Below are 72089 nucleotides of genomic sequence, written 5' to 3'. Positions count from 1 at the left end.
TAAATCTAGGCCAGCAGCTTTGCCAGATTTCAGAGTGCTTAGCACCACGTTAAGTTCCGGAATAGTGATTTCAGCGTCTAAGATTTCGTTGTGAGTGATGTCCAGTATACTTATATGCCCCTTAGGGCAAAAGGTCTCGGCTTAAGGATCGCAGAGTGGAAATTGTTCCAGCAATTTAATCGAGATGTCGGATGCGCTGTGCTCAAAATTGAATTTTTTAACTGCGGTCCAGAATTCAGCCGGAGCCTTGACGTTGCCAAACGCTGATTTGATACTGTCTATGTGAGCTTTTTTTTTTGCTTTACAGACTTCCCGGTACTTGTTCTTGCTGAAACAGCGTGTCTGAGAGAGTTATGGTTTCGGACGCTTTTTAGTTTCTTTAGAGCCTTTCGTACATCGGTTTTGGCTTTTTTACAGCTCGAGTCAAACCATGAGTTGCGTAAAGTCCAACTGCTTGATAAGCAACTGAAACTTTTAAGAGGGTATTCTAGTGTAGAATTTCAAAAAAATCGATTTTTTTTTATATTTCCAAAGTTTAACTATCTCAGAATATGTCTACGAGAAGATTTTTGAAAATTAAAATTATTTTCGGAGCTATAGACATTTTACTGACCCGGCCTCCAAACTGGTTCGGTTGGGTCTAGTCGAACAAAAGACATTAGGGATTCTCCGTCTACCTGAATCTATATTTCTCAGTTAAACCTTTTGTCCTTTATATAAATATATGTATATATATATATATATATATATATATATATATATATATATATATATACTAGCTGTTACCCGCCCGCTCCGCGGGGCACTTCATAGAATTGTATTTTTAGAGATCTAGACGAAATTTCATGGGAGTATTGTTTAGATTTGTACAGATTTCAAATTTCATCAGATTGGCCCGTACCTTTTATCCCTGTGATTATTCTAGCTAATATTCATTGTAAATTTTAAGTGCAATCACTATGACATTCCAGTGGTTTTTTTCCAAAAATGAATAATGACTGAAACGAAGAAAAAAATTTGAAATGATCATTGAAAGTTTCAGTTAAAGTAATTGCGCGTCTCATAAGTGAATTTGAAATTTGGCTAGCTTAAAGCGTGACGAATTTTGCCGTTAATTTAAATTTCCTCCGTGACATCAATTTTTCATAGAAACTTATTTGTACATGTTTTTAACGAATTCTCTTAGAATAAATAGCCAAATTCCTTTTTCACATCTCAAGTGCTTAGAAAATGCATTCATTTCAATCTGTTACGTTCCCGCGATCCGGTAATAAGAACAATTCATGGGTTATGTGATCAGCAAAAAAAAAAGTATGTAAAATTCTTAGTCCGTTGAGTGAATAGCTACATGTAAAGTTAAATTTTGGAAACCTTACAATGACTTTTTTTGCCGCTGCCAAAGAGACGATTGTTGGGAGAAAATATAATTATTAAAAAAAAGGAAAATATTTAAATTCGTTGGCCTTGCAGGCCATTCCCGTAAGTTCCTGTCTCTCTTGAGATTCTATCAAATTCTATATCTGTAGGAACTGTATTTGAAAAGTATAAATTTTTTGACAATTATCACTCCCACACTCTTATATGGGAGAGGAATTTCATAAGATCCTATTCGAGAAAATTTCTACATTATAAACAAAAGGTTTCAACAAAACTTTAAGTCCATAGAAACTTTTGTTTTGAAATGAGAGATTTTCATCGTTAACACCCCCGCAATCCCTTGTAGGGTTAGAATTCGAGAAAATCCATTCTTAGCTGAACTTGACATCATACACAAAGATTCTCACCAAATTTAGAGTCTGTAGAAGTTACAGTTTGGAAATTAAAATTTTAGATTTTAGCACCCATCCCCGCAATTCCTATCGGAAATAGTCTTTATTGAAGTTCATTGTGAGATGATCTCTACATGAGAAATAAAAGATTTTGACCAAATTTAGAGTTTTTAGAAGCTATATTTTGGAAATTAAGATTTTTTATTGTTAACACCCACCCCTGCGATCCTTATTGGAGGTAATTCGTTGTAAAGTCCATTCTTAAATAATTTCTATATTATATGTAGAAGACTCTTACTTAATTTGGGGTCTGTAGGAGCTATAGCTTGGAAAATAAAAATTTTATTTGTTAACAACTACCCCCACAAACCCCTGTTAGGTGAACCATCGTGAAATTCGTTCGTATATTATTTCTACATCTCTTGACGTGTCTTTTATATTATTCAGTGTTCACTTACATCCAGCTGCTGGCAGTCAAATCCCAACCTCGAAAACACGTGGACGTATGTGCAGTGATCGAAGGATATTTTGCGAGTAATAATTTTGATTCTTATAAATAAAATGGATAAAAAATCCACAACGAAAAAATATAAGCGTGCAGATCGACCAACAAAACGGAAGTTTCACGGCAATCGACACACTGTAGAAACAGACACCAGTTTCACTAGCTCATCAGCAGCAAAGTTGAGAAAATCAAACGATGCAGAGGTTACAACAGAAAATAATTTTGGCTACTGTGTTTTAGAGTTTTTTACTGTGTTTTCGGCACTTTCTTCTCTAGTTTTGTGTGCAAATTGCAATAAAGAAATTAAATTTTCACGAAAGACTTACCGTGGAGTAGGTTTTAAAATTACATTACAATGTAGTTGCGAAAATGACCAATATATACCATCATGCCCATTTATTGAAAAATGTTTTGAAGTGAACCGAAAAATAATATTTGCTATGCGGGTTTTGGGAGTTGGCAGGGAAGCAATCAACATCTTCTGTAGTCTGATGGATATTTGTCAAGGAATATCAATCGGGGCTTACTACGCTTGTGTCGAAAATATCCATTTAGCTACATCTGCAGTTTATAATCTTGTCATTTCCAAAGCTGTCAACGAAGAAAAAGATTTAATTTCAGCTTGTGATCCAAATGCAAATCCAACGGAGTTTACAGTTTCTGGTGATGGGACTTGGAAAAAAAGAGGTTTTAATTCTCTATTTGGAGTAACTACACTAGTAGCAAAAAATTGCAAGAAAGTTGTTGATACTGTTGTCAAATCCAGTTTCTGTCAAGGTTGTAATATTTGGAAAAATAAAAAAAATTCAGATATTTCAGCGTATGAGGTATGAGGATCATCAAGAAGTTTGTACCATAAATCATAAAGGAAGTGCCGGCAAAATGGAAGTAGATGCTGTTGTGGAGATGTTCTGTAGATCAGTTGAAAAACACTGAGTGAAATACGTAAAATATATTGGCAATGGTGATACAAAGACATTCAAAGGCATACTCGATATGGATCTGTGTGATAAAGTTTTAGAAATTATAAAACCAATTTATGACAGTTTATCATCAGAGGAATTATTAACTCGATGTTTAGGTTCTGAAACTCAAAACAATAGTGAGTCTCTAAACTCGTTGATTTAGACTTTCGCACCGAAACATATTCATTCTGGACCTAAAATAATTGAAGTAGCAACATTTCTCGCTGTTTGCATTTTTAATGAAGGTTTCATTCCAATTTAAAAAATGATGACCCTTATGGGAATGAAAATTGGGCCGGAAGCTCATTCATTTGCTGTGAGACGAGACAACGCCCGGATTAAACGCTCCGAAATACGTACATCCAACGCTTCAAAGGAGACCAGAACTGCTCGATTGGAAGAGAGAAACGCAGAAAATAGTTTTTTTGAAGTAGAAGAAGGTCTGATGTATGAAGCAGGAATGGCAGATTGAATAAAAGTAAGTATAATATATCATTTCATAACTTTGACAGCGAAAAACTTTACGCGAAACTTTAAATGCGTTTTTCTCAGAACAGACTTTTTCAATATATTTGTCACGATTTCTCGAGTTCTACTAGACCGATTCGCTTGAAATTTTCAGAAAATCTTCTTTATAGACCTCTCAAGAATTATAACTACCCTCATCCCCAAATTTCAATTTTGACTATTTTTAAAAAATTCGAGAAACTCAAAAAAATGGTAAAAAAAATCGTCTTTTTTTCAAACAGTCGCTATTTTGTCAAAAAATTATTTTTTCACTCATCGCTCGTTCTGATTCTTGCGACATCATTGCAGATTAATAATCTTTTTTATTTTTTCATTTCAGATGACTCGGAGGATTAAAATCATGTCAAAACTCATCTGCCAATTTTTTGACGCCCCCCACTTCATCGGCTGCCAGTTTTTTAAATTTTTGACTTTTTTATTTTTTTTATTTTTTTCTGTACTCTTGAAACATTAATAAATAACTGATAAAAAAATGTATACTAAAAATATTGATTGCTTTATTTTTACGATACTTTAAAAATTACCTAATATTCATGTCTCTACACTAGAATACCCCCTCAACCAGATTAGCATCGACAGCAGCAGAAAACATATGGTCACGTAGAAGGACCTGAATATTATCAGTTGAGAGAGAATAAAATTAATTTTATATAATTCAAATTAAATTTAAATTGTAATGATTAATTTTGAATAATGAAAATAAATTTTACAATACAAATATTTAATTTTTAATTATAAATTATTAAGATTAATTTAAGATTTTAAGTATTTAGTTTTAAATTATTAAAATTAATTTATCATGATAAAAATGAACTCCAAGCTCTAAATAATTTATTTTACATTATAAAATTTATTTTAGGTCATGAATAATTGATTTAAAAAAATCAAAATCAATTGTACATCATAAGTATTGAAGTTTCGATTATTTAAATCAGTTTTAGAACATAAATATTTAATTTTAAATTATAAATATTAATTTTGCTTCATAAAAATTAATTTTTTATCATAAAAATAAATTTTAAATCATAAATAATTGATTTTTAATTATCTAAATTAATTTATTATCATAGAAATAAACTTTGAACCCTATATTATCAATTTTATATTAAAAAAATCAATTTTGGATCATAAATAATTAATTTTAGTGTATGGAAATTAATTTTTTATAATTAAAATCAATTTTAGCTCAAGAATAATTAATTATTATTTTTAACAATTAACATTATTAAATAAATCATTAATTTTTTTTTTCATTTTTTTCAGATCATAAATAATTATTGTTTGATTGTAAAAATTTATTTTTGATTATAGATATTTATTATATATGATAAAAATTGATTTTATGTTTTTAAAATCAATTTGTCATCATGAAAACTAATTTTAGATTATAAATAATCGATTTTAAGCTATTCGAATCAATTTTAGGTAATCAACGATTTATTTTTAAATAAAAAATTGACTTAAGACTATAACTCATAATTTTTTTGTTATTTAAATTAATTTATAATCATAAATATGAACTTCAGACAATTAATAATTAATTATATAATAGGAAAATCAATTTTATATAATTTAAATTTAATTTAAATTGAAAATAATTAATTTTAAATATTGAAAATGAATTTTAAATTATAAATCTTCAATTTTTAAAAATAAATTTTAATTTTGAATTATCAAAATAAATTTCATAGAATAAAAATCAATTTTAGATCATTAATATTCAATTTTAAATTATTAAAATTAATTTAAGATTATAAATGTTAAATTTTTTCAGTAATATTGGCATAGATTTAGCAACTAAGATGAATCATAATAACAAAAATACTATGTATAATATAGAAAATAATGTAAAATCTATTTTCTTGAAACCTACTGATAGTCAGGAAATTGAATTGGTAATTAAAAATCTAAAAAACAAAGCAGGAGGGGTTGACGGAATCAATATCAAAGTTTTAAAATTAATAAGTAAATATATTAGGATACCACTAGAAATTATCTTTAATAAATGCATGACAAGTGGGGTATGGCCAGATGCTCTGAAATGTGCAAAAATCTTGCCTATATATAAATCGAGAGATCAACATAGAACTACTAACTATCGGCCAATATCCTTAATATCAGATATAGCCAAAATTTTAGAAAAAATAATACATGAACGAATGTATAATTTTGTAATGGACTGTAAAATTATTGCTGATAATCAGTATGGTTTTTCTAAGAAATAAAAGCACGAAAGATGCTATTGTAGCTATCACTAATTTTATTTATATGAATCTTGATATCAATAATCAGACAGTAATAGATTTTTTGGATTTAGCGAAAGCTTTTGACACGGTAGAACACGTTATATTGCTTGATAAATTGTATAAGTATGGAATTAGAGGTGTTGCTGCTGAGTTAATCAGTAATTATCTTACAAATAGGTTTCAGGCTGTTAAACTTAAAGATGTTATGAGTAAATCATGTAAGGTGCAGATCGGTGTTCCCCAAGGCACTATCTTGGGTCCACTGCTATTCATATTATACATGAATGATATTTCTAAAGAACTACCTGGAAATTGTTTAGCTGCTTACGCGGATGACACAATAATTAAATGTACTGGTAAAAATTGGGCAGAAGCTCAAGCACAAATGTCGGAACAACTTAATAAAATAGGGAAATGGATGTGCAATAACTATTTAACTTTGAATATAGAGAAAACTAATTACATAACTTTCGGCTCATACAAAGACAGCATTCCAGATAATTTTGTATTAAAGATTTATGATAAGGTTATTAATCGGTCAGACACTTGTAAATATCTGGGTTTAATTTTTGATAGTCATATGAGATGGGATAAACATGTCAAAGAAGTTCTGAGAAAAACCAGATATTTCATGTTTATTTTCTACAAACTAAAGAATGTTATGAATAAAAAAGCCTTAAAAATGATTTACTATGCTTTATTTGAAAGTATTGTAACGTATCGTATTATTGCTTTGGGGGGGGGGGGGGTAGTTATAAAAATGTAATGAAAGTGCTAATGAATATTCAAAATAAATTAATCCGATTTTTACATCATAAAGCTGATAAAACTCCGATAATGGGAATTAAAAATAAGTTTATTGCAGAGTCTCTATGTTATCATTATTCTTACTGTAAAGAAAAATATAATGATTATAAGGGTAAAACTAGAGCTAAATCCTTACAATTACCAAAGATTAATAAGAATATTTCGCGCAAAAATTCTAAATATATAGCAATTGTGTATTTTAATAAACTACCTCAGACTTTAAAGTCGTTAAATATAAAAAATAAGCTTAATAAAAAAAAAGTATTTCAGTGGATAGCATCAATTGATATCTAATTTCATGATTACATTTTTGTTATCATAATATGCTCTCTTGTTTTTCTTTTTTCATTTTAAAATGATACTTTATATATTAATATTAAGTCTTTTTATTGATAAGTTTTTGTTTCTCCAGGTCTATGTACAGGTGTTTTTTATGACACCTCTATAGGTGCATATTTTGTATGTATATACTAATTTTGTATGCTGGTAATAATAAATAAATAAATATCATAAATGTTAATTTTTAGTAGATTTCATAGAAATTTAACTATTGCATTGGTCCTCATGACGGAACTCTTGAAAAATTTTGCTATATTTCGACTCAGCTCGTCGAGCGGACTCAGAAAATGCATATGGTTCGAAAGTTCATATATGTATGTATTAACATATATATATATATATATATATATATATATATATATATATATATATATATATATATATATATATATATATATGGGATATAACGCTACTTGTCAGGACGATTGTGTCTACAATTAGCTACGGATCTCCACCAAACTCAACATACTTACTCAACAGACAAATACCGAATTCATGTTCGAAGTTGAGCTTAACCGGTCAAGTATTTTAGAAATGCCGGAATTTCAAAATTTCCATAATCTTAAAAATTCATTTTTCTTAACGTTCTTACTCAAATAACTTTTAAATGGGATAACTTATTGAATCTATGTAAATTGCATTTGAAAACTCTTTAACTGAGCTTCAATTTGAGTACTATATAATATTTGTAGTCACAAAATAGTGTCGTATTCTGCTATGCCAATTATGAAATTTGCTGATGCACTTGTTTTTTTTTTTTTTTTTTTTTGTATATAAGCCGAGTAGTTTATTTTTTTATTTATTATGAAATCTATTTTTATTCCAACTGCAGAATGGCCGTTTCCTTTTATTAAAATTAATTTTCAATGGTGAAAATTAATTTTAAACTATGAAAATAAATTTTCGATTAAAGGTAATCAGATAAGCAATAAAAAAATTAATTTTAGATCATGAATGATTAATTTATAACCATAAAAATAAAAAATATTTGATAAATAATTCTTTTTTTGTGTAATAATTGATTTAAGATTATAAATAATTGATTTTTGAACATAAAAATTGATTTAAAACTATAATTAATAAATTTCGAATCATTTATATTAATTTATTATCATAGCAATAAACTTTGGAAACTTCATTATTAATTTCATCTTATAAAATTCATTTTGGGTCATAAATATTGATAGAAAAATTGATTTTATATGATAAAAATTGAATATGAATCATAATCAATTAATTTTGAATTATAAAAATAATTTTTAGATTATAAATATTTTATTTTAAATAATAAATATGAATTTTGAATTATGAAAATCAATTTTTTATGATAGAAACGAACTTAAGACAATAAATAATTTATTTTATATTATTAAAATCGATTTTAGATCATAAATAATTTATTTTACGATAGGAAAATTGATTTGTATTAAAAAAATTGAAATCAAATTTAAAATAACTTAATTTAAATTATAAATATTCTTTAAGATTATAAATATTTAACTTTCAACTATAAGTATTGATTTTGAATTATCACACTTATTTTTTATATCATAAGAATAACTTTTAGATCATAAATAATTATTTTAAACAATTTAAAATAATTTGGGATGAAAAAATGAACTTTAGACGATAAATAATTAATTATCAATTATGAAAATTGATTTTAAATTATAAATATTTGATTTTAAATTATAAATATTAATTGTAAATCATTGGAATAAATTTTAAATTATAAATATTTAATTTCAAATTACAAATATTGATTTTGAATTCTTAAAATTTATTTCATATGACAAAAATTAATTTTAGTAATAACTAATTGATTTTGAATTATTTGAATCACTTTATTATTATAATAATGACCTAAAGCCAATAAATAATTAATTTTGTATTATATAAATCAATTTTAGGACATAAATAATTAAATTAATAATAGGAAAATTTATCTTATATAATAAAAATTGAATTTCAACTATGAATAATTAATTTAGAAAAAAAAATTAATTTTAGATCATTAAAAATTGATTTTGAATTATTAATATTAAATATATATTTTAATAATTCATTTTAGATGATAAAAGATACAATTATTAATAATACAAATAAATTTTATATAACAAAAATTAATTTTACACTGTAAAAATTGATTCTAAATCATAAAAATCAATTTCAGATTGTGAAGAATGAATTTTAAATTATTTTAATTGATTTTATATTGTAAAAATCAATAAGATTAAACAAATTATTGATTTTCTGTACAAAAATGAATGTCATATTATAAATAATTGATTTTTGATTATGAAAATAAATTTTAGACTCTAAATTACTATTTATATTTTACTACGATTCAATTTATGTAGTTAACATATATTTTGCATTAAGAAAATTAATTTTTATTCATAAAAATTAATTTTAGATAAAAGGTCATTGAATTACAAATAAAAAAATTAATTCGAGATTAAAAATAATCAATTTTTGACTATAAAATAAATTATTTAAATTAAATCATTGGTTTTTCGTTTAACATTTAATTCAAGATATTAAATAATTTATTTTTTAATTATAAAAATTAATTTTTTATTTCAAAAATGAACTTTAGACTCTTAATGATTAATTTTATATTATAAAATAAATTTTGGGTCATAAATATGAATTTTAAATTATGAAAGTCAATTTTACATCATTGTAAAATGCTGAAAATGCGGGAAAGCGGAGAATCAGGTTTTGGTCTGGATATCTCGATTGAAACGCGAAAATATTTAATTAAATGAACACTATAAATTCATTCACACAAATAACACTTAACATTAATTTAATATGTTAGCGGATTGCTTACATAAAAGCGGATAAATAAAGCACTGCGTGATTAATAAAGCGAAGCCAGTTGACACGTGGTTGAGCACACTGCCGAGACTGGAAAAGCGGAGGATAAATTGCACAAATAACACAATTTATCTGTAACAAACTAAAGTGGATTAACAACAATTAATTTAAGCAAATTAAATTATTAAATAACCGAAATGCGATTTATTAACATAAAGCGGAAGTAAAGAAATACTGATGGCAACTTGATGCATCGAAAGCGTGGAGGCGTAAGATAATAATAACAATGCGTTTTTTTCCTCGTCGACTTGGGGAAGAAAGCTAATTGTGCATGTCTGCTGAGCAATCAGCCAATCACGCCATAGTGTGATGTCAAGCTAAGCTTTCATAGTTGGTTAGTTTTTGCGGGAACTAGCGGTAGACAGGTGCGGCTCTTGAAATTGGGAGTCCCCCAGGGGTGACTTTATCGCGGTTGGGCCTGTTCACTGAACATTCTCCCCCGGGTTGGCGGCTTTGTCGACAAGATCGTCTTCTTTATAAGTTAGCGGCAAGACACAGAGCTTTGTAACTGGACGTACTAGCTCTGTGTTAACTGTTTTGACAGTTACCACGTGGACTTGTCCATCTTCCCCTGGATGGACAGCGATGACTTTGGCTAATAGCCACTTGGTTGGCGGGAGATCCTCAGTGGTGATCAGTACAACTGAAACCACTTTGATATCGTTGCGTTGATGATGCCACTTCGAAATGGCCTGGTAGCGGTGGATGCAGTCCTGATAATAGTGTTTCCAGAAATGTTGAACCATTTGCTGGACTTGTTCCCAATGAGAGAGCCGAGCGGGTTGTACTTCTGTCAACGATGGCTCTTGTATTGCGGTCAGTGACTGACCGATTAAGAAATGACCTGGTGTCAGTACTGCCAAGTAAGCAGGATCTTTATTCGGCGGTGTGAGTGGTCTGGAGTTCAAGATGGCTTCAATTCGAGCCAGTAGCATTGAATATTGCTCAAGCGACAACAGCGAGTCTCCGATTGTTCTTCGAAAGTGAAACTTAATAGATTTCACAGTGGCTTCTCATTTTCCTTCAAAATTTAATTTAATTCCTGGAGCTCCAGGCGGATTAAACTTCCAGTTCGTGCCATCTTGAGTGATTAAAACTGATAATTCTCGAATTGTGCAGGATCCTGCAGCGAATAGTCGTCTTAGCTCTTTATCTGCCTCTATAAAGTTGGTTCCACAGTCTGAGTATAGCGTATGACAAATACCTCGGCGACTAGTAAAGCGGCGATAAGCGGCAATGAAGGTGGCAGCGGTGTAGTCAGTGACTAGCACTAGATGTACAGCTGTGCTGAACTTGCAGACAAAGACTGCAATCCAGCCTTTGTATGTTTTTGCTCCACGTCCTTGAAAAGTTTTCAGCGTGATAGGTCCAGCGTAGTCAAGTCCTGTATACAGGAAAGCTCGAGTTGGGTGCACTCGTGTGGCAGGTAGTTGACCCATCAACTGTTAAGCGCGTCCTCCACGGTGTCTAGTGCAGATAGCGCAGCGTAATATGAATGATCTGACTGGAAAACACTCTTGCGTAAGTCAGCGAGCGTAAGCTGAGCATCTCCGTGAAGCGTTTTGCGGAACGAATCATTAATCAGGATTGACGTAAGCGGTGATTGTCTTGGTAGAATCGCTGGATGCTTTTCTTCTGGGTCCAGCAATGTGGGTTTCAAGCGGCCAACGACTCTCAGGACTCCCTGATGATCGATGAACCGAGACAGCTTGGTGATGCAGTTATTTTTCGGCAGACCATCACCATCTTGAAGCGTGTAAATCTCTCTAGAGAAGTATTGTCCTAGAGTTAACTTTATCAAGGTCAATTTAGCGCGTTTCAGGTCTGATGGAGTAAGCGGGTAGGCCAGCGAAGATTGTGAAACTCTTTTGAAGCGGTCGATAACACGATGCCAGATGCTGAGCTTCCGTAGCAGTGGAAACAGCTGCGTGTAATGCGATAGTAATTGTTGGAGCAGACAATTTTCTGCTTTCCAAGTTACTAGTGTCAGATCTTGGCGTTCTTCTCGATGCGTTACGTTGTCAGTTGGAGGTTCCAGAGTGGGCCAAGATGATTCTGGTTCATGAAGCCAAGTCGGTCCATGCCACCAGAGAGCTTGTTGTTTTAGCTTTAGCGTAGGTATACCTCTTGAAGCGCAGTCAGCGGGGTTTTGTTTTCCTGGAATAAATTTCCAGGAGACATCTCGAAGCGTTTCTTGGATTTTTCCCACTCTATTGCGGACGAATGTCTTCCAGCGGATTGCTGGACTTTTAATCCATGCAAGAGTCACGGCGGAGTCAGTCCAGAGATTGATCCTGACATTTTCAAGCGACTGAACTTCCTTGACATGAAGTATCAGTTGTGTTAGCAACCATGTGGCAGATAATTCCAAGCGTGGGATTGTCATGGTCTTCAGCGGTACTACTTGCGTTTTTGAACACAAAAGTGAGACCTTTTTGTTCCCATCAGCGTCAGTGACTCTCAAATAAACAGCGGCAGCCATTGCGTTTTGCGAAGCGTCTGAGAACCCGTGCAATTCTATTGTTGCTCCAGGTGCAATATTATTCCAGCGTGAAATGCGGATGGATTCGATGTTTCGAAGATCCTCGCGGTATCCAGTCCATTTATGAATGAGTGATGGTGACAATTGTTTATCCCAGGCGTTCAATTTAGCGGCTGATCTAGCGGGAACAGACTCACCAACGAAGAGGTCTACGAGGTGTGATGAAACGACGCAGCGAGGATTTGAAAAGCGGCTCTCCAATAAGTTCCAAGCGGTCTCAAATGACTTGTCAGTAGATGACATATTGCCAATGAGCTGATGTGCCTCATCCTTGGTGAAGGTCTCAAGATAATGCATCTTTGGGCTGTTCTTCAGAAGTGCATTGTCAATGACAATATCAGAAAATAGCTTACTGAAGGATCCCCAGCGTTTGAAGTCTCCAGAGAAGCTCTGAAGCTTGACCTTCGGGAGGCCAGTACCTGTGGAACCTCCCATGAATGCAGTGCTGTGCATAGCCAGATGTTGAGTCTGAGCAGCTTCCTTGGCTTCAATCTCCTGCTGTATGGCGTCCTTGCGGGTGACTATGCAAGTCTCCAAAATTGCGTAAGTGGCGTGTGCATCAGTATAGCGATTTTCGGTGTGGTACTCGTGCTCAAGTACTTCCGGGTACTTCTCAAAAATAATCGAATTCAGGGCAGTGATATCTTGCCAAAGCCTGGAGCTTTGTGTTGCCACTGAGTCAATAGCAGTCAGCGACAGTGTGTTGAGCTCCTTGTCAGTTAAGCGGTCTACCATGGCGTACAATGCATCCAGGTACTGCTGTTGCATAGCAATAGCTGATTCGAACTGCATTGCGGGGTTAATCTAGGCCCGAGATCGTGTTTTCAGTCAACTAAAGCGGAAAGTTCAGCTTACCGGTGTACGAATGACTACCAGGAGCAGCACCCGATGTGCTCCTGATGCCCCTGACACTCGACCCTTCCTATCGGTGATAAACTTCACTCTCACAACACGATTATTAGCAGTTTAACTATTTAATTTAATTGAGATAGAGCCAGCCTGATCCGGCTCGAGGGACCAAATGTAAAATGCTGAAAATGCGGGAAAGCGGAGAATCAGGTTTTGGTCTGGATATCTCAATTAAAACAGGAAAATATTCATTCAAATGAACACTATAAATTTATTTACACAAATTACACTTAATATTCAATTAATATGTTAGCGAATTGGTCAAATAAAAGCGGATAAATAAAGCACTGCGTGATTAATAAAGCGAAGCCGGTTGACACGTGGTTGAGCACATTGCTGACACTGGAAAAGCAGAGAATTAATTGCACAAATAACACAATTTATCTGTTACAAACTAAAGCGGATTAATAACAATTAATTTAAGCAAATTAAATTATAAAATAAGCGAAATGCGGTTTATTAACAAAAAGTGAAAGTAAAGAAATACTAATGGCGACTTGATTCAGTGAAAGCATGGAAGCGTAAGATAATAATAATAATGCAATTTCTTCCTCGTCGACTTGGGGAAGAAGGCTAATTGCGCATGTCTGCTGAACAATCAGCCAATCACGCCATAGCGTGATGTCAAGCTAAGCTTTCATAGGCGGATAGTTTTTGCAGGAACTAGCAGTAGACAGGTACGGATCGTTAAATTGGGAGTCCCCCAGAGGCGACTTTATCGCGGTTGAGCTTGTTCACTGAACAATCATGAATATTAAATTTTTAATTATTTAAATTAATTTTAGCTCATGAATTTTGAATTTTAAATAAAAAAATACTAATTCCGCTTTTTAAATCTTAATTCTCTATCATAAAAATTTATTTTTGATCATTAAAAATTGATTTTAATTATCTTAAAAAATTGACTACTATACAAATGAACATTGGACAATAAATAATTAATTTTGAATTCTGAAAATTAATATGAGAATATAAATATTTAATTTTTAATTATAAATATTAATTTTAAATTATTGAAATCAATTTTATATTAAAGAAATCAATTTTAGATCATAAATAATCAATTTAATCCATAAAAATCAATTTTTAATCATTAAAATTAAAAATAATTAATTAATATTTTTAACAATTTATAATATTCGATAAATCATTAATTTTCATTTTGAACAATTTATTTTCCATTGTAAAATTGAATTTTCGACTTTGAATATTAGTTTTATATTATAAAAATCAATTTTATGTTTTCAAAATTAATTTTTGATCATGAAAATTAATTGCTGATCAGAAATAATTGATTTTAAGCTATTTAAATCATTTTAAGACAATTAACTATTGATTTTAAAAATACAAATTGATTTTAGACTATACTTCGTAATTGTTATGTTATTTAAATTAATTTATAATTTTAAAAATGCATTAAGACTGTAACAGGGTAAATTATCCTTAATCGATAAGTCGCCAGAGATCGATAACTTTTCGACTAGCATTTGAGCGCATCGATCTTCGGGCCTAGAGAGAGAGCAGGAGGGGGTATTTTTGGGGTCGTTATATAGACGAGCCATGCGTGGTGTCCGGAGAAGTAGTGAAGTATTTGATCAAGTGACATCACCACCACAACAGCAGGAAGGAAGTCAAGTCGAGAGTTTTCTTCAGGTTAAGACTACGAAGGTATTCTAAAATTTTGTCTCTCTATTGAGCCTAGGGGTTTACACCCGGCTCAATTTACCGATCTACTTCTCATTTTTAATTAAATTTTAGTAATTCAATTTGTTTAATAATATTTTGTAAAATTATCTTAATCAATTTTATTTGCTAGCTTAGTGAACAATTCCTCCTGGGGATTTTACACCCGAGGAATGTTCCAGACCTCCTGGGTTTAGGTCGTGAGTATCTAAATTGTTAATATAGCCAGTAATAATCATTAACATCCTTGATCGGCATTAATAAATTTATTTTTTATTAATAAATTATTAATTTAATTTCTGAACATCGGGAAATATTCGAGTCGGCAGCTCACGACCAGTCAAGCATTAGTACCCGAGGTCAAGCTTATAACGAACAACGGCGTCCATTTTTGAGCGCGCAAATTCCTTGAGAATTTGATGACGCAGTTAATTTATAAAATCAATACGTGGACTATTTCATAATTTATAGCAATTGATTTACCACGTAATTAATTATTTTTACATTAATCATTTTTTTATTGATTTATATTGTTACTATTTACTGAAAATTATTTGGGGAACTTTTATTACTGAAATTGATTACTGAGAATTGCGACGCAATTAAAATTGAAACCGCCGTGGATATTAATTTTGGGATATATTTTTTTCATCGAGGTAATTTATTGCAAATTCATTATCTAGTCGACAATAGCCTTAATAATAATTGTCTAGCCGAAAATTCCACGAGGTTTATTGATTTTTCGAAAAGAAACTTGAGTCATTTTTATGTAAATTAATTGATAAGCGTCGTCGCATCGTTTTATAAAATTCCCCAGAATTCAATTAATTACGAGAAAAATAGTTCTGGGAATTTAGAATTTACAATATTTAATTAAAAAAAAATGGGATACTATTTTAAATAATTAAGGATTAATTTTACGAGAAAAATGGCGACAAAACGTCTGTCGAACGTTTGGAATTTCTTTTGTGTCGAGTATTAAGCTCGTGAAAATTTGGAGAGAAAAGAAGCGTCGGTTTTAAGCCGAAATTTTAAGAAGTTAATTTTGTTAATTCGTGAGAATAATTTATGGTTTTATTGTAAGCTAATGACTGAACAATTTTAGTGAAAATTAACGTTGTAAATTTTGGAGTTAATTTTGTAAAATTTTAATTAGTCAAAAGTAAAGTAGAGTCAGTGTGTGTGGAGAAGAGTGGGTTGTGAGTGGGTGAGTGCTACCAGCGTTCCTCCGCATACGATTAGTCTCTTTGCGAGGTGTTTTGCTGGCGTAGAAGCCGTTGTATAGACGCCAAGTGGGGTACAGCGGTAGTAAGGTAGAAACCACAGTATAGTCGCTCCATAAGAGGGTACTGTGGGATTAAGCAATTTTTTGTAAGCTCACGGGAGGACATCTGTCTACGTTTAGTCACTGGGTCGACTACTTTCGTGAGCCGAGTTAACGAGCCTTTGCATACGATTAGTCTCTTTGCGGGGTGACAAAGCGGTAGCGTGGAGTTGAGGAGAGTAGTAATAAGTTGTAGCATTAAGTGAGTTAGTTGTAAGTGAGTGTGTGTACGTGCAAGCGCACGAGTTGTTAAATTCTTTGTTAATAAATTTTGGTACCGTTGTTAAATAAAAATTTATTTATTTTCAGAACCACCTTCCCCAACTCTCTCTTCCCTGTAGATTAATCGAATCAGCTCTGATATCCGGTTCCAGGAACCTAGAAAATAATCCTGGTGGCGCCCTGGTAAATCTTAGAGTCAATTGTTGAATATATTGTTGTTATAAAATTTTACTAAGGGCCAAATGAGCGGGAATTAAACCACCCGTTACAAGACAATAAACAATTGATTTTATGATAGAAAAATCAATTTTATATAATTAAAATTGGATTAAAATTGTAAATAAATAATTTTAAATCATGAATGTAGTTTAGACACTTCATAATTAATTTTATATTATACAATTTATTTAAGGTCATAAATAATTGATTTAATAATAGGTTCTTATTAAAAAAAATATACATATTCATAATCAATCATTGGTTTTTTGTTTAACAATTAACCTTCCATGATAAATAATGGATTTTAAATTGCAAATATTAATTTATTATCATAAAAATGGACTTTAGACATTAAATAATTAATTTTATATTATAAAATTTATTTGAGTTCATGGAAAATCAATTTTGAATTATAAAAGTCAATTTTAGATCATAAATATTAAATTTTTTGTTTATTTAAATTAATTTTAGATCATGATCATTTAATTTCTAATTATAAATTTTAATTCAGCTTTATTGAACTTAATTTTTTATCATAAAAATTTATTTTTGATCATGAATTGATTTTAAATCATCAAAATTCATTTATTATTATACAAATTAACTTTAGACAACAGATAATGAATTTTTAATTCTAAAAATTAATTTTAAAATATAAATATTTAATTTTATATAATAATTATTAATGTTAAATTATAAATATCATTTTCATATTAAAAAAATCGATTTTGGATCATAAATGATTAATTTTAATATATGGAAATTAATTTTTAATCATTAAAATTAATTTTAGATCATAAATAATCGATTTTAACTATTCAAATCAATTGTAGATAATAAACTATTGATTTTAAAAATAAATATTGAATGTAGACTATAACTAATGGATTTTATGTTATTTAAATTAATTTATAATAATAAAAATGAACTTCAGAAAACAAATAATCAATTTTTTAATAAGATAATGAATTTTATCTAATTTAAATTGAATTTAAAATGCTAATAATTAATTTTAAATATTGAAAATGAATTTTACATTATAAATATTTAATATTCAATAATAAATATTAATTGTGAATTATCAAAACTAATTTTTTAGAATTAAAATTAATTTCAGATCATAAATATTAAATTTTGAATTATTAAAATTTATTTAAGATCATAAATAATTAATTTTATATTATAAAAGTAAATTTTTTATTATTAAAATTAATTTTTAATAAAGAACAATAATTTTAAACTATAAAAATAAATAATATACAATAAATGATTAGTTTTTGGTGTAAAAATTGATTTTAGATAATAAATAATCGATTTTAAAATATCAAAATTCATTTTAGACTATAAATAATTAATATCAAATTATTTAAATTAATGTATTATTATAAAAATCAACTTAAGACTCTAAATAATAAATTTTATAATATAAAATTAATTTTAGGTCATGAATAATTAATTTTAAATTATAAATATCAAATTTACATCATAAATATTAGATTTTTAATTACACCGGGATACAAAAAAACTAGTTGTCTGTACACCGGGTGCTTACTATTTACGAGCATATTTTTCGACCAGCTGAACACGAATTTCAAGTCAGTTTGGGCCGTCCAGCCTTCAATTTCGAGTGAATTGCAAAAAAACTAAAAAAATAGCAAAAATTCGATGTTTTGGCAAGAAAAAAAATTTTGAGATCTAAGGCAAGCATAATTTTTATGTATTTTGATCTGTTTAATACTAATTTCAATCGAACTTTAATCATAAACCGTTTTAAATCTAAAAAAATTGTAAAATATTCTCAAAAATTAGAATAATCGCGATTTTCTTGTTATAGAAAATTTTGTGGACCCGGATCGACGAAGATTATCATGTAATTCAATTTGCTTGATCTGTTTCTGCAATAAATTTAGCTCATAGTCCCCTCAAACATTCATAAAACTTTAAAAGACCGATAATATAGCAGATCCTTGCTAATGAAATAATGGAAAAAAATCTTTTAATCACAATTAACTAAATTTCTTCTATTTTTTATTTCTAAAATACAAGATTAAGATCAAAGAATGTACACAAATTGGATTTTTAACGGTTTTTCGAGGGTATTGTAGTGTTTTATTTTCAAATGATCTACGACGTGGACACCTCTTCTTTCACCTCCTTCTTTATTTAGTAAAAATTTGCCATCCTGTTAGGATTTCAACTTCTTCGAAGTGCAGATTTCATTTCATTGCATGATCGCTTGTGCTTGCGATCAGGGCACCTCTTCGGTGTGACGGTAAGCAACAGAACCATCTGGCAGAGTCCCTGGGTTAACGGCGTATGTGTCGTCATGACAGGTACAAGTGATGAGTACTTTACGATGCAGGGATTCGGAAACACAGTATCGGCGTCTGGTTAGGGTGACATAAGTGAAATGGAGACTAGGTATCAAGGAAATTGGAATATCAATGTGATGGCAGACTATTGCTGGTCCCTCAAAAGAGATATACCAGAAGAAAATAACAAACGAAAGAGAAATCCACTCCGTAGATGATTTGAAAATAAAAGAGTTCAATACCACCGGAAAACAGTTTAAAATTTGGGAAAATCATTATTCTATCTCTGGATATAAGTCATTTTCATAGATTTTAAAATTTTTTTGCATTTTCAGATATTAATCTTGTATTTTTTTAATAAAAAATGCAAGAAATTTATTTAATTGTGTTTATAAGATTTTTTTTCTTTTTTGAAGCTGCAATTTTCTGCTATTCAATCGAATTTTTGCAATTTTATGAATGTTTGAGGGGACTATGGGCCAAATTTATCGCAGAATAAGATCAAGAAGATTAAATTACATAAAATTTTTCATCAATCCGGCTCCACAAAATTTTTTATACCAAGATAATCCCAACTTTCTACGATTTTTGCAATTTTTGATTATTTTTGTACAATTCTTTTAGATTCAAAACGGTTTTTGATTAAAGTACGATCAAAATTAGTGTTTAACTTACCAAAATACATGAAAATTATGCTTGCCTTAGATCTCAACAATTTTTTTTTTGTCAAAACATCAGATTTTCGCTATTTTTGGGGTTTTTTGCAATTTACTCGAAATTGAAGGCTGGACGGCTCAAACTGACTTGAAATTCGTGTTCAGCGGGTCGAAAAAGATGCCCGTTGATGGGTGATACCCGGTGAACGAAAAACTTTTTTTTTTGTGTGCCGGTGTTATTTAAATTAATATTGGATTATGAGTATTTAATTTCAAATTATACATATTAATTCCGCTTCATGAAACTTAATTTTTTATTATAAAAATTAATTTAAGATCATGAATAATTGATTTTAAATAATTTAAATTAAAATCAATTTTATAATTATGTATATTATTGTCATTCGGCTAGTTTGCCTTGACATAAAAATTAAATAAATAAATTTATTTATTATCATACAAATGAACTTTGGACTATATATAATCAATTCCAAATTTTAAAAACTAATTTTAGAAAATAAATATTTTATTTTTAATCATAAATATTATGTCCAAGGGCTAATTAGTTGCCATTCTTCGCGGATTAGGTGTATTTTCTTGAATGAATCGTAGAGTAGACCTGGGCTTGCTCCCATTAGTTTTATTCTCGTTTCTCCTGCGTCTATGCCAGGTATCCAAGTCTTAGGAAGCGAAGGTGTACGGTATTCATGTCGAAATTGTATTGATTTTCGGAAACAAACAACTTGAGTTCTTTTCAGTCAAATTTTTCGCGGTTGGCTAGTTTAGCCTTATTCGGGTGGAGTAATTTCCGTTTTCCGTTTTCTTTTTCTATTATTAAATTTCCCATTTCGTTTATTTCAACAATTTTGTATGGGCCGGTAAAATAAAGGTATAATTTATTTTGTTTAGGTTCTTTAAACGTAGATATGAGGTCTTCTACACTAAATTTTGCTGGGTGTAGATGTTTGTAGAATCGGACTTTTGGTTTGTGTTCAGCTCTCGTTAAATTTTCTGCGGATATTCGTTAAATTTTCTGCGGATATTCGTTAAATTTCAGATATTCGACTAATTAGGTTTGCTAACAAGGAAACTCTCTCCGGTGTCCCCCTTCGATTTTGATGAAACTGAGATATGTTATTCTCCGTCGAAATCTAAGAGACACGTATTTTTTTTATCTGCGGAAAAACATTTCTAGGGGGTGAAACTACCCCTCAAAGTTTAGCCTCCAAAGGGGTGTTTTTCAAGTTTCGCATACTTGCAGTTTAAATAATCGAATGGGACCAATTGCATAATTTTCAGGGTGGAAAATCATGAAAAATGCTTTTGGTTTTATAATAAAACAATGGATAGAACAAAAGTTATGAGGGTTGAAAATCACAAAACTTTTATAAAAAAAAAACTATTCGATGGATTTCAATGAAACCAACGGCAATCGGAAGAGGAAAACGAAGTAGAGAATACGTCTTTCGGGGTTTTCCGAAAAATTAAGTTTAGGGGTGAACATCCCTTAAGCATATCTACATTGACCACCAAGATAATATCTGTTTTTATATTAATTTCGATATGAATTCATCAATAATAATTTGTTCGTACATTTCTAGCATTTAGAAAATAATAATAATATTATATCTTAATATTTTACTTACTTGTTTACTTCTCATCCCAAACTTTATTTTGTGTATCGGGACATCAAATATTATAAATGTCATGTAATGTGAATCTGTTTTGGAAAAAAAAGAAAAAAGAAATAATGCTTACAATATATGCTTTACTATAATCAAATTAAATTTAAAAATAATTTATAAATGATTTTTTACAAAAATATTTAATATTTCTGATGTTTATGAAATTTAATACTTAAATTCATCATTTTGTCATATGCAGATCTATTCAATATATGTTTTGCAATCGTGATGTTTATGAAAAAAATGTTGAAAACACAACGACTTTTTGCACCATGAACAGCGGATAATTGCTATATTTTGACAACCAGGAACCTCACAATGAGAATTGTATGATCCGTGAAATGCAAAATCCACAGGATTTTCGAACTCATCTGGTTTTACTTCTGTGTAGCCACTTTTGTACCACGAGTACTTGAATAAATTTATGTACCGAGGAGATGACAATTGGATATGTGTAAGTGATTGTAATTTTATAATGTTATTTCGTAAATGCAAGTTTATGTCCAAATTCATCAAAACTGTACGATCCGAAAAATATCGAACAAAATTTTTCCATACTCGGAATCCAAAAACATCAAGTGGTTGAATTTTCCCAGTTGTACCTTTTGGTAAGATCATTACTTCAGTATCTTTATTTGTTGGTTTAACGCTTTGTACAACTTGAGGACAATGCCCAGTCCATGAGTCAATTAGTAATAAAGATTTTGGGCCCACATTTGGAAAAAACACCCTCTCCAACCAAATTTTGAAATGATCAGAAAATTAAAAAATATGAACTATTTGTATCAACAATAACTTATGCGCAAACCAGAAAAAAAAAAATTAGGAAAACGGTTGACCCTAAAGGCCATCCCTGCAACTTCCCGCTAATTCCGTTAATACCTGGCCGCTTTTTTGAGCTCTTCGAGCTCAAAAGTACAATCTGTGTGTTGTTTTAAGCTCTCCGAGCTCAAAAAGATACCTTTTCTATGCTTTTGAGCTCTTTGAGCTCAAAAGTCTGATAGAAGTTTCATGGAACACTATTTTTTGAATTTTCATACCACAATAACTTTTGAATGAATGAACCGATTTTTACGCGGTTGGCGGCATTCTACGTAGTTTTTTAAGCCTTATAAATAATTTCTAAGTTTCAATTGGTCAAACTAGAAATTTCGGAGTAACTCTGAAAAAACACTTTTTTCGGTTTTCTTTCGTTCACGATATCTCTCGAACGAATCAACCGATTTTGACCAGCTTGGTGGCAATCGACGTGGTTTTATGATGTTAAGAGCTGATTAGTTTTTGGAATCGATCGGTAGAGCTGTTTGAAAGTTATTCCAAAAAATGTCGAAGTTATGTTGAAAAAATCCTTATTTCCAAATATTTCGTCGAGGATATCTCTCGAACTAATCAACCGATTTCCACGTTTTCGGCGGCAATCGACGCGGTTTTTTAACTTCTCAAATTATTCTATATCATCAAAAACGATCCGAGAAGAAATGACGAAGTTATGTGAAAAAAACACTTTTTTCGGTTTTTTTCGGTTTTCTTTCGTTCACGCTATCTCTCGAACGAATCAACCGATTTTGATCGGGTTGACGCCGATCGGCGTGGTTTTTCAAGCTTAAGGGCGGATTAGTTTTTGAAGTTGATCGATAGAGCCGTTTAAAAGATATTCCAAAAAAACTACTTTCAAAAATGATTTTTTTCTAATTTTTTTTTGAGATTTTTCAAAATTTCTCAAAATCTATCGGTCCGAATCGGTTCAAATTCTCAGGAAATCTAAGTTTGGCGAAGCCCTTTCGAATGGCACCAACCGCGATGAAATCGGTTCAACCGTTCAAAAGTTATAAGTGATTCACATACTTACACACACACACACACACACACACACACACACACACACACACACACACACACACACACACACACACACATACATACAGACATAGTGACAACATCGCGGGGGTAGTCAGGGAAGCTTCCTGTGACCTTCAAACGTCGAGATCTGATGAAAACTCGATTTTTGCCAAACGGGGTAAAAACAATAACTTCCCGATTTTTGAAAATCTGAGATTTTTAGCGGGAAGTTAATAAAGAATAATTCGTACCTGATGTAAGTTTTCCTGATTTTGATGCTTCTATGTATACATTATGAGGTCTAAAAAGTGTTGTTTCAACTATTGGTCCAAATTTACCACTTGGTTCTTTTAGAACCAAAAAAAGTGGGGATAAAAGCTTTCCATCAGCGGATACAGTTGGTTGAACTGTGTAACTATGAGTAGTAGAAGTAACAGATTGTACAAGACATTCTACTTGCTTCTCTCCTTCAACAGCTAAAGTTCGACCGGAATGCATTTCCAACTGAAAACCACTTTGATCTGAATTATATACGTTTGCTAATTCATAAATTTTAATTTTTTGTTTTACATTATTGACGAATTCCTCAGCTTGCTGTTTTAATGATTTACTATCTTCAATGGTTTTGGACGTGATAAACTTATTTATTTTTCTTGATACGATGCGATGTGCTCTTTTGAATGACACGATCCACTTTGTTGATGCTTTAAAACGGAAATCTTCCGCACCAATTTCTTTTTGAGCATGTAAGGCCCATCTTTTTATGTCACAATCATGTACGATTAAACCTGCATCTATAGCTGCTTTGAAATTTTGTAATGTATATTCACAAATTCTTGCTAATTTTTCCTTATAAGTCCCTCCCTGATTTAAAGTATGAGCCCATTTCCGTAACTGTCGCACAGATTGTACCTTTCTAAATTTTTGTCTAACACTGTCTAAACTTAAATTTCTTTTTTTGCCACTACGCCAGTACTCGACGGCTTTCAATTTATATTCATAAGATAAATCTTCAACATCCTTAGTGCATTCGTCGATAGGTGTTTCTTGATCAACTAGTGCATTTGCCCACTCTTTATCTTCCACGACTTCCATCGTCCAATCTTTATACGGTTCTTGGAAATGCAAAGAACTTTCTTCGACCATTTCGACTCCGGAGTATTCGTTCATAGCATTGAGTAAAATATTTTCAAAACTTTCTTTGATTTGAATTTCTTCGTCATTTACTGGCGATTCTGGAATGTTCATGACTTGAAATGTTGTTAAGAGTAGTCTTATAACATTTATAGGATTGACTTTCATTTTGCTCTATGTACTAAAATAAAGATTTTCGTACAATTTTAAATTATTCACTTATTAAAAAAAAAAAAAAAAACACGATTATAATATTGAATTATAAAAGATGAAGTACATCGCAGTAACTAAACTTATCTCGAAATGATACATTTATTTATACTATGTTGTTTTTCACATTACTGACTCATATATACTAAAAATATAATTATCTTTTTTTTTGTATGAGATAACGATGAATGATTATTATGATTATAATAAATCATTATAAGCATTTTTTCTTTTTTTTTTTTCCAAAGCAGATTCACATTAAATGACATTTGTAATATTTGATGTCCCGATACACAAAATAAAGTTTGGGATGCGAAGTAAACAAGTAAGTAAAATATTAAGATATAATATTATTATTATTTTCTAAATGCTAGAAATGTACGAAAAAATTATTATTGATGAATTCATATCAAAATTAATATAAAAAACGATATTTTCTTGGTGGTCACTGTAGATATGCTTAAGGGATGTTCACCCCCAAAACTTAATTTTTCGGAAAAACCCCGAAAGACGTATTCTCTACTTTTTTTTCTTCTTCCGATTGCCGTTGGTTTCGTTGAAATCCATCGAATAGTTTTTTTTTTATAAAAGTTTTGTGATTTTCAACCCTCATAACTTTTGTTCTATCCATTGTTTTATTATAAAACCAAAAGCATTTTTCATGATTTTCCACCCTGAAAATTATGCAATTGGTCCCATTCGATTATTTAAACTGCAAGTATGCGAAACTTGAAAAACACCCCTTCGGAGGCTAACTTTTGAGGGGTAGTTTCACCCCCTAGAAATTTTTTTCCGCAGATAAAAAAAAATACGTGTCTCTTAGATTTCGACGGAGAATAACATATCTCAGTTTCATCAAAATTGGAGGGGGACACCGGAGAGAGTTTCCTTGTAAGTAATCGTTATAAGATTTGATTCTACTGAAATCCGGAAATTAGGTCGGGCTTCGAGCTTTTCTTTCTCACAAAATCTCGTATGTTGTAAATTTCGTGGCTGTATGAACGGTGGTGTTATAATCTAACATTGCCATTGGGACGTACCGATCCCAGTTACTAAATTTATCTACATACGCTCGGAGGTAATCGATTAAAGGCTGGTGAGATCGTTCCAAGGCTCCGTTCGATTGTGGATGATAAGTGGAAGTCGTTATTCTTTGGATTTTTAACGCTTTAGCTAGCTGTTGAATTACTTTACTTGTAAACGAGGTGCCCTCATCTGATAGAATTACACGGGGGCACCCGTAAAGAGTAATGTAATGATTCAATAAGGCATCTGCAACGGTTAGTGCTCTGATATCAGGGAGAGGAACTGCCGCAGCTGCTTCGGAAAAATTATCCTGGATTGTTAAGATGTGTACGTTTCCGTCGGGGGTCATGGGTAGAGTTCCTACCGTATCTATACTAATTTTTTCAAAGGGATCGAAAGGTGTATCTGTGATGGACATAGGCTGTTTTGTTTTCATTCGCGTAAGTTTATTTTTCTGGCATATCTCGCATGCTCGGATGTAATTATAGATTTTATCTTTCATTCCCGGCCAGTAATATTTTTCACGAATACGCCAATGTGTTTTTACCACACCTTTGTGGCCCCCTATTAAGCTGTTGTGATTTTCTTCGATTATTTTTGTTCGAAGGGATTTGTCTGGTACTTCAATGGTCCCTTCGCACAAAGTAATCGTTATCGGACAGTCTCTTGATTCATGTGATAAATAAGCTTTAATGTCAAGATCATCGAACTCGTCCCCCTGTTTTGCACAGTGAAGCGAATGAATGTCATGTTTGTGCATCGACTGTCAAAGATTTCTCAATCCTTCGATCAAGTCGATTGGGACTAATTTTTCGAAATGTTTTGTTTCCATAAATACCGTAAAGATTTTGCAACGACCTAGCTTGGTGACAAATACGTCTCCTTTTGTAGGTTTCGAAGCATCGTCGGCATTCATAAATTATAAGTCGCGGAGCAGCTTAGCTACAGGTTTTATTATTTCGCAATCGGCTGCTAAAAAATGTACTAAATGATCATGGGCATAAGTAAGCCCGTCTCGGCTGATTGAAAATTTAATTTTAATTTCAGGTCCTTTCGTAGGTATATTTTCGTCTGAACTGGAGGGTGAGGATATCCTTGGCCGATGACGTCTTTCGGCAAAGATATCTTCCGCCTCTTTAAAAGTTGGAGTGTAAAAAGCGACAAAGGGTGGTCCGACACGGCGGTTCCATTCGTCATCCCCCACTGTAATGTTCCCGCTTGTAGTTGGTCTATCGTTGGATTTTTCTGAGCTGCTGTGCGATTTATTATTGTTATTATTGGTTTGCGAACTCATTAATTTAGTTATATTTGACGATTTTTCGCCTGATCGTCCCCGTTTCCATTCGATAATAGTGTTATTGGTGTCGGCCGATTCAGTTTCGGCCGTTTTATTTATTCCCTTACCGTTTTTGTCTACGATTTGGTGGCTTGCGTGGTTATAACGGATACCCATAGCCGCTAGTTCATCAGGTATGAGGACTCTTCCGAAGATTGTGGTTCGGGGTTCTGGACCGTCTCCCAAATACCCTGTGAACCGAGATCGATTTGCGTTTCGAGAAGTTAGAGTATTTTTGTTTGATTCATTTCCTTCATTGCGTGTATCGGTGACGTTGATTGTATTGAAGTCGTCGGCTGAGGTCGAAGGTTCTGGCTCTATGATGATGGGATTCTCCGCTTCGCTGGGATCTTCGATTCTTCCGGTTTCTTCAGGGCTGATATCGCTACTTGATCCTTCCTTAGTCTGATCGCTGTTATCTCTTAGAAATTCGTCAACATTAATTTCAGGTGCTGTGTCTTCATTTAACGAATCTTCTTAATCTCGCCAGAGAGGAGGGTGTTTGCTTAAGGATTGACGAATTGTTTTTGCGGTCTCTGAACTAGTCCGTTTTATCTCAGCTAACTCTTGGGGAGTATTATTAAATATTGCTTCTTATCCTATTTCCACTCCGGGGAAAATGGTAAATCCGCTCGACAAACTTGAAACTTGACTTCGATAGTAAGAATTTTTAATTTAATTACTCCTAGGGTCTCAAAGGTACTGTCTCGGTTCAAATTAAAGTAAAGAACTCTACAAGGCACAGGCCCGTCAAGTTAAATGCTGAAGTCGAATTAACTAACAAAGACCTGGCATTGGCTGTTGATGGCTACCGCTATCGAGAAGTCACCGCTAGTCAACCAGCAGTCGCATAGCTTAAATTTTATTGTGGCTTTTGCACATGGAGAAGTCCTCCATCTGCGCGGGTGATTTAAATAAAAAAAAAATTGCGGGTGGATATAACGATATTAATTTTAAATTATCAAAATCAATTTTATGTCAAAAAAATTGATTTAAAATCATAAATGATCAATTTTAATGTATGGAAATTAATTTCTCATCATTAAAATTAATTGAAGACCATGAATAATTAATTATTATTTCTAACAATTAATAATATTAAATAAATCATTAATTTTTTTTTGAAAATTTATTTTAGATTATAAATAATTTTATTTCATTGTAAAAATAAATTTTTTAATAGAAATACCTAATTTTGTATTACAAAAATTAATCCTCTGTTTTTAAAATCAATTTTTCATCATGAAAATTAATTTTAGATCATAAAAATTTTTAAATAAAAATTCAGAATTTATAATAAATTATTGGTTTTTTGTGTAAAAGTTAATTTTAGATTATCAATAATTGATTTTTGAATATAAAAAGTGATTTTAGACTTTAAATAATTAATTTTAAATCATTTAAATTTACTTATTATTATTATAGCGATGAACTTTAGACACTTCATAATTAATTTTATATTATAAAATTTATTTAAGGTCATAAATAATTAATTTAATGATAGGTTTTAAACTATTAAAATTAATCTTTTTTAATAATCATTGCTTTTTCGTTCAACAATTAATTTTAGATGATAAATGATTGATTTTTAGATATAAATAGATTTCAGAACATAAAAAATCAATTTATTCCGCTATATGAAACCCAATTTTTGATTATAAATATTGATTTTGAATTATCAAAATTAATTTTATATTATAAAAATTAATTTTAGGTCATAAATATTCAATTTTAAATTATTATAATTAATTTAAGATTATAAATGATTGATTATATATCATAAAGATTAATTTTTCGTTAATAAAATTCATTTTTAATAATGGAAATTGAGTTCAAACTATAAAAATTAATAATATATAAATAAATCATTGGTTTTTTGTGTAAAAATTAATTTTTGGTAATAAATAATTGATTTGTAAGTATGAAAATTGATTTTAGACTATAAATAATTGATTTTAATTTAATTTATTATCATAGCAATGAAATTAAAACAGTTAACTAACAATTTCATATGATAAAACTTATTTTAGGTCATAAATAATTTGTTTCATGATAGGAAAATTGATTTTATATTATAAGAATTAAATATTAAATGAAATGAACTAATTTTGAATCATACAGATTATTTTTAGATCATAAATATTCCTGCGCATGTGCTACCTATTAACACGCTTTTAAAAAGAGCTCCGTATTAATAAGTGATTTTCAGTTACTTTCTGTATTAATAAATTATAATTTGTATTCCTCAGGGTAACTGATTTTTAAATTGGTATTCTAAATAATTTACATCATCAGATTGTGTAATATCAACAAAATTTTAATCAAATTTCTAAACTGTGTGTAGACAGTTACTTTAGCCACTCTACATGTAAAGTCACTAGATTAATAACATGAATCTGATAAATATAGACTAATTGGTGCTATCAATCGACATTAATTTAATGGCATATCATTATTGAAAGTGTTATCTCTTGTCATTTGAACAAATCAATCTATATATTTTTTGAATACAACACTTTTTTGGGAATATTCAACAGTGACGTGGTATTAGCAATTCGTAGCGACCCAGTGCCGTATTCACCTTCTATAATAAAATAGAGTACCTAATAATACGTGACTTTAGACTATATTAGTCGCCCAGCGCCGTATTCACCAATTTAATACGTGACTTAAACAAGTGGCATTGCAACATTAGTGTCAGTGCAAAATCACTCTATTTACATAAACTAAACCTGTTCTTAGTGCCGTAAATTGTGTTTCCAACTATGTCTAAATCTAAAGAACAAAAATACCGAGCAATTTCACAAGAGAATCAGCACTGTCGAAAATAATGTTATGCACTTTAATGCACGTATAACGACTCATACAAATTCAATTGTCTCTGATGATGAGAAAATCACGGAGCTTACTAACAAAATTTCAGACATTCAGGTATCAGCTGACAACAGCGTCATATTGAGAGAGGTTGAAGATCGACTAGCCAGAAGAAATAATGCCTCATTTCTTGGCATTGAAGAACCTACAACTGCATCCTCTACAGAGCCTCATACAAATGATTTAAATCAAGTTAAAGGCATATGTGATATTCTCGCAAAACATCTAGTAATCTCTTCTTGCTCGAGAATTCGTAAATATTCCTCCAACTCGCTCCACCCTAGACCAGTAAAGGTTACCTTTGCTGACCACATTTCTGTTGAACAGATCATAAAGAGTTTGATAAGAGCGAAGAGGATAAAAAACCACCTGATACCAGTCATGAACGTTTCGATTGTTCAAGACTGTATCGAACTACAAAGGAAAAAACAAAAGATAGTGCTTCAACAATTTCAGGAGCGGATAGAAGCTGGAGCGACAAATCTGAGGATTGTCACTCACAATAGTAAACCTATAATAGTCAAAGATCGTCGAACGATTTTAGCGTCGACTCCGAGAAAATCAACATCTTTAACTCAAGCTCTTCGTATCTAAAATTTTACTGCCAAAATGTAAGAGGCCTGAATACTAAGTTAAATGACATTTATGTTTCTGAACTATCAAGCTACAACATCTACAAACTCATGCTATTGTCTTCTTACTTTAATACATTAGAATGTCTGCTTATATCTATACCAATCTAATTAAATTATAAACATTACATATGTTATATAACGTAAATATTGCTTTTAACTGGTATTTTGTATATTAATATCATAATTTAACAATTTGACCAGACAAATAGATTATCGTACTCCAACATCTGTGAATAAATACTAATGTCATCCAGCTATCCTATTATAAATTTTACATGAAATGTATAACAAATATGTGTTGCAAACTATTCGTAATCTGATTGGTTAAAAGTAATTATACTATACACAAACGACACAAAAATATATACAAATGATTTTTTACATGTAAATAAACATGTACATGTACATAACAGTTCACCTTTATGTTTTATACTTAAGGTTGCACTTGCATCGTAAGATTGTATTCTACATGTAAATACATGTATACATGCGCTGTACATGCACATAAGAGTGCACCTTCATGTTTTATACTTAAAGTTGCACTCGCATTGTAAAATTGTATAATAATAAACAATAAACACATTAAGGTGGAATTTCATGCTGACGCTTGACGCGGATTTTCAGCGTCGAACTTGATCACGTGGTACGATTTCGACAAAAGTGCCATCTGCATAAATTTTAGCGTCAAAACTAAAAAATGTTTAGTTTTGACGCTGGAGCTATGAGCGTTGAAGTGTTAAAGCTGAAAGTTTATAATCGAAGTTGGTAGTAATCGATATATCGAAAAATAATAAGCAAGAGGATAAAAGAATTTTTGTTAGAATTAAAAAAATAAAATATAAAAATATAAGTGGCATGGAATACGTGGAGGTAATATTAAAAAAAAAGTTGTCATTTAATTTTAATATATAGGAGATATTTTGGACATGAAGTAACTTTTGAGAGAGCATTGAATAGTTCATACTTACGTATTTAGGGTGCTGTAGTGACACTAAAGATCTGGGGACTTTGGGCATTTTTCCTAGAGAATTATGTAAGCCAATAGAAATGTAGAATAGGAGCCAATAGAAACGTAGAACGACACAGCGGCACCTTTGCTTGCTTGTACTATGACCCGATGCTTTCTTTCCCCTGAATACGCCGACGGAGCAATATCGCTCGTTACATCGTCATCGATCTGATTCTGATTTATTAGTTTAAAACGTGCAGGCAGAATCTGATTATCTGAACAAAAACAGTTTAACTGTAAAAAAATCGCGCCAAGTCCACGTTCATAAGACTATTAAGAAAAAAAATTTGTTTTTTTCTTTACAAAAAGATATAAAATAAAAAAATAAAAAAATCCAAGTAACCGATATGATTGTTTATGATTTTCGCAAATTAAAAAAAAATTTTGTTGTAAATTTAAAAATTAAAAAAAAAATTTTGTAACGTATTTAGTGTACGCGGTTGCAAAATATTTTACTTTTAATGAAATTCGTAAAATCTATTTACTAGACTTTAAAAAAATTGAAATACACAATGACGCACACCAAGTACGTTCCAAAAATTTTTTTTTAATTTTTAAATTTACAACAAAATTTTTTTTTAATTTGCGAAAATCATAAACAATCATATCGGTTACTTGGATTTTTTTATTTTTTTATTTTATATCTTTTTGTAAAGAAAAAAACAAATTTTTTTCTTAATAGTCTTATGAACGTGGACTTGGCGCGATTTTTTTACAGTTAAACTGTTTTTGTTCAGATTTTAGTATTTTTTGTAATTATAATTTACAATTGGTACCAACTTAAATCTCGCGTTGGCTGCATTTTTTATAGCAAACTATCCCCTTAAAGCTACAGTTTATGTAAAAATAATTCCAGCGCATCCTGGCGGGTGTAGTTGCAAGCTGTGAAATATCTTTTTTTAACTGTAGTTTCCCATCTAATGAAGGATTACTATGCATTCTCTAATTATTTAGTCTGTGGCAGATCACTTTGCCCATCGAAAAAAAGTCAGGATCGAAATTTTTGCGTTGCTATAGTTTGTGCTGATTAAATTTAGTAATTTCAAGTAGATTAATTGTTATAAGTGAATATAATTAATTAATAACAGTAAAATAAATTATTAATTACTGTTATAATATACAATTTAGGAAAAAAAAGTACTGTAGAATTAAATAAAATTTTGCAACCTCAAAATACCGTTCTGCTTACAGTAAACATAGTCGGTAGTCTGGCGCTCCGATGACAACGATTTGAACGGAACTTGGCGCCAGATTCTACCGAATCTGTGGATTAGTTTAAAACGTGCAAGCAGAATCTAATCCGATTATTACTTTAAAACGTGCAAGCGGAATCTGAATATTATTAGTTTGAAACGTGCAAGCAGAATCTAATCTGATTATTACTTTAAAACGTGCAAGCGGAATCTGAATATTACTATTAGTTTAAAACGTGCAAGCAGAAATTGATTAAATCGAACCATGTCTTTGCAATCAATTATTGCGTCCTTTACGGATGACGAGGAAATTGACGAATGGGTAGCCGGAGACGATAGTGTGTAAGTATTTTTCAATTTTAATATAAATAAATAATGAATAATTAGTGTAAAAACATTTTATTGATTTAATTTGTTCTTTTTATTTTCAGTGAGCTAAAAGGATACGTGGATGCGATTGAGGGAACAAAGTTGGTAACATCAGCGAAATATCCGTTGGCAAAGCCTGTTCCGCTTTACAAGATCATCATCAATAACGCGGCGCAAAAACGTGTGCGTGTAGTGTTCTGGGGGGCAGATGTCACAAAAAACTCACCGCTAATTCATGACGGAACTGTAAGTCTATAGTTATTTATTATTTTTTCACCATATAAATAATTTGAAATTTTTTTAATTAATTTCAGATTATTGAGCTGAAACGCGCTAAAGTAACGGTCGGGAATCCACAATTTAATAATCCGATGCACCGTATAGAACCCTTAGAGCTATACATCACAACAGTAACAAAAATTACCTTTTTTGAAGAAAAGTATGTCCGCCAAGCTATACCAGTCCAGATTCTGGATATGCCACTGATATATTATAAAGAACTAGAAGCGACAGTCCGTAAGTTTTTAATTTTGATTATTATCCTAGCTCATTCTAATAAATGACTTTTTCTGCAAAAAATTAAATTTTGGAAAACTTTTATTCTGAAAGATTTTTCTTGCGGCCTATATTTTGACATCAATTTGAAGTTTAAGGTCTTTTTTTAACAAGTGAAGCTTTAGCTGATTACGAGAATCAAAATATTAAATTTAGGGCTTTTTCATTGGTCCTCCCAAAAAATTATCAGTACCTTTTTTTTAGAAAATTGAATTTTTGACATCTTTCGTTCAAAAATTTTTTCATACGACTGATATTTTGACATGAATTTGAAGTTTAAGGTCTTTTCTTAACCAGTGAAGCTTTAGCTGATTACGAGAATCAAAATATTGAATTTAGGGCTTTTCTATTGGTCCTAGCAAAAAATTATAAATACCTTTTTTTTAGAAAATTGAATTCTGGAAATCTTTTATTCTAAAAATTTTTTCATACGACTGATAATTTGACATAAATTTGAAGTTTAAGGTATTTTCTTAACAAGTGAAGCTTTAGCTGACTACGAGCATCAAAATTTTGAATTTTGGGCTTTTCTATTGGTCCTAGCAAAAAATTATAACTACCTTTTTTTTAGAACATTAAATTTTGGAAATCTTTTATTCGAAAAATTTTTTAAAACGACCGATATTTTGACATAAATTTGAAGTTTAAGGTCTTTTCTGAACCAGTGAAGCTTTAGCTGATTACGGGAATCAAAATATTGAATTTAGGGCTTTTTTATTGGTCCTAGCAAAAAATTATAAGTACCTTTTTTTTTAGAAAATTAAATTTTGGACATCTTTTATTCGAAAAATTTTTTAAAACGACCGATATTTTGACATACATTTGAAGTTTAAGGTCTTTTCTCAACGAGTGAAGCTTCAGCTGATTACGAGAATCAAAATGTTGAATATAGGGCTTTTCTATTGGTCCTAGCAAAAAAATAGAAGTACCCTTTTTTTTTATAATATTAAATTTTGACCATCTGTTTCTGAGTTTGTACCATTTTTTTTTTTTTGCAATCTTGACCTATATTAATCAATTTTTTCTGCAACAACCAGATGCCCAAGGTTATTTGAAGCAGGAATTTGATCCCATCAAATCATATGGGACAACGACCGGTGCCGGTGTTATTGTTGACGGTGAAACCAAACTGCCGGTCCGAATCAAAAATTTCGATGCCTTATCTACTCGAATCCCACGGGGGACTTTCCTCCAAGTCGTTGGAGTTGTTACTACTAATACCAGTAAGATTATTCATCGATTTATGCTTTTTTTATACCTTTATTATATTGTATTGTCCTATTTAATCTATTTTATATTGATTCTCATTTATTCTACTTCATTTTTCATTAGCTGGACCGCCTTATCTGACTGTGGAGTCAATGGCCGATGTTAAAATTTGCGAGGAAGTCGCGGTATTGTCTTCTGATGTACTGAGTCCGATGGGCCGACGTCCTCCTAGCAAGAGAAGAGGCGATTTTGATTCTGAGGTTTTGGAAGAGGCAAAGCTTGCCAAGAAGATGGAATAAATCCAAAACTCCACGCGGCTTATCGACTTATACTTTTTTTTTCTTTTATAAATTTTTTAATCATTTAACTTTTTTAATGACATTTATATATCGTAGATTGGGCTACAAAAAGTTTCTTTTTTTTCACTATTTTTGTTCTTTCACGGAAAATTTCAAAACTGGCGGAATTGCTTATGCATGATTAACAATTTTTAATTATTTTTATAGTATCGAAACATAGTTTATTCGCACTTCGTTTCCTTTATATTATTTTTTATGCTTAAACTGATAACAATTATTTTTTGGTTAACCTGATAAAAAGAATACGGAGTTCGTCACCATTCATTGTGATGATAATTATAATTGAAACCTGAAGTGACCTGAGTATTAATAATTTCCAATCAATAGTAGAAGGAAATATAAACTAGATTTAAGCTATAGTTGTACGACGACTGATTAGGCTATTTGTTAATTGATAAGAAAAACAATGAAGATATGATACAGCCCTGATTAAAAAAATGGATTGAAAAATATTCAAAAGTATTGAACCTATGCAAACTGTATATTTATATATACATACAATATAGATATACAGTTTGCATAGATTCAATAATTTTCAAAACTTTTGAATACTTTTCAATCCATTTTTTTTATCAGAGAGTATAGTGATAAAATTATAATACTAATTAAGAAATCTACGTCATTAATCAATATAAATTATGTATGTACAAGTAATTAATATCAGGTTACCTATTAATAAGTAATAATTTATTTAACGTTATTTGTATGTGTGGCGGATAATGTTCACAATTGTCGTTTAACAAAATACAAACAATAAAAAACCTTTGAAATAAAAATAACTGTAAACATTTTTGTAGGAAATTTAATTTAAGGCATCTTTTATTCCAAAAATTTTTTCATACGACTGATATTTTGACATAAATTTGAAGTTCGAGGTCTTTTCTTAACAAGTGAAGCTTTAGCTGATTACGAGCGTCAAAATTTTGAATTTAGGGCTTTTCTATTGGTCCTAGCAAAAAATTATGAGTACCTTTTTTTTTAGAAAATTAAATTTTGGAAATCTTTTATTCTAAAAATTTTTTCATACGACTGATAATTTGACATAAGTTTGAAATTTAAGGTATTTTCTTAACAAGTGAAGCTTTAGCTGATTACGAGCATCAAAATTTTGAATTTAGGGCTTTTTTATTGGTCCTAGCAAAAAATTATAAGTATCTTTCTTGTTAGAAAATAAAAATTTGGACATCTTTTATTCCAAAAATTTTTTCAAACGACTGATATTTTAACATAAATTTGAAGTTTAAGGTCTTTTCTTAACAAGTGAAGCTTTAGCTGATTACGAGCATCAAAATTTTGAATTTAGGGCTTTTCTATTGGTCCTAGCAAAAAATTATAAGTACTTTTTTTTTAGAAAATTAAATTTTCGACATTTTTTATTCGAAAAATTTTTTCATACGACTGAAATTTTGACATAAATTTGAAGTTTAAGGGCTTTTCTTAACCAGTGAAGCTTTAGCTGATTACGAGAATCAAAATATCGAATTCAGGGCTTTTCTATTGGTCCTAGCAAAAAATTATAAGTAACTTTTTTGTTAGAAAATAAAAATTTGGACATCTTTTATTTAAAAATTTTTTTCATACGACTGATATTTTAACATAAATTTGAGGTTTAAGGGCTTTTCTTGACAAATGAAGCTTTAGCTGATTACGAGAATCAAAATGTTGGATTTAGGGCTTTTCTATTGGTCTTTGCGAAAAATTATAAGTAACTGTTTTTTAGAACATTAAATTTTGGACATCTTTTATTCGAAAAGTTTTTTAATACGACCGATATTTTAACATAAATTTGAAGTTTAAGGTCTTCTCTCAACGAGTGAAGCTTCGGCTGATTACGAGAATCAAAATGTTGAATTTAGGGCTTTTTTATTGGTCCTGGCAAAAAATTACAAGTAACTTTTTTTTGGAAAATTGAATTTTGGAAATCTTTTATTCCAAAAATTTTTTCATACGACTGATATTTTGACATAAATTTGGAGTTTAAGGTCTTTTCTGAACCAGTGAAGCTTTAGCTGATTACGGGAATCAAAATATTGAATTTAGGGCTTTTTTATTGGTCCTAGCAAAAAATTATAAGTACCTTTTTTTTTAGAAAATTAAATTTTGGACATCTTTTAGTCGGAAAATTTTTTAATACGACCGATATTTTAACATAAATTTGAAGTTTAAGGTCTTCTCTCAATGAGTGAAGCTTCAGCTGATTACGAGAATCAAAATGTTGAATTGAGGGCTTTTCTATTGGTCCTGGCAAAAAATTATAAGTACCTGTTCTTTAGAAAATTGAATTTTTGACATCTTTCATTCCAAAAATTTTTTCATACGACTGATGTTTTGACACAAATTTGAAGTTTAAGGTCTTTTCTTAACCAGTGAAGCTTTAGCTGATTACGAGAATCAAAATGTTGAATTTAGGGCTTTTCTATTGGTCCTAACAACAAATTGTAAGTGCTTTTTTTGTTAGAAAATTACATTTTGGACATCTTCTATTCCACAAATTTTTTCATACAACCGATATTTTGACATAATTTTGAAGTTTAAAGTCTTTTCTTAACAAATGAAGTTTTAGCTGATTACGAGAATCAAAATATTGAATTCAGGGCTTTTCTATTGGTCCTGGCAAAAAATTATAAGTACCTTTTTCTTAGAAAATTAAATTTTGGACATCTTTTATTCGAAAAATTTTTTCATACGACCGAAGTTTTGACATAAATTTATAGTTTAAGGTTTTTCCTTAACAATTGAAACTTTAACCAATTACGAGAATCGAAATGTTGAAATTATGGCTTTCCCATTGATCCTAGCAAAAAATTATCAATTACATTTTTTTTGATAGTAAATTTCGGGCAACTTTTATTCTAAAATTTTTTCGGTCGTTTTCGGTCTTTCATTATCTTCACGTCCTCATTGTACTTTTCTTTCGGTTCGTTCGTTGTTTGTCAAGTTGTTTCATTCACTTAACTTCTCTTTAATTTTGTTTCTTATCAAATTTAAACACTTTTATATAATCATGACGCATGCGCAAGTTGATTTTATTACACTCCGGTGCTGTCGCCTTTAAAATATAGAATGTACGAAGAGTTGGTCAACAATAAAAATAATAATAATATTTATAAAAATATTATTCAGTTATTATGGATTCTTCATTGTTCTTATTTTTGTTAAACTCCTCGTATTATCAATATTTAGAAGGCGATAGCACTGTAATGTGACTAAATTAATTTGCGCATGCGTCGTGAATATTAAAAGTCATTAAATTCATTAGATAGGAAACAAAATCAAATAACAATATAAAGATAGTAAAAGAATCAAACAAACAATAATTATTGACGAGCAAATAAGAATAAACGATTTGTTTATTAAAAAATAATAAAAATAATTCTTTAGTCGCCAGTGTCACTTAGGTATTTACTGTAAGATTAAGTTTAAGTCATCGTACACATGAAACAATAATGTAATTCTTATCGAAAGGCCCTCTGTAGAGGAATCTTATAGTCAATAATTAGTAAGTCGAAAAAAAATAACAATACGCCATTATTTAATACCTATCCATAGCTGATGATAATGCTGTCATTAAATTGTTTAAATAATTAGATCAAGTTGTATAATACCCAGTGAATTTGTTGTTTTTAGCCGTGCATCTTATTGCTTCGTTGTTTCGATTAACCTATTTTATTTGGCAACCGACAAATTGTTTAATAATTATGAAGTTCTCGTGTGTGTGTAAGTATTCGTATTTCTTTATTTGTAATACACGTTGATAATCCGCAATATTAATATTATCGTTCTTTCCATTGATTGAACATTTTTAATAATTTCTTTGTGTTCCACAGGACGTCTGATTAGCCTCATCGTATAACAGTTATAAACAATTATCATACTGTCACACAGTATTTTCATCAATAATTATAAGTTGTTTACCACGTAAAGTATCAGCCTTAAATTACTACGTGGAGAAAATTATACCAACAAACCCCGAGGTAAATAATATTATTAAAAAAAGTTTCCTTCAATGTATAATTTCTATTTTCATTACATTTATTTAATTTTTTTTATTTTAGGTTCAGCTAACCTCGGACACCAACCATACATACATAACGTCGTTTAAAGAACCCTAATTGGAATCGCAAATTACAATCAGAAGAAAGAAGTTGAACCATTTACATTAACCGAAAACAAAGTATAATCTAAAACACAAAGCAATTTCAAAACCAAAACCAAAACCATAACAATAACCATAACCATAACCATCACCATAACCATAACCATAACCATAATCATAACCATAACCATAACCATAACCATAACCAAGATTAAAACTGGAGAAAATAATAAAACCATAATCAAAAGAAAAAACTTATACTATTAAACAATTTATTAATTGGTAAATAGTAAACAGATATATAAACTAATAACGAATTAACAGAAACAAAAGCAAAAGTAAAAACAAACAAGACAAAAGACCATAAAATATAAACTATATAAAATCAATTATTGAACGATCTAAATTGGGTTCCAACAATTTACGAAATTTATTTACATTAAATCGTTGTGTCAAGTCAATAACAATATATCAGTTTTTTAATATTGTATATTATTTTAAAAGAGTTTTTATTCTTGAATATAAAGAATTATTTTTGACTTTTCTATTTTTAATTAAGCATTTAATATGTAATTGTATTTTTTTGATATTGTTTTTTTGGAGTTCATAGAGCTTTTATAAATTCAAAGTACAGTAATTTGATTTCCAACACTGTTTTAATAATTATCTTATGTAAACATTGTATTGTGAATAAAAATTAAAAAAATAAATCTTTGGGAAATTTTCTTGTGCTTATTAATTCAATATACAACTGACATCTTTTGTCAACAAAGACGATATTAATCACCTTTTTCCTTCTTATTGATAGCTTTCGAATAGCAATGGGTCGCAGAAAAATTATGCGTACAGCAGCTGAAGGAGAGTGTATAAAAAAAAGTCGGCGTGAACAAGAAAAGGAAAGGATACGTCATCGAAGAGTCGCGAACATTCAGTTACAAAATCCAAACGTCAACGATGTTCCATTTTCAGATCGTCTTACGTCAACAAATATTGCTATCAATATAGAAAGCGCAGATGTAAGAACTTTAGAAACTGTAAACCGTCCTTTAAGTCCCACTTCTTATGATTTCGTTCACAATTTAATAAATAATCCGGGAACATCTAATAATTCATCGTCTTCATTTACATTTATAGAAAATGATCCTGAAAACAACGTTACTATTCACGATGCTTCAATACCATCGGAATCTCCACTACAAAAAAATTCTTATTCATTGGTTAATTCATCATTACCTACAACTACCGAATACCGCTTTCAAACTTTTGACCATGATTACTGTTCTTCTTCAATATTAAATTGTAATACGGCTCGTATGTCTTTTGCGGCTACAAATTCATCTCCTTTACCATCTGAAGATTTTCCTAATCAATATTTTAGCTCTGATCATGATTATTGTGAAAGTTCATGTCCGGAATCTACGTCCACACAATATCGTCAATTTGATCATAACTATAGCATGCCGAACGAATATTCTGACAGTAGGATTCCAACAACTGAAAATTTCAACGGAAATGCTCAACCATGGCAAATGAATAACAACATTGATAGTACACAAGAACATTACATAGGTCAAATGAATGTAAAGTGTCGTCATTGTAATGCGAAACATTTTGTTGCCGAAAAAGTAGCTAATAAACACAATTCTTTTAATGACTGCTGTCGTCATGGAAAAGTAGTCTTAGAACCACATCCAGAATTTCCGGAATTATTAAAATCTTTATTTTTAGGAAATCATACAAAGTCAAAAAATTTTTTCGAACGCATTAGGAATTTCAATAGTTCATTTTCATTCGCGTCTTTTAATGCAAATTTGACCAATTTTTCATCTCAAAGATCTGGACCGTATTGTTTTAAAATACAAGGACAAATTTATTATCAAGTGAATACATCATTATATCCATCCTCAAATGAATCTCCCAGTTATGGACAATTGTTTATCATAGATCCAACTGAATCAGCGCAGTATAGATCTGAGAGAAATGTTGGTTGTGATGTAGATCTTTTACAGGAAATTGATTTAACACTGCGACAATATAACATCTTCGCACAGTCATATCAGATGATGAAAGATGTATTGCAAGATAATTCAACAAATAATTCAGATGGACAAGTAATTGAACCTAAATTAAATTTACTCTTTACTCTTAAACCTGGTATGGATGTGCGACGTTATAATTTCCAGAGAGTAAATGAAGTTGCTGCGGTGTTTTCAACTACGGCAGACGGTGAAATTCCCGATTCGTATGTTACCATTTAAAATAAAACTACCAAAACCTTCCAATATCTAAGTACTATGGATCCAAACACTGAACCTTGGGTTTATCCTCTTTTCTATCCACATGGCAATCAAGGTTGGCACAAGTCGATACCGTATAAGATTAAAACTAATAGAACTGTAACTCGTGCGGATTATTATAAATATAAATTAGCAATTAGGGACGATTTCAATGTATTTCTCATGAGACGTCGATTAACGCAACAGTGGATTGTCGATAGTTATGTAAAGATCGAAAAAGACAGATTGAATTATTGCAAATTCAATCAAAAGAAATTGCGGGCTGAATCGTATCAGGGCTTGGTAGACCATTTACAATCACGCAATTCTGATGGTAATACAGGCACCAATATAGGTAAAATTATTATCTTGCCATCAAGTTTTACGGGTTCACCACGTAACATGGTACAACACTATCAAGACGCAATGTCTATGGTTCGTAAATTTGGCAAACCTGATTTATTTATAACTATGACATGTAACCCGAAATGGCGTGAAATTACGGAAAATTTACTGCCAGGCCAAAATGCTTCAGATAGACCTGATTTGGTTGCACGTGTATTTAACATTGAAAAAAATGTTTTAATTGATATGATCGTCAAACAACACCTCTTTGGTCAAGCAGTTGCGTTTAATTGGGTTATTGAATTTCAAAAACGCGGTTTACCACATCTACATATGTTGGTTACATTAACTGCTGGCTGTAAGATAACAACTTCTGAACATGTTGATAGGTTAATATCAGCAGAGATCCCGAATCCTTTAAATGGTCCTACTTTATTTGATATTGTTACGAGGAATATGTTGCATGGTCCCTGTGGAGATTGGTGTTTAATAAACAATATCTGCTCAAAAAAATACCCCAAAAGTTTCAGACATGAAACAACCATGGACGAAAATGGATATCCTTATTATCGTCGTCGGGATGAAGGAATGATATTCGAAAGACATGATCATATATTCGATAATCGACATGTTGTACCGTATAATAAGACTTTATTAGAAACTTTTAATTGCCATATCAATGTAGAAGTTGTATCTTCTGTAAAAGCCGTTAAATATTTATTTAAATACGTTTACAAAGGCCATGATAAAGCGGGAATAACAATAAATGGAAGCATACCGAATACTAGACCGGAGCCAATGAGGGATCAAAATCAAACTTCACAAAATGATGGTAACATTCCGCATACGAGACCAGAGCCAACGAGAGTTCAAAATGAAACTTCGCAAAATAATGTAAATAGCAGTACCGTAAAAAATCATGATGAAATTCGTAATTTTGTTGACGCTCGCTATGTTGGTCCTGTTGAAGGTGTTTGGCGAACCTTATCAAAGGATCTACAAGATAAAAGTCATTCCGTCACCCGATTACCGGTACACTTACCTAATCAACAAAGTATCACTATTACTGATGATTGTACCGATATCGACCTTCATGAAGCCATACAGAAACAATCTATGCTAATTGATTATTTTAAATTAAATGAACGTGACCCAAATGCTCATCAATATATTTACAGTGATATTCCTCACCATTATGTTTTTAAAAAAGATAAAGACACAAAAATTTCATCTTGGCAACCGCGTAAAAGACAGTTCAATGTCATTGGTCGTATGTATTCTATAAGTCCTGCACAAGTGGAATTATTTCACCTCCGATTGTTATTGCTTCATATTAAAGGTGCAACAAGTTTTGAAAATCTGAGAACAGTTAATAGAATTTTATGTGATACTTTTATGTCTGCATGTTTAGCAGCTGGGCTTATCGAAGATGATCAAGAATGGAGAAAAACTTTGATTGAAGCGGTGGTGTGGATGATGCCACGACAATTGCGTTATTTATTTGTACGAATATTAATGCATTGTCAGCCACTCAAACCGGAAGAGTTATGGAATGAGTTTAAAGGGCCATTGTCTGAAGATTTCAACAGAAATTTCGAACCAGAAGAAGCACAGAGAAGAGCTTATATTCATATTAATTTTATACTTAATCGTGAAGGCCACAACGTTCTAAAGTTCTCAAGTATGCCACAAATTGATGATATTGATAATATAATGCCTGATGATGAATTATTACAATCCCAAGAACAAGAGGATCCACAATTACTCTACAATAAGCTTAATGCCCAACAAAAAGAAATTGTAGATCTTGTAGTAGATTCATTAACCATTCGTTGGTCGCGCTTCACTGCCCGCCTTCATTGGTCGCGTGGTTAGGGAATCGCCGCAATGTTAATTTTCTTACAGTGTTGCCAAGTATACTTTTAAGTAAGCGCGGTAAAATTTGAGTTGGTATGAAATAAAAATTAATAATTAGCGCAATAGAACAATGAAATCAAATGGATGATGAAAGTTCCTCGTAAATTAATATTTTTTTTATTGAAAAATTACATTTTATAACATTCACATATAATTAAGAATTATACATAAGAACACATAATAAGAACAGAAATTATATATATTAAGAATTATTATTTAAGAATAATGACTTGAAACAGTAGTAATATTATTATTCTTGAGATTCAATCCACGTAATGATATTTATTTATTTATATTTATATTTTTATTTTTATATTAAAATTACTTACAATAACATTGCACAAATAAATTAAATAAATAACTTTATGGGACATGCGCATAACAACTATAACAGCTGATGACGGCCATATTGTTTTTATTTATTCAAGTTTCATATAATTGGCAATGCTGCGAATAAAATTTCATGGTCGGGTTTGGTCGCGCTTACGGGGAATCGCCGCGATTCCATGTTCTTACGACATTTATTATTTAATATCTAATTAATAAAAATACCTACAACTTTAAAAACTGTTTAGGTGCATGCTAAATGAATTGAAGAAGGAATAGCTAAATTTTTTAAGGCTGGAAAAAATTATTTTTTTTTTTATAACGAATTGAAAAAAAAAAGCGGGGAATCGCTCATAGCGCGACCAACGAAGGGTTAAATAACACTGGTCTTAATACTCCCTCTCCAAATTGTATTTACATAGACGGGCCTGGTGGTTCTGGAAAAACTTTCATTTACAAAACGTTGTATCAAATACTGACAAACGACAACAAACAAGTTTGTACAATGGCGTACACTGGTATCGCAGCAACTCTATTACCCAATGGGAAGACTGTACATAAAACTTTTGGCTTACCTGTTCCGATGTTTTCTGATTCATCCTCATATATAAAACCTAATTCTAAGCAAGGACAATATCTAAAGAATATTGACGTATTTATTAGGGACGAGGCTCCTATGTCACCTAGATACGCTTTAGAAATAATTGACCGAACATTAAGACACATAATGGATAATGATATTCCGTTCGGTGGAAAGTTAGTGATCTTAGGTGGAGATTTTCGTCAACTACTTCCCGTACAACCACATGCTACTCGCAGTGAAACGGTCAATCTTTCGATTAAATTTAGTTTCTTATGGAAATAATTTCGGAAATTTTCGTTAACGCAAAACATGAGAGCATTACCAAACGAGAGAGAATTTATCGAATTTTTATTAAATATAGGTGACGGAACTCTCAATGATTATGATGATCAAGTTAATCTTCCTGCCATGTGTTTTACATCAACGGATGATAATATTGTTGAAAATGTTTATGGTGCAATAATCAGAGGTAAGCGTTATAATGAACTTACATCAACTGTCATTTTATCGGCCAGAAATATAGATGTTGATATCATTAATAAGCAAGTGATTAAACTTTTAGAATTTTGCACGGAAAAGACTTATGTGGCTACTGACAGCACAGAAAATTGTGATAATGGAAGTATGGATGAAGCTTTATTACCAGAATATTTAAACACATTGAATCCACCTAATTTTCCGCCGTATGAACTTCAATTACGTCAATACTCAATAGTTATGTTGATTAGAAATTTGAATTTAAGTGAAGGGCTTTGTAATGGTACAAGGATGATCATTTTAGAGATGGCAGACAATCTCTTAAAGTGTAAAATTTTATCAGGTGATAGATCTGGAGAAATTGTTTTTATCAATAGATTAACATTATATTGTGAAAATACATATCCTTTCACTTTCAAGAGACGACAGTTTCCAATTAGAGTAGCATTCTGCATGACTATTAACAAAGCCCAGGGTCAGACATTTGAAAAAATTGGAGTCGATCTCACTAAAGATGTTTTTAATCATGGTCAACTCTATGTTGCTTTTTCACGAGTCAGATGCTGGACATCATTACAAGTATATTTTACTCATGATAAAAAAGATAAAACGGTTAAAAACATCGTTTATAAAGAAATCTTTTCGTAGGTCCTATCAAACAAAATTAGTACTTTTATCGAAAGATTAATTTGAACTATTTATTTTATTTATTTAAATAACTTTACAAAGAATGATTGCGATAAATTTGATATAGTTCCTCTGTCCTTACACGTAATCATCCACAGATACGTAAGCATAACATAGGCATGATAACCTACGTAATATATGTAGAATCCCAATTCGGTAATACTTTTCATCATGTTCAGTAATACTTTTCATTATGCCTCTTCTCTATTTTTTGTTGCATTTACTCTTATAGTAACATACGAATCATATACGAGCACTCCACCAATTAAGTTTAGATGAATACCCATTCATAAAAATACTGACATTCGATAGACTATATCAGAATCATCTTTTATTAAAAAAAAAAATTTGAAATCAATCGAAACGATTTGAAATGATTGAAAAGGATCTAATTTGAATACTATATAGATTTACATTTTGCATAAAGGAAATATTTTCAAATACCTTCTTCTAATCGGGGATATATTGTGATGCTAATCTAAACGAATTGTCCTCTCGAATATATAATACACATATATACGAAACCTGCACGTACATAAAACACATGAATATAATTATAAAAATGCATTAATATAATTTCGGATCCATACGTTAATCTGAACTCAACACCATTCATAAATATACAAGTGCACAAAATTATTCATAGAGCAATAAAAAAAACACAAAAACACCTGTTAATGAGCGCTCGTGTTTCGCGGTTTTTGTATCAATTTTATTGTACAATTTACAAAAATGCCAACACTTACAAACACAGCAAAAAAAAGAAATGGACATGTTATCATGTCATTAAAATTATTCATAAATATTACCGAAAAATAATTCAAAGATGAACACAAAAAGGAATACACAAAAAAACCTGTTAATGAGCGCCCGTGTTCGAGCGTATTTTGTGTCAATTTTATTGCTCAATTTACAAAAATGGTAAAACTCATAAACACAACAAAAAAAAGAAATGAACATGTTATTATATCAATAAAATTATTCATAAATATTACCGAAAAATATTGTAAAAAAAAGTAAAAAAAGGAATATACAAAAACACCTGTTAATGAGCGCTGTTTATTTTATTTTTGCCGGCTTTTACAGAAATGTTAACATTTTAAAACGTAGTTGATCAAATGAATCTATTTGTTAACAAATCTTAAGGATATTTATAAATAATTACATAAATCTATTCAACACTGGACAACCAACCAAATAGACTTGTATCCCAATTTTTAATGTGCAATTTTTAATAAACGCGCTACTACTTTCCGATCAAGTGATTAAATCATTAGGGGACTTCACCTCGAAAACACCGGTACTCGCAGTTCAAAATGGCAGAACCCATAACATTATCATAACAAAATTTAGTCTCAAAACCAAAACAACACACACGCGCGCTTGCGCGCGTCACTAATCTAGTAGTACATTAAATGATATTATTACTCTGTTAAAAGTCATGCTATAAAATTTATATAAATATGATATATACTGGAATGTTCGCTGTCATGCGCCTTTCAGAATAACGTTTGTATCTCTGTTATTGGCCCTTAGGCTGTTGAGATGTATATAAGGAAAATAAATAAATAAATAAATATTTAATTCTAAATTATAAATATCAATTTTGAATTATTAAAATTTATTTTTTATTATTAAAATGAACTTAAGGCAATAAATAATTTATTTTATATTACAAAAATTAATATTCAATCATAAATAATTCATTTTACTATAGGAAAAATGATTTTATATTGAAAAAATTGAATTTAAATTTTAAATAACTAATTTTGAATTATGAATATTCTTTCAGAATATAAATAATTAACTCTCAATTAGAAATATTAATTAAAAATTATTAAAATTAATTTTATATTATAAAAATTAATTTTAAATCATAAATAATTATTTTAAACCATTTAAATTAATTTACGATTCTGAAAATAAAATTTAGACAATAAATAATAAATTTTCAATAATCAAAATTAATTTTAGATTGTAAATATTTAATTTTAATTTATAAATATTAATTTTGAATCATTGAAATTAATTTTATATTACGAAAATTAATTTTGGAATATAAATATTTAAATATTTATATATTAATATATTAAATTTCAAATTACAAATATTATTTACAAATTACAGTTATTAAAATTAATTTTAGTCCATGAAAATTAATTTAAGATGGTAACTAATTAATTTTAAATTATTGAAGTTCATTTATTATTATATGAATTAACTTGAGCCAATAAATAATTGATTTTGTATAATTATTATTGATTTTAGGTAATAAATAATTAAATTTATGATGGGAAAATTCATCTTATACCATCAAAATTGATTTTAAATCAATTTTATATTGTGAAAATCGATAAGATTAAATAAATCATCGATTTTCTGCATAAAAATAAATATCTTGTTATAAATTATTCATTTTTGATTATGAAAATTAATTTAAGACTATAAAAAATTATTTATATATGACAAAGTTTTATTTTATATCATTAACATTAATTTTTTATTATGGAAATAAATTTTACATCATAAATAGAATATTTTAAATTATTGAAAATAATTTTGAATGATGGGAATTAATTTTTTAATATAAATAATGATTTTGGATGGGAGGTTATTAAATAAAAAATAAAAAAAATTAATTTTAGATTATAAATGATCAATTATTATTAACTATAATTATTATTAACTATAAAAATGAATTACATGCAATAAATCATCGGTTTTTCGTGTAAAAATTATTTTAGATAATAAATAATTGATTTTTGAATATAAAAATTGATTTTAGAGTGTAAATAATTTATTTCAAATTATTTGAATTTATTTATTATTACAGCAATAAACTTTAGACACTTTATCATTAATTTTATATTATAAAATTACCTTTAGGTCATCTATATATATATAAGAGATTTCCACCTATATAGTCACTCATCACGATATCTCTGGAACCATTAGAGCTAAAGACTTGAAATTTGGTAGGAATATTCTTTTCACCGAGTAGAGGTCAGCTAAGAACGGATTTTACGAAATTCCACCCCCAAGAGGGGTTGCGGGGGTGTTAATTGAAAAAAATTCACATTTGAAAAATACAGCTCTTATAGGTATTAAACTTAGTCAAGATACTCTTTTTGGCATGTTTGAATTTACTAAGAACTAATTTCATGATATTCCACCCCCAGAAGGGAATGCGGGGGCGTTGAAAATTAAAAAAAAATTTTTATCTTCCTATCTATAGCTTTTAGAACTCTGAAACTTGACCAAAAAATTTTTTTTAGCATCTTTGAGTTTACTAACAACTAATTTTATGATATTTCACCCCTAGAGGGAGTGCGGGGGCGTTAAAAATTAAAAAAATTGTTTTTTCCAATCTATAGCTTTTGAAACTCTGGAACTTGGCCAGAATATTTCTTTTGTCATGTTTGAATTTACTAAGAACTAATTTTATGATATTAAACCCTAAGGGGGTTGTGCGGGGGCGTTAAAAATATTAAAAATTTGTATCTTCCAATCTATTGCTTTAAGAACTTTAAAACTTGGCCAAAATATTTTTTTTGGCATGTTTGAGTTTATCAAGAATTAATTTTATGATATTCAACTCCAAGAGGGTTGTGCGAGGGCGTTAAAAATTAAAAAAAAAATGTGTATTCCAATCTATAGCTTTTAGAACTCTGAAACTAGGCTGGAATAGAGTTCGGGAATAATGCCCTTAGAAAAAATGCATGGTGTAAAATAAAAATAAAAAAAAAGTCAAAATATTTAATTAATAGCTGCAATAGATCAAAACTTGAAACGATTTTTTATTTCGTCCTGTTAAACAACCAAGAATAAATACTTATAAATTTATACGTTAGTGTTTTTTTTTTTTTTTAATAAAAAGGTAAATTTTAATTTTGACTTTAAAATAATATGACTAATTAATTTTTTACAATATTTTTATTATTCCATTCGGCTTTTAACTGTTTCTGCTTGACCATTCTTTGCACCTTTTCATTACTCAGCTTCTCCATTATCTTCATAAATTCCCAAAAAAACGTAAAGGCGTCATACAAGGCTCGATGGAAAGATTTCTGTCATAAAATAAAAAAAAAAGATTAAGTTATTAAAATGAATTATAAATAATACTGTAAATAATAATGTAAAAAATACATGTAAATAATATTGTAAATAATTACATTTCGTGCTTCATCATAAGCTGCGCCAATTGATTCGCTACGAGATTCTTTGAATGACATAGCTTCATGAGTCCGCCCATCTCTCAAGAAAACCTTTACAACGGTTGTACAACCAACAATGTATGTTCCATTGACTTCTTCAACGTAGTCTGTGATAAAACAAAAAATTATTTAATATAATTTTCAATTTTTGATTTTTTAAAGCAATTTCTTTTTTAATTTAACTAAGAACTTTTTTCTTATTCAAATTTTTTTAATTAAAAATTATCTGAGAAGTGTATACATTTTAATTTTGACTTACCAATTATCTGCTTCTTGAGTTCGTGCGACCAATTATCATTCGTAAAAGCCATGTCTCCATGTATAATTAATGTTTCTAAATTTAAATTATCAAGATTCATTATTTTTTATAATTTTTATCGTTGTGTAATGATTTATAGATTAAATATATATTTTTATTGGTTTTGTTGATTTAGTATTTTTTTTTGATAGATGTTGATAGTTTTTATTTATATTTCTATTTTATTTATTTATTTTTGAAATAGCCTTGAAGTTATCTCCAAAACAAATGAATTATTTAACTTCATTAATATTTTTTTAATGTGTCAAAGTTTTAAAGAGAAAACAGATAGCTGTCAAACGAATTATTTTCTAAAAGTGATTTAATTGATAGTTAAAGTGAAATTAATTAATATTATCATGTGAAATGATCATTTACTAAAATTGATTAAAATTGTTCAGTGAAATTATCATCACGAATAATTTAGTGACTTTAATCAACATCTGGACTATCGATACATCATGTGAAATGATCATCGAATGATAAGTTTTTCATTAATTAATATTTTCTTGAATATTTAAATATTTTCATTGCTGCTTGGGATTTTCCAGAAATTAATTTATTATCATAAATAAAAAAAAAAAAAAATTTATTAGTTGATATAGCGTTCATCCAATTTTTATTTGAATATAATAATTAGATAATACTAAACTCATTGATCAAAGGTCATTTCTTGAAAGGTTTTTTTAATATTTAGTAAGTTATTATTTGATTTGATTAATATTATTTTATTTATGATGATATTTTAATTTGAATGAATTATTCTGTTATAATCATTTAAAATTTTCCAGTTGCATGAATTTTCTTTCGGTATTTAATCGATTATTAATTCATTGATTGATATTATTTTGTTTATTATAATACTTTATTTTGAATTAATTATTCTGTTATCATTCAATTCTTACTAATTGTATTACATTATTTACTTTTCACAATCTCTTCATCATATTTAATAGGTTATTATTGATTGATTGATATTATTTGGATAATGATCATAATTTAGTTTAAATTAATTATTCTATTAATATTTTATACTTACCGGTTACATATCATAATTTACTTTTCACAATTTCTTTTACCCATACAAATTTTTACTGCACACTAATGGAATCGAGCATTTCTTTCGAAATTATTGAAATTCCCGGCGACGGCGCGTGTCTTTTTTCTTCATTATCGTTTTTATTGTATAACACAGTGTCCTTTAGTGATCAAATAAGAAGTGAAATTGTGCTTTACGTGTTTAAAAACTGGCAGAGATTCCAATGCTTTACCAATCAGTTAAATGGAGAACCTTATAGTAATAAACATTCGTACTTTGATGACATGTCGAGGCCCAACACGTATGGAACTCTTTGTGAAATCAAAGCGGCGGCAGAATTATTTACATATGAGTTTCAAGTGTACCAACATGGTCATCTAATAGTTGCGTTTGGAGAAGCAACAAATGGAATTAAAAGATTAAGGTTTACTGGGAATTTTAATAAAGGTCACTTTGACGTTTTACTTCCATTGACTGAACCCATCAATAACGGTGTTTCTCAATCGGAAAGTATTGATAACGTTCAAGCATCTTTCACTCAACCATCACTTTCATCAAGGAGAGGACAAAAACGGCGAAAAAGATTTTCAGGTACAATTAGGTCTAAACAACTTAGAAAAGCTGCTTCAAAATATGCGGTAAATCATAAAGAAGTTCAGAGAAAGGCTGTTAAAAAATACAAAAAAAATCATCCTGAGATCCAAAAAAAAGCAGTTCAAACGTATGTTAATAATCATCCTGAAGTTATTAATAAAGCTCAAAAAGATTATCAGACTAGAAATCCGCATGTTAATAAAGCAGCTACAGCTAAATACCATGAAAAAACAACAAGGGCTAAATTATTGCCCTGGACTTCTAAGTGTTTATCTGGTTTTAAATACAATTGTCAAATTGATTATTCCAATGACAAAATTGTCAATCTTGGTCCCCGTTCTCCTTGCCAATGGTGTAATGCTTTGAAATGGAAAGATGAGACTCAAGGAATGTGCTGCAGTAGTGGTAAAGTTCAACTTTCTAAGCTTGGCCTCCATCCTGAACCTTTACACAGCTTATTGACTCATCAGGATCCATTGTCAGAACATTTTCTAAAAAATACCCGTAAGTATAATGAATGTTTCCAAATGACATCTTTTGGAGCCAAAGAGGTAAGAGAAGGAAATTTTATGCCAACTTTCAAAGTTCAAGGGTAGGTTTATCACAGAATAGGCAGCTTGATGTCTGAACCTAACCATAAGCCTTCTTTTCTTCAAATATACTTTGTTGGTGATGAATGTCATGAAAGAGACATCCGTTGTGGAATTTATCCTGGCGTTTATCCGGAATTAGTTCATCAATTGCAGAAGTTGTTATATCAGCATAACAAATATCTTAAGGATTTTAAGGCTGCAATAGATTCAATTCCTAAAGATCAAAAAGACTTCAAAGTAATAATTAATGCTGACAGAAAACCGGCTGGAGAACATAAGGGCCGTTTTAATGCTCCTCAGGCAAAAGAAGTTGCAGTTCTCATTGTCGGACAGGATTTCGAAAAAAGAGACATTGTTCTTCAAAGTAGAGACAATAAGTTGATGCGAATTAGTGAAACACACCGCTCATATGATGCTTTACAATATCCTTTGATGTTCTGTTATGGAGAAGATGGCTATCACATCAATATATCTAAGCGTGACGAGACGACTAAACTGCCTCTCGATAAGACAGTATCTGCTTCGGAATTTTACAGCTTTAGGATTATGGAGCGTGAGAATGAAGTGTGCTATTTATTGCGATTCCGCAATCTTTTAAATCAATTTTTAGTTGACATGTACGCAAAAATTGAGACTGAAAGACTTAACTATATTCGTAACAACCAAAAAAAACTGAGAAGTGAGGAATACGTTCACTTGAAAGATGCTTTGTCAAAAAATGATGAACAATTATCAACAATGGGAAAAATGGTTGTGTTGCCTTCTTCTTTTACTGGAGGACCCCGTTACATGCATGAGCGAACTCAAGATGCAATGACCTATGTACGTCATTATGGACGGCCAGATTTATTTATAACATTCACCTGCAATCCTAAGTGGCCGGAAATAACGCAGCTTTTGAGTGAAGGTCAACAGTCTTATGATAGACATGACATCGTAGCGAGGGTTTTCAATATGAAAGTGAAACATATGATAAAACTTCTTACAGTAGGTCGTATCTTTGGTGACACAAGGTGTCACATGTACACCATAGAATGGCAAAAACGTGGACTCCCTCATGTTCATATTTTATTATGGTTAGAAGAGAAAATGAGACCAGAGTCTATTGACCAAATTATCTGCGCTGAGTTACCTGATCCAGACATAAATCCAGATCTTTATCAAATTATCAAGACAACCATGGTTCACGTTCCATGTGGATCTTTCAACTTAAAATCACCCTGTATGGTTGATGGTAAGTGCACAAAAAATTTCCCAAAGGAATTCTTAAAAGAAACTCAAACAGGAGATGACGGATATCCCAAGTATCGTAGACGATCACCAGCAGACGGAGGAAAAACTTTCAAACTTAACGGAGTTGAAATCGACAACCGATGGATAGTGCCGTACAATCCCGTTCTATCCCATACCTTCGGGACTCATGTTAATGTTGAGAGTTGTAACTCCGTAAAAGCCATAAAATACATCTGTAATTATTTAAATAAAGGATCTGACCAAGCATCGTTTACCGTTCAGGACTTTGATGAGGTGACGAAGTACCAGGCGGGACGTTACATCAGTAGCTCTGAAGCAGTCTGGCAAATATTTCGTTTTCCTATTCATGATAGGTTTCCTTCGGTGATGCATCTTGCTGTACATCTTGAAAATGGTCAAAGAATTTATTTTACTGAGCAAGATGTGATTGAAAAAGTAATTAATCCAAAAAAAACAACACTAATGGCTTTTTTTGAGCTTTGCCAAGTTGATGACTTTGCAAAAACTCTTTTGTATGTTGAAGTTCCAGCTTATTACGTATGGAAAAATAACCGCTTTAATAGAAGAAAAAAAGGTAAGGTTGTTTCAGGTTATTTAGGAGTCAAGAAAGATTAAGTTTTAGGTAGGGTTTATACCGTGCATCCCGGAAATACTGAATGTTATCACCTGCGTCTTCTCCTACATGAGATTCGAGGTCCTACATCATTTTCTGCTTTGAAAACTGTTGATGGAGTGATTCATCTAACATTTCAAGCAGCATGTAGAGCACTTGGTCTTCTAGAAGATGACGCTAATTGGTATCGCACTCTGGATGAAGCTTGCATCTCTGATTCGCTCTACAAGATCCGTGAGCTGTTTGCCATTATGTTATTTTTTTGTCATGTTGACGACCCATCGAAATTATGGGAGAAATATCGAGATTATTTTTCAGAAGATATAAAGAGAGAGGTAGAACGAGACGGTGGAAATGTTGAGCTGTTACTTGACGTTATTTACAACAAATGTCTCATACTACTTGAAGATATTGTTATATCAATGTCTGGAAAAACACTTCTTCAGTTCGGCCTCCACTCTCCAACCCGAGATGAAAGGTTAATTGTCACTAATCGTCAATATTTGCGTGAATTGGCTTACGACACCGTCTATTTAACTAAAGTTGTAGCTGAAAATGTTCCTAAATTAAATCTAGAACAGAGAAAAGTTTACAATGAAATTTTAAATTCGATTATATCTGATTCTGGGCAGTTGTATTTTCTTGATGCTCCAGGTGGTACTGGAAAAACGTTTTTAATCAATTTACTGCTTGCGAAAATCAGGAGTGAAAAAAACATCGCTATAGCCGTTGCTTCTTCAGGAATTGCTGCGACTTTGATAGACGGAGGTAAAACAGCTCACTCTGCCTTTAAATCACCTCTCAATTTAGGTTATTCTGAGTCTCCACTTTGTAACATCTCTAAACAGAGTGATATGGCTCATGTGCTGCGAGAAACAAAAATTATTATCTGGGACGAATGCACTATGGCTCACAAAAATGGTATTGAAGCTCTAAACAGATTGCTCAAAGATATTAGAGGTTGCGACCGAATTATGGGAGGAGTAACTGTTCTCTTGGCCGGTGATTTTAGACAAACTTTGCCTGTTGTGCCACGAGGAACACGTGCAGATGAAGTTAAAGCCTGTATTAAGTCATCAATTTTATGGCCTTCGGTCAAAGTTTTATCTTTGACTATCAATATGCGTGTTCATCTTCAGCCAAATTCGAAAGCAGAAGAGTTTTCAACAATACTGATTGATATAGGTGATGGCCGAATTCCGGAAGAAGACGGAAGAATAAACGTGTCCTATATTAATTGTGAAACTGTCCCAAAGCTGGCGATAATTGTAGTTCATGGTTAAAGGAGAGAGCCATCCTCACACCAACCAATGAACAAGTCAATTGTATTAACAACTTTTTGCTGGAGAAACTGCCAACTGAGCAAGTAAGATATGAATCGGTGGACAAAGTACTGGAGGATGAAGAAGCTGTCCACTATCCTGTTGAATTCTTTCACACACTCAATCCACCAGGGATACCACCTCATGTTCTTCAACTCAAGATTGGCACTCCAATAATGTTGCTCCGCAATTTAAATCCGCCAAAATTATGTAATGGTACCAGGCTTCAAGTCAAGGTCTTACACAAAAATGTCATTGAAGCCATGATTTTCACCGGAAAATATGAAGGAGAAACTGTATTCATTCCAAGGATCCCTCTGATTCCATCAGATTACCACTTCGAATTTAAACATCTGCAATTTCCTGTCAAAGTTTGTTATGCCATGACGATTAACAAGGCACAAGGGCAGAGTTTAAAGATGACTGGTATTGATTTAAGAAATGACTGTTTCTCTTATGGCCAACTATACGTGGCATGCTCAAGAGTAAGTTCACCTGACAGCTTGGTCATTCTTCAACCAATAGGAAAAACGAAGAATGTTGTATATAAAGAAGTTTTAAGTATTTAATTTTCTATTTTTGACTATATTAATAATTTCTTTAAATTAGATCGATAGAATCAGAAAATAAACAGTAATCCAATCAATAAATATTAGAATTTAAAAAAATTTTTGGATCTACCGCTAGAATGGTTTTGAATTCAATTATTTTAAATATTTTATCTATATAATAATTTCTTTTTACTGTTACAAAAGAAATGTTTATCAAGCTTTCAATTTTGTTTAGTGTTAATTGATTGGATACATTTATAGATTGAAAACGAATTGATATAATAAATAATATATTTTAATAGTTTTCAGGTTTATTGTAAAGCTAAAACTATGAACAATGTGTTTTTTGGATTTTAATTTACGTTTCTAATATACAAAATTAGTGATCAAAAAAATTTTAAAACAATGAAAATAATAACAGTATAAAAATAAGAACAATGATAAAATAGAAAATGATAGCAATATGGTAAAAAGTTCATAGTTTTAAATTTATAACCATTGTTCATTTAGAATTAGTTAATAAAAAAGATATAAGTTAAATTACTGTCTTTTTATGTAGCACGACAGAGTATTGATGCCTAGGTTTAAGTTGTTTATATCCAATCTATATTTATATAGATTTGATATGTGTAACAAATTCTAAACTTGATGGCATTGACACTCACGTCGATCCATGGTGTAGGCCTACTGGGGATCCCGCCATGTAAAATAATGGGAAAGCATCGTACGACACAGTACCTCCATGGTGATGTGGAAAGCTGTGTTATTTATTATTTTAACTCATATAAATCGATAAGACCCTAAGTAGTTAAGGGTGTCTTAATTCCGTAAAATCCGTTCATGATAAATAATTAGGCAGCTAGATAACATAATTTAATATTTCTTTCACTTGGCATGTATTTTATGCCACGCGAAGCGGGCGGGTAACGGCTAGTAAATAATTAATTTTAAATTATGAAAATTAATTTTACATCATAAATATTAAATTTTTAATCATTTCAATTAATTTTAGATCATAAATAATTTATTAATTTTTCTAACAATTAATTATATTGGATAAATCATTAATTTTTAACTTTCCGCTAAGAAAATTGAAAATTTTCAAAAATCGGGAAGTTACTGTTTTCACTCCGTTTGTCGAAAATTAAGTTTCTATCAGATCTCGACGTTTTGAGGTCCTAGGAAGCTTTCCTGACTATTTCGGTGGTGATGTCACCGTGTCTGTATGTATGTATGTATTTGTGTGTGTATGTGTGTGTGTGTATGTATGTACGTAAATCTCTCATAACTTTTGAACAGATCATCTGATTTGGTCGCAATAAGCAGCGTTATAAAAAGTACCTTTGCCCTTAGAATCCTGATGATAGTTTATATAATTTGAGTCGATCGATTCTGAGAAATCTCAAAAATAAAATTTTCAAAAATTCGTTTTTATAAAAATATCTTTTAAACGGCTGAACTTATAAATTCTCAAAACAAATCAGCTTTTTTTCTCAAAAAACCACGTCGATTGCCACGAGCCTGGTCAAAATCAGTTTTTCGTTCGTGAGATATCGTTGTCGAAAATAATTGAAAAAAATGTTTTTTTTTAGAATTTTTATGAAATTTACAGTCTGAGCAAGTTACACTCAGATATTCTTTGAATAAGTCAGAAAAACTGCGTTAAATGCCATAAACGGCGAGAAAATCGGTTAATTCATTCAAGAGTTATTGCGGTTTGAAAATTCAAGAAATAGTGTTCTAAGAAATTCCCATCAGCTTTTTGAGCTTGAAGAGCACAAAGCAGCTATTTATTTGAGCTCGAAGAGCTCAAAATTACATAAAAATTATATTTTTGAGCTCAAAATGCTTAAAAAATAAGTAAATTGTTAAGCGCTTAGGTATGGAGGTAGCAGGAATTCGCAGGGATGGCCATTAGGGTCAACCGTTTTCTTAATTTTTTTTTTTTGAAAATTTATTTTAGATTATATATAATTTTTGTTTTCATTGTAAAAATTAATTTTTCAATACAAATAACTAATTTTATATTATAAAAATTAATCTTATGTTTTTAAAATTGATTTTTTATCATAAAAATTGATTTTAGATCATGAACAATCTATTTTAAGCTATTCAAATCAATTTGAGATAATAAACTATTGATTTCCAAAATAAAAATTGATTTAAGACTATATTTAATAAATTTTATATTAATATAATCAATTTATAATTATTAAAATGAACTTCAGAAAATGAATAATTAATTTTATGATAGCGAAATCGATTGTTTATAATTCAAATTATAAACAATGAATTTGAAATTATGAAAAATAATTTGACATTATAAATATTCAATTTTCAAATTTAAATGTTAATTTTATATTGTCAAAATCAATTTCATATTATCAAAATTAATTTTATATCATAAAAATTAATCTTTATTATAAAAATTAGTTTTTAATAATGAAAATTTATTTTAAACTATAGAAATGGATTTTAGATGAAAAGTGATTAGATAACCAATAAAAAAATTGAATTCAAATAATGATTGATCAATTTCCGACTATAAAAATTAAATATATATAATAAATCATTGGCTTTCCGTGTAAAAATTATTTCAGAAAATAAATAATTCATTTTTGGATATAAAAATTAATTTTAGACTGTAAAGATTTAATTTCAAATTATTTAAATTTATTTATCATTATTATAGCAATGAACTTTAGACACTTTATAATAAATTTTATGTTATAAAATTCATTTAAGGTCATAAATAATTAATTTAATGATAGGTTTCAAACTATTAAAATCAATTGTTTATAATAAATCATTACTTTTTCATTGAAGAATTAATTTTAGATGATGAATGATTGATTTTTGGATAAAAACATTGATTGTAGATAATGAAAAATTCGTTAAAACTTATTGATATTAATTAATTATTATAAAAATGACCTTTACACAATGAATAATTAATTTTATATTATTAAATTAATTTTGGGTCATGAATAATCAATTTTAAATTATGAAAATCAATTTCACATCATAAATATTGAATTCTTAATTATTTAAATTTAATATTAGATCTTGAATATTTAATTTTAAATTATGAATATCAATTCCGCTTTATGAAACTTAATTTTTTATTATAAAAATTGATTCAAGATCATGAATAATTGATTTTAGATTATCTTAATTGATTTATTATCATTCAAATAAACTTTGAACAATATATAATCAATTTAAAATTTTGAAAATCTATTTTTGAATATAAAAATTCAATTTTAAGTTATAAATATTATTTTTTAATTATAAAAATCAATTTTATATCGGAAAAATTAATTTTAGATAATAAATTATCAATTTCAATCTATGGCAATTAATTTTCAATCATTAAAATTAATTTTAGATCATGGATAGTAAATTATTATTTTTATCAATTAATAATATTGAATAAATCATTAATTTTTTTTTTTAATTAATTTTAGATCACAAATAATTTTTAACTTACCGCTAAGAAAATTGAAAATTTTCAAAAATCGGGAAGTTATTGGTTTTACCCCGTTTTTCAAAAATCGAGTTTTCATCAGATCTCGAAGTTTTGAGGTCCTAGGAAGCTTTTCTAAATATTCCCGCGAGGGTGTCACTATGTCTGTATGTATGTGAGTGTGTGTGTGTGTGTTTTTTTTTTTTTTTTTTTTTTTTTTTTTGTAAAGAGGTACGAAAAAAGATCTTCAAAAGACACCGGTATCGTTAACTCTGCCGCCCATCTTCCGGCAGATATCGATAGTCGGTAGTGTGGAGATTTTTACCCACTAAAAAAAACATTTCTCTTCCCCTCTCCCCTAGATGATACGGGGAGGACTGGATTGGAACCGCGTTAGCATTACTTCAATCCAGTCGTGCTGCGTCTCACGACGCCTACTCCTGGCTACTGGTCCCTTTCTGCGATTTTGTCTTTCAGGAGGTGCTGTGCATAAACTGCAACAACTGACCAGTTTTCCTCTTGTTTGATCATATAGGTCACCAGGCTTGAGGGGGAGAGCCTGGTGCCTATGATCTCTTCGGTGCTTCTTCTTTAGTCCTTCCATCGAGCACACTCGAAGAATGTGTGTTCTGCGTCGTCGATTTTATCCGGGCAGTATTTGCACGTTGGTGTGCTGTGCAAACCCATCTTGAAAAGATAGGCATTGAACTGCCCATGTCCCGTCAATAGCTGGGTCAGGAAGAAGTCCGTATCCCCGTGGTTCCGAGAGAGCCAGACGTTGATGTTTGGGATCAGGCGCGCCGTCCATCTGCCCGTCTCTCCCGATGTCCATCGGTCCTGCCACTCTTGCTGCGTTTCCGCCTTTATTCTCGTTCTTGCGTCCTTCATGTTATCATCACTGTCTTTAGCCTCATAGAGTTTTGCTCTTTCGAACGCTAATAGGTCGATGGGCGCGGCTCCTGCAATGACCAATACAGCCGCTTCGGAAACTGTGCGTTAGGCGCAGGCAACCCTGAGAGCGCCTCGCCGCTGTACTGCTGCGATCTTTCGCCGGTAGGTCTTCTGCTTTAATATGTCTGCCCATATCTCCGCTCCATAAAGCAGTACCGAGTGGACTGCTTCTAGAAGAACTCTTCTCTTTTTTGTTCTTGGTCCCATGGTGTTGGTCATAATTCGTGCTAGGCTAGACACAGTCTTGCTGGCTTTCTTGCATGCACTGTCGAGGTGTTCACGGAAAGATAGTTTCTCGTCTATCATTACCCCTAGATACCGCAGGGCCCTTGTTGACGTCAGCGTTGTTCCTCCCATGTCCATAGCGAATGGTTTTGGAAACCATTTTTGACGGGTCAAAACGACCATCTCGGTTTTCTGTTTGGCGAGTTTCAGGTGATGCTTATCGAGCCAAGTCTCGACGGTGTCGATGGTTTCCCGAACTAGCAGTTCGGCCTCTTCCACGCTGTCCGCCACTATAGTGGCTGCAACGTCGTCTGCAAAGCCTGTTAGCTCTACTTGCTATGGCAACGGGATTTCAAGAAGCTCGTCGTAGTCTGCGTTCCATAGATCAGGCCCCATTATTGAGCCTTACGGCACGCCAGCCGTTATGGCGTATTCTTCTGGGCCTTCAGTAGTTTCCACTATTAACTTTCTATCGTCAAGGTAGTTGTCGACTAGTGCCAGATTTTCTGGCCCTGCGTCAAACTTGTGCTCCAGAGCGTCTAAAATGTCTCCCCAATTTGCGCTGTTAAATGCGTTTTTGACATCTAGCGTGAAGAGAAGACATACTTTACGAACTTTGAGGCTACCAGACCATGCTTGTGTTGCTGTCTTTATGACTTTCTTGATCGCTCCGACTGTCGAATGACCTTTCTGGAAGCCATGCTGGTTGGTGGCAAAACTTCCAGCACGGTCGATGTTGTCGCGAAGTCTCCCTTGTGTGAGCTTCTCGAGCAGTTTTCCAGCAATGTCTAGCATACAGAGTGGTCTAAACGACGAAGGTGTTATGGGGGTTCCCTTACCTTTGTCTGAGAGAACCAATCTCTGCCGTTTCCAGACCGCGGAAAAGGTGCCAGTTGCCAAGCATGCGTTGTAGGTGTTCAGGAGTAAGTCTGGGTATTCCAGGGCTATAATCTTGATCACCGATGCCGGGATGCCATCAGGTCCAGGTGCCTTTCCTGTTTTGAGTGACTTGGCCGCGTCTTGTAGTTCCTTTGTTGTGAAGGGCGTTGTTTTTAGTGTAGTGTTTCTTCTCCCGCGGCGGGTGTTTGGGAAAAAGCTCCGCTACGATGCTATTCATTAAGGCTGGAGACTTCGGCGCCTCTGGTGAAGCCTTTCCAAGTCGTTTGGCGACAGTTTGGTAGGCTTTACCCCAGATGTCGTTGTCGAGATCGTTGCAGATCTCTTTCCACAACTTTGCTTTACTTGCTTTGATGGCTCGATTTAGCATCTTTTTGGCCTGCTTGTACTCTTTTGAATACAAGTCCTGGCTTGGAGAGCGTTTGGCGGCTCTCGTTGCGCGGCGACGTAGTTGATGGCACATTTTGCGAAGTTCCGCTATGTCTGTTGACCACCAGTACGCCGGCCTGCGAAAACTCCGGTTTTTCAACCGCGGCATAGAGGCGTCACATGCGGCGGAAATCTCCTTCATCGTATTTAGTACTGTCCTTTCTGTCTCGCTGCAAGTATCCGGAGTCGGGTTGTTCTGAAGGGTAGACCAGCTCCGTGCAAGTGATGCTCGCAGTGCCTCTGGATCAAGCTTCCTGACATTCCACTTTCGCTTAGAAAGGTCGTGTTGTGGTACCGGAGCAGATGCCAATCCAACGTTAAATGTCACGAACTGGTGATCACTGCCACTGTATTTTTTGGATACTGTCCAGTTTTCAATCATGTTGGCAATTTTTGGAGTCGCCTACGAAATGTCGAGGATGGACTCTTGGTACCCCGGTCTTCTGAAAGTCGTGGTGCTTCCAGTATTTAGCACTATGAGGTCGAGTCTAGCCACGACGTCAGCGACCTCGTTGCCTCTGGTGTCGGAGAAATCAGCGCCCCATTCAGCCGATTTAGCATTGAAGTCACCAGCTACGATAACTTCGCCGTCGAACTTGGTGATCACATCCTCTATATTTGCCAGTTTCTGTCGGAACACACTAATCCCTTCGTTAGGTGAGAGATAGACGCTCATGAAGTAGGTTATGGGGGTTTGAATCCAGACAAAACCTGCTCCACTTCCGCTGTTGGTGGTGGTAACGTTCTTTCTATTTGCAATCCAGATTGCCACCGTGCCAGTTTTGTCTGCGAACCATGCTCTATCTTGGAGGTTTAGATATTGCTCACAGATGAAGCAAACGTCGATCTTCTCTTCAAAGACTCGCTGGCGAAGTAAATTTTGCGCCAACGCACATCTATTCAGGTTTCCTTGAAGTATGCGTGTCATTTCTGACCTTTTGTAGCTTCGGCAAGTGCGGTGCGGAATACCTTACAAGCCCCGGAGCCAGGAATATGACATAAGCTATCTGGAGCTTCTTGTTCCTCTGTACAGAGAAAGCACTTTGGCTGTTCAACGCAGTCTGCAGCTTTGTGGTTTCCTCCTCCGCATTTAAAACAGCACTTGCTTCTGTCAGGCCCCTTGCAGGAATTCGTCGCGTGCCCGTATCCGAGACATCTGATGCAGCGTGTTACTTTTACAACTGGTCGAATGCGGCAGTTGACCCATCCGATCATTATACGAGCCTTGTCAAGGATTTTGAACGCGCTAGCCTCGTCTATCTCGCAGAAGGCTGCCCGGTTGCCCCGTCGAGTAGGCTTTGTCAAATTTACCCGTTTGATCTCCAGGCTGTCGGTGAAGTCACGTTTGAGTGCTTCGCGGACGTCGTTCTCAGTAGTGATGGCATCCAAGTCCAGGATCTCGATCGTTGCTTTTGGTGTAAGCGTTCTGACTGTACCGATGTTAGCAGTTGCTATTTTTATCGCAGCCGTGAAAGCGGTAGTGTCTTCAGTCTTGCGTCCTATTTCTAGAAGAACGCCCCCTCGCTTCGTTTGTTTGATGGACTTTATGTCTACTCCAGTCTCTGTCGGATTAACCTTGGCTTTAATTTCCTTCAGGAGATCGGCGTATGTTCGCCCTTCAGCTGGTTGGACAAGCACAGCTTTAGTTTTTATCTTCTTCCTCCTCGGTTTCGTGGAGCAAACATTGCTTGGCTGGTTTTGGGCTGTAGCAGATTGAGCCACTGGCTCCTGTTCTTCCTTTTTCTTGTTTTTCCGAGTCATTTTGGTCCAGGTATCACCCCGGGCTGTCTTCTTATGTGCTGGCTTATCGATTTCCGAGGAAGGGCTGGGCGTGGATTGCGGCCTCTTCTTGTTTTTCTCTTCTCTATGCTGTGTTTTCTCAGGAGTGACCGAAAACGTCTGGGATTTTTTGTTCAGATCCGGAGATGTTTGCGTGGTTCTCGCCGACTTCGTTGCTGGTTTGTTGGCCAACTTATATGCCGTGGCAATGGACGCTACTATTTTTCTGAGTTCATGGTGGGGATTTCGTTTATCCTTTATGAACTCAGCTAATTCTTCGATCTTGCTACCGAGCCGTTCCATTGGCGATTGTTGACCGGTGACAGTCGGTAGAGAGTTTATCCTCCCTCGGCATGTGTGAGTGTTGACGGGAGCATCAGGTCTTCCACCTATTGGAGGAAAGTTTGTTTGCTGTGCGTCTACTTCCATCAGAGCTGTTTCTTTACTCCCTGTAGCATTGCTAGCATTGCTAGACAGCAGAGCCATGGGGTCTACTCCACTGTTCAAACGGTCACTTGATAACGACGAGTTCCGGCCCGTTTGTACGCCTTCCCTCGCCGGCACTGAGGTATCCCTCCTCTGCACTGTAGACGGTGTTTGAAATTGTTCTGACATTTCCATACCATCTTTTGCTAGGTTTTGGTCCACCCCGAGTATTCTATTTCCTCGGTACCCGACGCATCAGACGTGCAGGTATGCCGGGCATTCCCCTATCCGCCACCTGGGGAGGCGCCCGATGCGGGACCCAGTAAGCCCGACACGAGGTGTGTGTGTGTGTGGGTGTGTGTGTGTTTTTTTTTTTTTTATCTTAGGGGGGGGGAATCCTTTTTACGGATTCCAGGCATAGCTGTTCGGCCTGGATATGTGGCGACTCGACGCAGCGTCATACTAAAACTCGACGCTAACGCCCCTACCCACTAAACCCTAAACCCCTTTTCTTCTTTCCTCTAATCCCTCATGGAAACCGCCGTCAGGCATTACTTCGTGAGAGGAGGATCTAGCTACTGCTATTCCTTCTGGTGGCTAAGGTGTTATTTTTCCTTCCTTCTAGTTTCTGTCAATTGCCCTTTTTCTTTCAATGGAACGCAGCTCTGTAAGCACTTCGGTGGTAAACGTGCGTGTGGCGTTTCAGGCAGCTTCAGATGACAGCATTTCTTCTACTATTGACTCTGGTGTGATTTTCTTGTTCAGGATCTTCTCTAACTCATCACGCTGTGGGTTAAAACGAGGGCACTCGAAGATAACGTGCTCCGAATTTTCAGCAACTCTTGGGCAAGACGGACACTCTGGGGAATTATCGTGCTTAAAGCAATAAAGGTACTCCCGGAAACATCTGGGTCAGATAGTAGTTGGCCTCGCCGTGATTCCGGTTAAGCCAAACGTCAATCCTTGGTATGAGACGGTGTGTCCATCTCTCTGTTGTCGCGGCGTCCCACTGCGATTGCCATCGTGCGATGCTGTTCTGCCGTTCTTTAGCTCTGAGTTCCTCGGCACTTTGTGCGGTTGTCCTCTTTCGTTGGTAAAGGTTACGTCTTTCCTCAGCTAGGACTCTGAGCGGCAAAATTCCGGAAATGACACACACTGCTTCCTCTGATATTGTTCAAAGGGCGCTGGCTACTCTTAGCGCGCTCAGTCGGTAAACTGGTCATGCTTTCCTCCATGATTCTTGGATCTCAAGTGCGTCGGCCCAAATGGATATACCATATGTGAGGACCGATGTAACTACTGATGATAGCAATGACCTCCTTGTCTGATTCGGGCCACCGATGTTGGGCATCAATCGTACTAGGTTGGCTACTACTGCTGATGCTTTGGTGGTCACGTGTTCAACTTGTTGTTTAAAGTTAAGTCGGGCATCGAGCATCACTCCCAGATATTGAATAAATGGTTGGGATGTGATTTCTTGGTCTCCGACGTTTAGATTGATCGTTTCCACCACTTTTCTGCTAGTGATAAGTACAGCCTCGGTCTTTTGTTTAGCCAGTTGTAAATTTACTGTGTCCATCCACTGGTTAATTCGCTCAAAGGTGATAGCGAACATATGTTTTATCTCATCAAGATGCTTGGCGACTATTACTACGGCTACGTCATCCGCGTACGCTACCAGTTTGACGTTTTTTGGTAGTTTCAGTCTCAGCAATCCGTTTCACATGACATTCCAGAGAAGTGGACCGAGAACAGAACCCTGCGGTACACCTCCAGTAAAATCATACTCCTTTGGACCATTCTTTGTGTCATATCTCAGGACTCTATCTGTGAAGTAGCTAGCGACTATCCTTCGTAGGTATCCTGGTACGTTTATCTCTTGAAGGGCTTGCATGATGCAATCCCAGTTGGCGGAGTTGAAGGCATTTTTTATGTCTAAAGTTGCTACCAGGCAATATTTCTTCGTTCCCCCCTTCCATCTGGTACCGGCGATTGCGTCTTTGGCTATACCGACAACCAGGTTGATCGCGTCCAGGGTTGATCGTTCTTTCCGAAATCGGTACTGATTGTCTGCCAAGAGTGGATCGACAACTGCTTCTATCCTTTGGTGGATTATACGTTCTAGTATCTTACCGGCTGTATCCAGCATGCAGAGTGGACGATAAGATGACGGTTCTTCCGGTGGCTTTTTTCCTTTCGGAAGTAGTACCAGCCGTTGTTGTTTCCACTTCCGAGGAAAAATCCCTTCCTTCAAGCAGATGTTATAGACGTCGAGGAATAACGCTGGCGCTGCTTTAATAGATGTTTTCAAGGCAATATTAAGAATTCCGTCCAATCCCGGCGCTTTATTATTCCCGACGCGGTTACAAGCTTCCATCAGTTCTTCTTTCGTGACAGGTGGAATATCATTCAGTTCGTCCTGTGTCAACAGATAGTTGAAAACGCGCTGTCGTGGAAACAGCGCAGTCACGATCTTCTGTAAGAGTTGAGGACACGTAGGAGACGGCATTGGCTGATATTTCAGGTATGCCATGACAACCTTGTAAGGTCTACCCCACAAGTCTTTGTCCACCTCGTTGATTAGCTCTTTCCAGCAGTTCTTCTTGCTATACTTGATGGCTTTGTTCAAATGTCGACGAGCTTTCTTGTATTCTGCGACTAGTTCCGCTGAGTCAGGCCGCCGATAACCACGCTGAGAAATTATTCTTTTTTTGAGACACTCTTTCCGTAGGAAGCTGATGTGTTCGTTCCACCAGTGCACCGAAAATCTTTGGTTCATGCCCCGTTTACGGGGCATGCAGGTGTCGCAAGCCTGGGTCACTCTCTTCATCAAGTCCTTGGTCATTTCTTCTGCAGATCCAGTAGTAAGCGGTTCACTATTTAGGGCAGCTACTAGAGCACCTGGGTCAAAGGATTTCACCTTCCACCCAACGATGTCAAGTTTCTTAGCCGGTCTTCTAGGATTCTGGTCCTTTGATACTTCCCAGAGAATCGCATTGTGATCGCTGGCCGTGTAGACCTCTATTACCTTCCAGTCGTAGTTTCTCCTGATGAGGCTGCTGCTGACAAAAGTAAGATCCACAATAGAACTTGCGTCTCCTTTAGTTCACGTCGGCGCATCGCCGCTGTTTAACATTACTACATCTAACGTAGAAAAAGCTTTCAGTAGTTTTTTACCTCGAGCGTTAGTGTGTTTGCTGCCCCATTCCACTGCCTAGGCGTTGAAGTCTCCAGCTATTGCCACTGGGTAGTACTGCTTCGCGTCCTCCGTCAGTCGATCCAGAAAGTCCATGAATTCAACAATAGTGAGGCTAGGTGGTGCGTAGCAGCTGTAAAAGCAGATGCCATCTACCGATGCTGCTACAAAGCCGGCGCTGCCATTGTTAACGACACTCTGGAAGGGGAGCTTGCGACAGGACCATATGACAGCTTTTTTGGTGCAGTCAGTTTCCCATGGTTGGCCGCCGAGGTGTTTATACGGTTCCGATATAAGCACAAGGTCAAGCTTCTGTTCACGTACTGTCTGCATGAGCAAATCATGTGCCGCTCCACAGTGGTTGATGTTTAGCTGCAGTATTCTCATTTTCGTTTATCAGTTATCTTCTTGAGTGCCTCTTGGTATACTGGGCATCTGCTTGTGCCGGCATGATGGGCGTTATTCTCTGTACCGGATTGATCCACACACAGTGCGCATTTAGCAGGCTTATTACATTCGGCGATTTTGTGTCCCTCTTCTCCACATTTAATGCAAAGTTTGGAGCGGTCGACTTCACTTGTGCACTGAACCGCACGGTGTCCAAAATGCCAGCATTTATAACATCGGACTGGTCTTAGTACTGTTCTAATACGACAATTGGTCCAGCCGATCCTAATCTTACCGTGTTCTTCTACCACTTTCTGCGCTACCGTTGCTGCCAGAGTCACCGACGCAATTTGTGTTCTGCTACGTAAGACCTTACGAATTTTAATGGCCTCTACTGTTATACCTCAATCTTTTCCAGCTGCCTCTTGTAAAGCTGTTAGAATGTCATCTTTAGTTCTAGTATCGTCAATATCGCGAATTTCCAGGTCTTCTTCAGGTCCTGTACTAATGACATTTGCGTCCTCCTTAAGTATTCCCGCGATAGTCTTCTGCAGGTCTTTCCCTCAATCACTACTGCCTTTCGACAGCGTGATGAGAATGTTCCCTATCGCGGTCCTGCGTATCTTCTCAACTGTGTTGCGGACCTGATCTGGGCAAACGTCCGCCTTGATCCGTGTAAGTATTTCAGAATACTTATCTTTGTTCGCTGGACGGATAATAAGTGCCTCCGGTCTCGTTGCTGTTCTTCTTGGCTTCTGGTTCGGCTCCGGTGGAGGCACCAGAGGTTTTTCTGGGGGCAGTTTCTTGCGCTCCTTCTTCTTGTCCTTTCTGGACTGCACCTTTTTCCAGCCTGGCTTCTTGTTCTGTTCACAAGAGTTTTGTGGAAGATCCTTAACCACTTCCTGCTTCTTGATGGGATGACAAGGTCCAACGTCTTTCAGCTTCTTGGGAGTATGAAAAGCTCCACCTTCGGGAGAACGAATTTTTCTTTTCAACTTCCTCAGGATGCGGCCGTCTTGGTCAAAGGATTCAGTCTCTGCCGTTGTGATAGTTTCACTTTCTTCTTCAGCGACTGATTCTCCGTCACCTTCGGCTCCAGTGTCCATCGCTTCTTCAACAACCACTTGACTGTTTCTCTCCGATGTAGCACAAGGGGTGCGGTGTAATGATGAGCGCCATTCTTCGTCCAGTTTCTTGAATCTTCCAAGAGCATTGACTACACCGGTTGTCTTGGTCTTTATCTCCTTGTGGATATTGACCTTAGTTTGGACAAACTCTTGCAGCTCAATGGTCAGCTTCTCAAGGCGCTCCAACGCTTGCGTTCTCTTCATGTCAGCGCTTGCTTCAATCGCTGCTTGTTGAGCATGAAGCCCGTTTCTATTCTTGTTTGTTTCCTGTAACTTACTCATACTTTTTTGATTTACTTTTTTGATTTTGTGTGTGTGTGTGTGTGTGTGTGTGTGTGTTTTTTAGGGGGGGGAATCCTTTTTACGGATTCTAGGCATAGTTGTTTGGCCTGGATATGTGGCGACTCGACGCAGCGTCATACTAAAAACTCGACGCTAACGCCCCTACCCACTAAACCCTAAACCCCTTTCTCTTCTATCCTCTGATCCCCCATGGTACCGCCGTAAGGCATTTCTTCGCGGGGGGAGGAATTAGCTGCCGCTCTTCCTTCTGGTGGCTAAGATGTTATTTCTTCCTTCTAGATTCTGTCTTTTGCTCTTTTTCTCTCGATGGAACGCAGCTCTGTAAGCACTTCTGTGGCAAAAGTGTTCGTTGCATTCCAGGCAGCTTCTGAAGACAGCATTGCTTCTACGACTGACTCTGGTTGACTTCTCCTCTTCAAGATCCTCTCCAGCTCCTCACGTTGTGGATTAAAACGCGAGCATGTGTGTGTGTGTGTGTGTGTGTGTGTGTGTGTGTGTGTGTGTAAGTATGTAAACCTCTTATACCTTTTGAACGGTTGAACCGATTTCATCGCGGTTGGTGCCATTCGAAAGGGCTTCGCCAAACTTAGATTTCCTTTGAACCGATTTGGACCGATAGATTTTGAGAAATTTGGAGAAGTCTAAAAAAAAAGTAGGAAAAAAAATTTTTTTTGAAGTGGTTGTTTTGGGATAACTTTTAAACGGCTCAACCGATCGATTCCAAAAACTAATCAGCTCTTCACCTTGAAAAACCATCGCCGCCAATCCGGTCAAAATCGGTTGATTCGTTCGAGAGATATCGTGAACGAAAGAAAACCGAAAAAAGTGTTTTTAAAAACTGCGTAGAATGCTGCCAACCGCGTAAAAATCGGTTCATTCATTTAAAAGTTATTGCAGTATGAACATTCGAAAAATAGTGTTTTATGAAACTTCTATCATGAGCTCAAAGAGCTCAAAAGCATAGAAAAGGTATCTTTTTGAGCTCGGAGAGCTTAAAACAACACACGGATTGTATTTTTGAGCTCGAAGACTATTACTGATAAGTAGGGCCGAGAATTTAGTATTTTTTAAAGAGAGAGACAGAAGATAAGTGTAGCCAAGCGTTCTGATTGGTCATAATAAATTAATTGTTTTTTGTTTTTCGCAATCAAGTGAAGACAGCAGCTTGAAGAAAAAATAAAAATTAGATTGCTAATTCAACATGAAAATATGAAAAATATTTAAAAGAAAAACAGGCTGGTTTTTAGATGTAAAGGTGCTTGTAAACAAATACAAGTCTTTACTGCTCAGATAAATAAAGAAGAAAATTTGAAGCACACTGTTGGGACTAAAATGTTCGATAAAATTAATTTAAAGTGAACAGTGACAAGCTGGCAATTTCGCTGAAGATCGCGTAAAGGAATTGCTCCCGGTCTCACTGTTAATATTGCTGGAGATCACACTGACGTTCTTTTTAAAGGTCTCGCTAGAACTCTTGCTGACAGTCTCGCTGGAGATCACGCTGACGGTTATTCTAGAGGTCTCGCTGACGGTCTCACTGGAGGTCGTTTCGCTGGAAGTTGTGCTAATGGTATTGCTGCCGGTCTCACTTGGTGATTTTGGTGGCGATCGCGCTGACGGTCATGCTGGAGATCACGCTGACGGTCTCGCTGGAAATTACACTGACGGTTTTTCTAAAGATCACACTGACGGTCTTTCTGGAGATCACGCTGAGGTTCTCGCTGGAGATCGCGCTGACGATCTCGCTGGAGATCACACTGACGATCTTTATGGAAGTCTCGCTGGTGATTTCCAGCGAGACTACCAGAAAGATCGTCAGCGTGATCTCCAGCGAGATCGTGAGCGTGATCTCCAGCGAAACTCCCAAAAAAACTTTCAGCGTGGTCACCAGCGAGACCTTTAGAAAAACCGTCAGCGTGATCTCCAGCGAGACCTCCAGAAAGACCGTCAGTGTGATCTCCAGAAAGACCGTCAGTGTGATCTCCAGAAAGACCGTCAGCGTGATCTCCAGCGATACCATCACCGTGATCGCCATCAAAATTACCAGTGAAACTCCTAGCAATACCATCAGCTCGATCTTCAGCAAGATCTTTAGCGATACCGTCAGCGAGACCTCTGAAAAGACCGTCAGCGTGATTTTCAGCAAAACCATCGGCAAGAGTTCTAGCGAGACCTCCAGTGAGACCTTCAAAAAGACCGTCAGTGCGATCCCCAGCAAAATTGCTAGTGAGGCCGGGACCAATTCTTTTACGCGATCTTGAGTGAAATCACCAGCTTGTTTACTGTTCTCTTTAAATTAATTTCATTAAACATTTTAGTCACAACACTGTGCTTCAAATTCTCTTCTTTATTTATCTGAGCAGTACAGACTTGTA

The 72089-nt window shown here is 32.9% G+C and overlaps 6 protein-coding genes and 1 long non-coding RNA gene across 7 annotated transcripts; 5 read left to right on the top strand and 2 right to left on the bottom strand.

Moving 5' to 3' along the window:
- Window positions 1–21732: 21732 nt before the first annotated feature.
- Window positions 21733–24112, bottom strand: LOC123273610. Its single transcript, XM_044741049.1, has 2 exons — window positions 23685–24112; window positions 21733–22349 (listed from the first exon to the last, which is right to left on the bottom strand). The coding sequence occupies exons 1-2, from the start codon at window positions 23929–23931 to the stop codon at window positions 21796–21798; spliced, it is 801 nt and encodes a 266-aa protein (XP_044596984.1). The 5' UTR covers window positions 23932–24112; the 3' UTR covers window positions 21733–21795.
- Window positions 24113–32932: 8820 nt separating this feature from the next.
- Window positions 32933–35421, top strand: LOC123273603. Its single transcript, XM_044741043.1, has 5 exons — window positions 32933–33192; window positions 33282–33465; window positions 33534–33735; window positions 34812–34997; window positions 35107–35421. The coding sequence occupies exons 1-5, from the start codon at window positions 33116–33118 to the stop codon at window positions 35280–35282; spliced, it is 825 nt and encodes a 274-aa protein (XP_044596978.1). The 5' UTR covers window positions 32933–33115; the 3' UTR covers window positions 35283–35421.
- Window positions 35422–38847: 3426 nt separating this feature from the next.
- LOC123273613 lies at window positions 38848–39615 on the top strand. Its single transcript, XR_006511333.1, has 3 exons — window positions 38848–39059; window positions 39170–39316; window positions 39398–39615. It is a non-coding gene; the product is annotated as an uncharacterized LOC123273613 (long non-coding RNA).
- Window positions 39616–41732: 2117 nt separating this feature from the next.
- Window positions 41733–43863, top strand: LOC123273602. Its single transcript, XM_044741042.1, has 2 exons — window positions 41733–43724; window positions 43804–43863. Exons 1-2 carry the CDS (start codon window positions 41733–41735, stop codon window positions 43861–43863), a joined length of 2052 nt encoding a protein of 683 aa, XP_044596977.1.
- Window positions 43864–45195: 1332 nt separating this feature from the next.
- On the top strand, window positions 45196–46011 carry LOC123273601 (ATP-dependent DNA helicase PIF1-like). The gene has a single exon (XM_044741041.1). The coding sequence runs from the start codon at window positions 45196–45198 to the stop codon at window positions 46009–46011; it is 816 nt and encodes a 271-aa protein (XP_044596976.1).
- Window positions 46012–49827: 3816 nt separating this feature from the next.
- LOC123273600 (DNA repair and recombination protein RAD52-like) lies at window positions 49828–51831 on the bottom strand. Its single transcript, XM_044741039.1, has 5 exons — window positions 51602–51831; window positions 50524–50598; window positions 50223–50371; window positions 49977–50117; window positions 49828–49857 (listed from the first exon to the last, which is right to left on the bottom strand). The coding sequence occupies exons 2-5, from the start codon at window positions 50573–50575 to the stop codon at window positions 49828–49830; spliced, it is 372 nt and encodes a 123-aa protein (XP_044596974.1). The 5' UTR covers window positions 50576–50598; window positions 51602–51831.
- Window positions 51832–52815: 984 nt separating this feature from the next.
- On the top strand, window positions 52816–56546 carry LOC123273599. The gene is made up of 3 exons (XM_044741038.1): window positions 52816–54616; window positions 54665–55840; window positions 55912–56546. The coding sequence occupies exons 1-3, from the start codon at window positions 52816–52818 to the stop codon at window positions 56544–56546; spliced, it is 3612 nt and encodes a 1203-aa protein (XP_044596973.1).
- Window positions 56547–72089: the final 15543 nt, after the last annotated feature.

The sequence above is a fragment of the Cotesia glomerata genome, unplaced genomic scaffold (assembly GCF_020080835.1).
Source record: "Cotesia glomerata isolate CgM1 unplaced genomic scaffold, MPM_Cglom_v2.3 scaffold_11, whole genome shotgun sequence".
NCBI classification, from domain to species: Eukaryota; Metazoa; Arthropoda; class Insecta; order Hymenoptera; family Braconidae; genus Cotesia; species Cotesia glomerata.
The sequence above is the reverse complement of the archived record's forward strand: the minus strand, read 5'-3'. Positions and strand labels throughout refer to the sequence as shown.

Coding starts and splice junctions, on each gene's coding strand:
- LOC123273601 (XM_044741041.1), top strand. CDS start 45,196: ATGAGAGCATTACCAAACGAGAGAGAATTTATCGAATTTTTATTAAAT.
- LOC123273610 (XM_044741049.1), bottom strand. CDS start 23,931: ATGCATTCCGGTCGAACTTTAGCTGTTGAAGGAGAGAAGCAAGTAGAA. Junction 22,350..23,684: donor ATCAGGAAAACTTACATCAG/GTACGAATTATT, acceptor TTTAATTTTCTG/ATCATTTCAAAATTTGGTTG.
- LOC123273602 (XM_044741042.1), top strand. CDS start 41,733: ATGGATCCAAACACTGAACCTTGGGTTTATCCTCTTTTCTATCCACAT. Junction 43,725..43,803: donor TTAATCGTGAAGGCCACAAC/GTTCTAAAGTTC, acceptor TACAATCCCAAG/AACAAGAGGATCCACAATTA.
- LOC123273603 (XM_044741043.1), top strand. CDS start 33,116: ATGTCTTTGCAATCAATTATTGCGTCCTTTACGGATGACGAGGAAATT. Junction 33,193..33,281: donor GTAGCCGGAGACGATAGTGT/GTAAGTATTTTT, acceptor TTTTATTTTCAG/TGAGCTAAAAGGATACGTGG. Junction 33,466..33,533: donor CGCTAATTCATGACGGAACT/GTAAGTCTATAG, acceptor AATTAATTTCAG/ATTATTGAGCTGAAACGCGC.
- LOC123273600 (XM_044741039.1), bottom strand. CDS start 50,575: ATGGCTTTTACGAATGATAATTGGTCGCACGAACTCAAGAAGCAGATA. Junction 50,372..50,523: donor ACTCAAGAAGCAGATAATTG/GTAAGTCAAAAT, acceptor GTTTTATCACAG/ACTACGTTGAAGAAGTCAAT. Junction 49,858..49,976: donor AATGGAATAATAAAAATATT/GTAAAAAATTAA, acceptor GTTGTTTAACAG/GACGAAATAAAAAATCGTTT.
- LOC123273599 (XM_044741038.1), top strand. CDS start 52,816: ATGTCTGAACCTAACCATAAGCCTTCTTTTCTTCAAATATACTTTGTT. Junction 54,617..54,664: donor CTTTAATAGAAGAAAAAAAG/GTAAGGTTGTTT, acceptor ATTAAGTTTTAG/GTAGGGTTTATACCGTGCAT. Junction 55,841..55,911: donor AACAATACTGATTGATATAG/GTGATGGCCGAA, acceptor ACTGTCCCAAAG/CTGGCGATAATTGTAGTTCA.